The sequence below is a fragment of the Falco biarmicus genome, chromosome 4, assembly GCF_023638135.1.
Source record: "Falco biarmicus isolate bFalBia1 chromosome 4, bFalBia1.pri, whole genome shotgun sequence".
Taxonomy (NCBI): domain Eukaryota; kingdom Metazoa; phylum Chordata; class Aves; order Falconiformes; family Falconidae; genus Falco; species Falco biarmicus.
In genome coordinates, this window is record NC_079291.1 from 100555717 (window position 1) to 100616664 (window position 60948).

Genomic DNA, 60948 nt, shown 5'->3' on the forward strand with positions numbered 1-60948 from the left:
TATGCTGAAAAGGCAGAAAGGTGAGGCTGCTGAGGTGTGTCAGCACAGTGGATGAAAGGTTTAGGTTCAGGTCTGTTCTCTGTTGGACTCAAGAGTCACGTCAGGTCCCTGTTCTGTACACTGACACAGCCCTAGTACTGGAGGTGGAAAGCACCCACAAGCTTCCTGATGGCAGTGGTTTTGCTCTGCGATGGATGGATGGATGAATTTGATCTTGAAAAAGGCCAGGCAGCACAGTTTCTGTAGGTTTCCTTCATTTTGCTCTTCCTAAGCGTAGAACGAATGCTTTGAGTCTAATTTAGAGCAGAGTTTATTAGGCTAATCCTACATGATTCACTGTGTGGGAACAGATGTGGCTTTTTGCAGTATATAGACAGAGATTCCACTTGCGGAATTATTTTGTTCATAAATGCATTAAAAAAAAAAAAACCAAAAAAAAAAACCCCAAACCAACCAAAAAAAACCACCTCTAATATTGGAAAGCAGTAGGCTGGTACCTGGATCCAAAGAGAGCATCTTGAATACAAGTGTGGGGCTGCTAATATGAGGAAATCTGAATTATGTTCTTGGGGTTTTAACTGCCTTATTCGTAAAGAGGTGGCAATATTCAGCATCCAACAGGATTTAACCCAGGTAAGGATATATGGCATTGCCCCTGATTTCTACTGTGCCTCTATAAATCCTCAACAGAAGACTTTATTTCTTTTTAAGGCATTTTTTAATGGTGTTTATAAGAATAAATGTCAGGTACAGCCCTTCTGCAAGTCATGAGGCACACTGAGACACACGCACAGACACTTTTCCCTGAGGAGCTATGGAATTTCACAGCCCCCTCTTTTTTTTTTTTTTTTTTTTTTCTTTGCTTCCCACCCCCCTATATTCCAGCTGGGGTTCTGAGGAACGAGGCTGTTTGTCAGGCAGAGTTTTTGTCTCAAGTGGAATGTGACCAGCCTTCCCAATGAAAGGCTTTCAAATGGGCTGCCTGGGGGATCTTACAGCAAACTCGCCCTCACTGCAATAGTAAAAGAGTGGCTCTGATATAGCTGGCCTGGCAAGGCATATACACAGGAGCAAAGGCCTCTTGAGGGAGGGAAGCCAGCTGGAGTGTCCTCTTGACTGAGCAAATTGTAAAGGGAGTCCTTATTCTGCTGGGAAGAAGTTGTGGGATTGGCTTTACTCCTCGCCTCTGGCAAGAGGGATGTGTCTGTGGCAGGGAGAGGATTTTGTCCCTAAACAATGTGTGATATGGCTACAGTCTGTCCTCAGGGTAGTGCTTTCTTACCCTGTAAGGGGCCTAGGGGAGACAGGCTTGAGGTGAGAGCCGTCCTAAAATTGCTTTAGTGGCAACATGAGCTCAACCAGGCTCCAAATCTGAGGAGGGTGGATGTACTTCTATTCTACTGTTCCTTCTCTCCTTTGCTTTTTCTTTGCTCTCCCAGCATTTGCAGAAAAGCCCTCAGGCTTTGCGTCTTACTATCCATTTGCTGCTCTTTATTTCTCCGGACAGGTGTTTGTATCAATTCTGATATGATCAAATGAGTATTGTCACCCCCAGACCTGCTATTAGGCATTTTTAAGTGAATGAAACTGTCTGCCTGGTGTGTTACAGTATTGGATGGCATGCAGATTGAGGCATTTTGTTTGCAGCTTCTGAAGCATCTTCCCCAAACAGGCAATAGATGCATTTTTCCCTTTAAACAAACAAAAAAAATACATAAAGAAAAAAGGAAAATGCTAGTGCTGCTGTTCTCTTGGGGTTTTATATCCTGAAGGGCCCCTCACCAAATAAACTACTACCAGGCTGGGCAGGAGGGTTGGGTCTTCAGAAATGCAATGGCTTAGGCCTTTTTAATGCAAATCTATGTTTCTGGGATCTCATTTAACAGAAAGAGCTTGTATGAAAGCAACATCTTTAAGTGCATGCAGTTTTTAAAATCTACTAACTTGAAGGGTAGTTTAGCTTTGGCAATTAGCTGTTGATATGACAATTATCAATGGCTATTTTCTTCAGACTAAAAAAAATACATACTCATACTTCTGTTAAGCAGGGATACCACAAACTCAGCCTGGTTTATGTGAACTTATTTCTAATGGACTTTAGAAATGGACTGCTTTCTGAAGTGAGAATTATCACTAGCACTAGAAAATACTTAAGATGAAGTTCTGCTCTCAGTAAATTCAAGGTTTGAATATAAAGAATAACAGATAGTATTTGACTTACCAATTGCTGTCTAGGTAATAATCCCACTGGGCAAAAATCATAGGCTCAAAAGCATTTGCACAGGCCTGCTGAGGAAGTAAGGTATCCCCAGATGTGGGAATACCCCTGTAGCTGCCTAAGGCAAGAACAGAAATCAAGGTAGGGCAAATGCATGGGAAGCCATAAGCTACATCCATCATTTAGCTTACCGTTTCTGTACCTCAGTCTTCCCAGCTGCAATCTGGGAACAAGTAGCTCTGCACTTCTCAAAACTCTTGTGAAACTTCATGGATGAGAATTTATAGAATGATTTGAGGTTCTCTGGCAGTGGGGCAGCATATTATTAGAGTCAGAACTGGGCCAGATATTGAGTTCATGCATGGACCCTGGGGACCATAGCTTGACTCAGATGCTGTAGGTAAATTTAAATCCATGCCACAGTTGCTACGTCTGCAGAGAATGGCTGTTTTCCTTTTAATCTGCTGTTCTTCAATGGGTTTCCAGCCTTTGCTAGCCTGTCTTTGTGAAATGAATTTTCCCCATTCAAAAGCAGCAGTGTTTTATTTTTGTTTTAGCTGTACTTGGGAATGCAGAGCAATTCAATCAAGAGGAAAATACACCATGAAAAGCTCTGAAAGCCCTGAGGTCAAGGATCTGAAGTTACCCACAATATTAATGACAAACCAGTGGCTGCACCATGGCAACGGGCAGAAGAATATGTGGCGTGGAAACCATAAGTAGTGTGGGGCTTTGAAAGAGCACAACCGGGAGAAAAATGGAAATTACATGATGTTCTCTCTGTTCTGTGCTAGGACAGCCATGTACAGTCTAATCCCTAATTGTTGGCAAGTCCAAGACTTTCAAGAGGGCCCCGTAAGAGACGGAGAAAGGAGTTGGAGCTGGAATTAGACTGCTGAAAAGTTTTATTTAAAGGGGGAAAGGTTTGGGTGGGAGCAAGTTAGATGAAGTTACTTGAAAAAAAAGGATGCTGATGCTATGGGTTCTCCATGCCTGGATTCTCCTCTGGGAATCCCTGCTGGGTTCAAGTGAGTCACTGAAAAACCAAACATTGGTGGTGGACTTGATTAGAAATATGAACCTCAGCTCCTTTGCCAGAGCTGGGAATTAGTGTCAATAGGTTGTGCTGTTGTCTTCAGAGGGTGTTGAGTTCCTTAATTAAAAGAAGTGAAGGGATTGTTTCCAAAAATGCCTCTAGATAGAATAGCTTGTTATTATTTACTTTTACTAAAAGGTTATGTTTCTGTGACCATCTCTGCTGGCTTGTGGTATGTGTGAGACCATAAACAGCTGAGATACGGAGAGCTGAACTGTCTAGCTCTTGCATCACATGGCAGTGCTAGGGGGCAGGGAGAGACACAGCTTTCTTCTCCCACAGGGCCTGGTGGAAGCTGCAGTTCCTAGCTTGGGAGTAAGAATTACATCAGACAAAAAAAAGGCCAAATAATCTCTCTGACAGTGGTCCTGCAGTAGTCCTGGTCCTACTGTCACCTTCATTCCTGCTAGCAGCTGAGGCACTGATGGAAGAGCTCTCTCAAACACAGGATGCTGTTTTACGTTGCAGAAACTTGCTTCTGCTGACTGAGCAGTGTGGCAGCCATGATTAGTCCACACCAATTTGTACTGGTCTAATTCAGGCTTCAACAAACATTTTTCAGGTGGCAGCAATGACTGCAGCAGTGTGTCATGGTTTAACCCCAGCTGGCAGCTAAGCCCTCAGCCCTGGTGGGATGGGGAGAGAATCAGAAGGGTGAAAGTGAGAAAACTTATGGGTTGAGATAAAGACAGTTTGATAAGTAAAGCAAAAGCTGTGCACACAGGCAAAGCAAAGCAAGGAATTCATTCACCACTTCCCATGGGCAGGCAGGTGGTCAGCCATCTCCAGGAAAGCAGGGCTCCAGCATGTGTAACAGTTACTTGGGAAAATAAATGACATTGCTCCAAACATGTGTCCCCCTCCCTCCTTCTTCTCGCAATTTCATATGCTGAGTATGACGCCATATGGTGTGGGATATCCGTTTGGTCAGTGAGGGTCAGCTGTCCCGGCTGTGTCACCTCCTAGCTTCTTGTGCACCCCCAGCCCACTCGCTGCTAGGGTGGGGTGAGAAGCAGAAAAGATCTTGACTCTGTGTTAAGTGCAGCTCAGCAGTAATGAAAATATCCCTGTGTTATCAACGCTGTTTTCAGCACAAATCCTAACTATAGCCCCATACTAGCTGCTATGAAGAAAATTAACTCTCTCCCAGCCCAAGCCAGCACACAGTGGTGAAACTGAGCTCTACAAACCAGTGATGATCCACGTTACCATCTTTTGGCTACCCCAATCTAGAGTAAGTGTGGTTTTGTCGTTGTATTGCAATGCGTGCTGAACCTCTGCCTAATCCTCAGGTGGCATATGTTAGCATCATGGCTTGTAATCAATGCTGGCAGTTGCAACTCTGCGTATTATTTTGCACAGATGCCTTTTTTGCTCTTTTCTTTGGCTGTATGAGCACTTCAGCCACATAACTACGTACAGAGCTTTGTATACATGTGTTTTTTTCTTTTTTTAAGTCAAGCTCCTGCTTTTCAGAACACAGAGATATAGATAGTGACTTAAAACCGGGTCACAGTAAACTGGATCATTGAACAGCCCGCAGTACTATGTTGCTGTAACATCTGTTGCTGTAGCATTTGTTGTGTACACTTGCAATCAGATGACCTAATTCTCTTTGTGTGAGCAGGGAGCGCACTTGGGTAGGGAGAGGGCAGAGATTTGAGGAGAGCCTTGTGCAGGAATCTGTCCATTGAATCTAGTTGGCTAGAGGAACTTGATTGCAACAACTGAATGAGAAGAGAGAAAAGAAGCATACGAGGCTTGGGAGGAAAAAAGGAGGGTAACTTCACTTGGAAAAGGAAATGAGCAATGGAGGAGGGCAGCATGACTTTGTGGAAGAACTTTAAATATGAATGAGGGAGTGGGCAGAGAGGGAAACCCATCTGAAATCAGAGGTTTTTGAAATAAATAAACCTAAGTTCCCTCAATAAAGGCAAGAACTGGAGAGGCAGTGAGCTTGTTGCAGCGAATGCTGCAAAGGATTGCTTAGCACCTAAAATATGCCTATAAGACCCTTTTAATGGTATGAAAGGCAGTAGCTCAGGAGGTGTTGAATTGGGAACAGGAGGGCTGTGCAGCTTCTGGGCACTCTGGCGAGCAGTTTCCTTTGAAGCACTCTGATCTCTTGGGAAAAGCTGGTATTAAATGACAGAAGGGAACAGAAAGTTCAGCTGGGACATGTGGCTGAGAAATGTGCTTGTAATTTCTTCAGTTGGTTGGCATTTCCTGGGTACCTTTTAATTTCTTGTTCAGTGGTTTGTTTAGTGGCTATTCAGCTGACCTTGAGTGTTTTACTTCTGAACATGTTGAGAGTTCTATCTTTCCATGCCTTCTAGTGCTTATGGTGCTATAGCTATATCCACAGAGCAAGCAGAAATGAGATGAAACTGGCTAGTTGTTAATAATATTATTTCCTGAGGGCATTCTGCTTTCCAAAATAATTTTAACTGTACCAATTTAGTTAATTTTTAACTGTCTCTTTTTGCATGGATCATTCTCTCCTTATAAGTAGTTTAAACGTCTAACATTGTTGTGAATAGATAGAAATGGAGATGAAGAGTGATGGTGAAATGTGCCTGTGTGCAGTTAGGGTGATGCAAGATTTCAATTTCTGTGGAACTGTTTTGTTGACTAGTGTCTCCAGGGAAGGGGCGTGCTCTGGGTTCCTGCTCCCTTTCTATGGTCTGGCCAGGACTGGCTGGCAGCAGAGTGTAGTGCCATGCAAGATCTGCAGGAATCTGGCACCTGCCTTAGAGCAAATGAGCAGGACAAGACCGATGGCCAAGTTTGGGGCAGAAAAGAAGCATTGTCTCTGCTGTTTACTGATGGAGGAATCTGTGTGGGTTTGGGGCTTTTGTTGCTTCCAAAAACTTTTAACAAAGGGATCTTCTGGGAGAATTTGTTCCCATGCAGGGGAGCTGGTGGCGGAGCTAGTGGAGAGGAGGAGCTGGGTCCATCCATGCAAGACTGGTCTCTGTGCCATTGAACATAATTAACGTGATGGATGTCCCTATCCTTTGGACACCCTGAAGATAGTCTTAAACTCCTTGAGAGGTATTTGGACATTACTGCAAAGCTGAGAGTTGTATAGGTAGGTGGCTACATTGAGGGCTAAATGCAATGCTGATGTGATGGAGGAAGGAAGGTGGAAATAGTGGATGCCCCGCTGTTGTAGGCAGTAGTGACTGTTCAGACAGTTGTAGCAGGCAAATTGGAGAGGAAGTTTGTGTAGCATCCTCCCTGTGCTTGTCCTCTTGTGCTGTTGCTTTCTCCAAGGGCTATTTTGCTGGTCAAACCAGATATGAAATGCTGAGCTACTCTCCCCTCAAAAATGGCCAAGATGTTGCACTTGGACTAAGGAACTACAAATCTGCCTCTCTGGCTGCTTTCTTGATTCCCCTCATTAAAGCCTTGATATTTCTCAAGGTGGCTCTGGAGCCACAGGTGCCCGTAAGTACAACTATTCACACGCAGACTACGTCAGATAACCAGAAGTGGGGGCCTGTGCGGCTCCGGGGGCTTCTCTGTGACTTCAGATCTATCTGGAAGTAAAACAGGAGGGGGCTACGCCTGCTATCGCTGCCTGCACAGCCGAGTGCCAACACACACTAGAACAGTGAGACCCCAGTGGAGCTGCTATCCTTGCCTCCGTGACATATTCCCAGGCCTGCAGAATGACACAGAGCATCTTGTGGGTTTTGGCTGTGCAAAACTTTCAGTATGCAAAGGAGGGTTTGCCACTGCTCCTCCAGCTGTTCATAAAGTGATATGTGTCAGTGTTAACCCTGCGTGTAATATCAGAAACAGCAGCTACAGATGGAAAATCACCAAAGTGCAAGTCGTACTGACATGCTCAATGCCTGACATCAGATTTGTCAGAAAAGATCCTGAGGAATCTGGGAACCATGGCACATGATGGATTATTTCTGGGTTGGCCTCTCTCCTTCATGCAGCTTATTTCTGTCAATCTCTGCTCCTCTTGACAGCTGGAGGGTTGTGGAAATGCAGCTCGTCTCTCACTGCCTTTACTATTCCTGCTCTGTTTACAGGCTGGCGTAAGTCTGAGTGTGACACACACGAATGTTGATCATATGTCCTAAGGTGACAAAGTCCTGGAGTACAGCCTGCTCTGTTCTTTCCAGCAAGGATGCAAAAAATAATCGCACATGTTTGCTGGAAGCAAAAGACATGCTGAAACTCCAGCCGTTATGTTCCTTCAGAATATGCAAGTAATTATGCACCAAGAAAAACAGCTTACCATGGCTTACGGAGAAGAGGCAGTTTTTAAAGCGCATTGCTGTCTTCTGCTCCCTGCCCGTAAAACCTGCATAGGCTGCTTCCAGCTCTTGCTAGTTCACCAAGGGGCATATTCCAAGCTCTTCCATCATGGTTTTTCCAGTGACCCTGTTTTTGCAGAATCAGATGCTAGGAGTCTGCCCAGGCGGTGTTGGGCAGGACTTGCAAATTGTGGAGCATGGTGTCCCCTGGATGCCAAGCTCTCTGCAAGGCTTTCAGCACTGTGCAAGTGTGGAGCGAGACACAGGGAGATGATGTTCTGTGTAATCACCAGCTTAGGGCCCAGCCTGCAAATGCTAAATGCTCCCGGCTCCTCGGTGCTGCCAGTGAGATTCAGGATATTCGGTACCTGGTGCACAGAGCGGCTTGCTCGGATCTGACGAGAGGTTTTTACTCCAGGCTTGGAGGATCCTACTTTAGTGTGGGAGGGATGGATTAGGCAGCTTTGCTTCTTTCAGCCTGTTTCCAAAAGACTTAAAGAACAATACTAGCAACTCCTTGAAGTTCTTGATATTTCAGCTTTCTTGCTCTAAGGACATTTAACAGTAGGAAATAACCTGTCCAAACCTCAACCTGGAGCTCAGATTCAAAAAAAAGTAGAACCCCGGAAAAGCTGCTGGATGATTTCACATCTGTAATGGGTCAAAAACCAGGGCTGAAGCCAAGTTTGTAGTGGCATTTCCACTCCAGATCCAAGTTTTATTTTAGAGTCTTAAATGTTTATATAACCTGTGCATGCTGGTGGATAGGCTTGCGCAGGCTGTGCAGTAGTATGTTACTGAGTAGCTATTTTGTATAGTTAACACTGGTGTCAGTATTAACTTGTCAGTCCTCTTTAATAACGTTGAACTCTCATTTTATTCTGCTGAGTAATTTATTACAAGGTCTAGGGCTCAGTGAAGGAGTCAGCCTATCTTTGGGCTCATCCTATACAAGATGGTGCTTTTCTAGGAGAGATCCCAGGGAAATAATGGCACTTGTGGGAAGGGTGATTCGCCCAGACAATTGTTTGAACCCCACTCAAACAGGTAGAAAAGGAGCAAAGCAAATTGCTTTGGTGGAACTTTGGAAAAGAAGGGGGGAGCTCACTGCAGAGGCTGCTGTTTTCTGGTCACGTAAATTCGTTCTGTTAGTGAATCTGCTTTCATAGCGCGTGAAACCTTCTAGGTATGCAAAGGTGGCAAGATGAGCCATTAGCTCTTGCAACAGTTCCAAAAAAAGAGCGAAAGTCCTGTGCTGCTTGTTCACGGCCTTCCTGGTGTTTGCGCAGGGGAAGTCTCATGCCATTCCCCTGCCATATTGTTTCCCATGAGTATCTGCCAAAGAATGCCTGATGCAAAAAATAAACGGAGGCAAATGCCATCCGTTTCCATTACTGTATGGGGAATGACTGGCTTATGTAACATGCAGTGTGAAACCACTGCAGAGATCAAATATAAATATTGCTGTATTGTGGAGTGTACTGGGAGCATAGTTGACATTTTTGTGGCTGATGAAAATCAAAGCTTATTATCACTCCTGAGGTTTGCCCTCTCTGTGCGTGTTTGTGTGTGGGTCTGTCTATTTCAGTATATTAAAAGCTCTGGGTCAAATCCTGATATTCTATTTTTACTTGGTTGCTACTCAGGCAAAACTTTCATTGACACTAACTGGAAAGCTGCCTAAGTAAAGGGCGCTGAGGGAATCAAGAGGCTGGCTGTAATTCAGCTTGATTTTTATTTCTGAAATTCCCTTTCTCGAGATTTTTCTTTATATTATATGTACTGGCTAACACAAGTTTAAATCTGGTGCAAACTTACACTGCACCCCTGGAGTGGAACGTTGATTTTATGCAGCTGGGTTCTTTTTTGTTCTGCATTTGGGATAGGTGTTCTGTGTGTTGGGGGATCTGTACTTTGTAGGACTTTTTCCATGGAAGGGGCTGGGGGTCTGTGGGTGAAGCTAGCCAGATGGCAGCAGAGCTGTGCTTGCTTGCGCTGGTTGTAGATCTAGCATGCAGAATATTTATCTTTTTTTCTTTTTTCCCCTCATCACCTGAAGCATTTGGAGTTCGATGGCAGGGATTCAAATGAGTCCACTTCAACCTCAAAGCTTTCCCTACTTTTTTCCTTCTAACCTGTTGCTTCCAAGCTTGTTCTCTCTGAACCGCCACAGCTGTCTCACACAGAGGTGGCAGGTTGTCATAGGTCATGGAAGGCCCCATGTGAAAGACACCTGGGGAAGAACTGGCTTGTGGAATGAAATGCATATCCAGCAGATGAAGCAATCTTCTGACAGTGCATTGAGATGTCTGCTAGGTGGGAACTCTGAACTGGGGACAGTCAGAAAGGAAGATGTATTTCCTTTTATCATTAGTTTGTGGGTGTGTGGGGGTGTGTGGTTTTTTGGGTTTGTTTGGTTTTTTTTAAATTTTAGACTCACTAAAATTGTGCACTTCCTGAGAACAGGAAGAATTTTGTTGGAGAAAAAACAGACAAGTCCATCCTGGACAGATGGTACTGCAAAAAAAGGTGGCTGAGAGGTGTCACGAAAGGAAATGGAGGAGTGGGTGTGAAACGAGGATGGAGAGAGGGAGTATGTCTGATACAGGCTCAAGCGAGTCTGGGAGGAATGATGTAAACCAGTCCCTGAAGTAAGCAGGGGAGTTTGTGGTATGTGAAAATTGTGTCAACAAGAAGAAACTTGTGTGAGTGCACAGGGGCTTTGTGTTTCCTTCAGTGAGGGCTGACAGTGAGAGTTGTCAAGCTGTAGCTACTTACTGGACAGTCAAAGGCTTTGTTCTTACCATTCTCTCTACTTTCCTAGTGCTACCACTCAAACTACTTTGGCCTTTGGGAACTTGGGACCAACCCCCCCCAATTCCTTTCTTACCACCCTATGATCCAGCCTGTGTTTTAACTAACTGGGTCATTTTCTAGCTATTCCTAGAGTGTGGGTGAGACCATGCTTTGGGCCACAATAGTGGTCATGGAAAATAAGCTATGCTCTCATTAAAGCTATGTTTTGCTATTAGGAAAGAAGTGGTGGGAGAGTTGCCAAGGGCTTATTGCTGTCTCTGCAGAGAAGAGATTCCTGAACTGCACTGTGATGCTAAGTGGAACCCACAGTCCTGTTTGCTGGCGTCAGGCCTCCGAATCTCTCCAGAAAAGGGGTCTATCCACATTATGCTCCCACACCTATTAATCATGGGTACGGAGAGGTGACATCCTGCCAGCACAACCTTCAAGAGGGGGCGGTGAGTAGGTTAGGAAGTAAACAGGTTGGTTGTTCTCTGTGGTATATGAAGTTCTTTGGGGACAGTAGGAGGACTGCTATACTAAGAGATGTTCTTGATGAACATTAATAAGCATTAACTTAATGTTCTGTGAATTTGATGCACTTTCAGTGAGTTGTGTATAGTGCTCATTATCTGGCCAAACAGTTTACCCCAGGAAATATGGTAGGTCAACTGCTGTTCATTTTGATGCTAATGAAGTTTAATATAAACTTAAAATGCACACCCTGTTTAAACCTCAGCTTACATTGACAGTGTGAGTAGAACACGAATTTCCTTTTTCTCAGTTAGCTTTAATGTCAGACTTCAGGATTCTTAGCCTCTGATATGACACGTTATTCCAACTGTTGGCCCAAACAGCTGATTCAGCTGCAAAAAGATAAATTGGTCTTCAAATGCACCCCAAAACTTCTGGAGAAAGCATGCTGCCTTTCTTAGGATAACTGCAGAAGCATTAAAATTCATAAATCCCTTTTATTACAAGCCTTTTTCATGAGGTTGCTGATTGACTATTCAGGAAACCAAAAGGGCTGAGTAATTTGAAAAATTTTGCATAAGAAGGCGGCTCTCATCTTTCTCAACTTCATTCATTACTGTACTTAATATGTAATTACTTGTAGGGAAAATACCATTAGCCCTGTTATTGATGAAGATGGAACTGAATTACAACTTGTAAGTGTCTCGTTTCATGCTTCTTAGTGCCTGAGCCTCTAGAGGAGCATCTCTGAAATATCTCTGTAGAGCAGGCAAAGTATGGCTTTCCTAGAGCTGGGCTGGAGTTGTGCCACAACCTGAACAATCAGTATTTAGGATTTTGGTTCAGGTGCTCATGTTTTGCAACATTTTGCAACATGTGAAAATGTTTAGGAGACCTCCAGAAGGCTCCCAGGAATTAATGAATGCTCCAACAAGGTGTTTTTCCTGGTGTGGGGGTGGTTAGCATGACTTTCTATGTAGCTGAGAAGCTCTAGGGGCTTTCACAGGTACATGTTTCTGCTCCCTAGTTCAGGGAGAGAAAGATGGGCACTCCATGCACCAGAGAACTAAAAGTGTTTCACATGGGATGATGTGCACATCACATGGTCTCTGTTGCAATTCTTGGCCTCCTCCCTTATCTTTCCAGGGCGTATCTGTGCAGATGGTAACAGGCAGAGCTAAGCTCTGCTTCCTGATGTCCAGGCTGGCCAGATACCAAGCTGGTTCCTGGTCCAGCTGCTGTCTAGGTGCATTAGCAGGGCACAGTGCCAGAACTAATACTCTCTGCCCTGTGGCACAAGGATAGGCAAAGAGAGAGGACAAAGGAACTTACCTCTGTCCATAGACACTGTCACAACTAACCCCTTTGCAAGGCACAGAACCACTGAAGGAGAAGGGATGTCCAGGAGTGTGGGCAGCCCAGAAACATGTCCAGAACTACTTCTGCTCTGTGTTTGTACTGCAAGGTCCTGAATCATTTGGTGTGTGAAAGCACCAGAACATAAACCAGCATCCAAAGTGAGCTTCTTGGCTTCCATTTAAGTTCTGGATCATTATGAGCCAGCCACCTTACAGTAGAATTGTGAAGCTTTGTTTCTTAATATTTGCTGGCTGGGACAAGATCCCAAAAGGAAGGTGTTAGACAGGAACACCTGTGTGTGACTCCAGCTTGAAATCCAGATTTTCATGTCTCTATGAAATGTAAGGAAAGCTATGCTTTGCATTACGGGGCAATGACTGGATTAATCACACCCAAGGAATGACTTTGCTTTCTTCAAATTACCCTGTTAAAAGGCTTCCTGATATAGTATGTCAGGGAGAATCTTACTGACTGGTGCTAGAGTAAGACACTCGATATATATGCATATATTCATGATATACTTTACACATTCAGGTATAAGGAGCCCTGTAGAGCTTCAGTATCCAGCGAGTGTGAGTGCCTGTAAGCTCCCATTCCTTGTGATTTGTCATCAGAATTCATGACTGTGTCCACAGAGTTAATCATGATATATTTGACATGCCTTAATATAAACTACAGCTGCAGGGCCTCAATGTATACAGCAGGCTTCCTCCAAGTCTATCATTTAGACAGATCAATCCAACATTGCTGTAAGATCACAGCTATTCAGGAAGCTACATTAACTACAAACTGACACTTGAGCTGAATAAATTCACTTCATCAGTACTGGAAAAAATCGCCAGTTGCGTTTGGATAATGAGGTGTACTTGGTAACAGCCTTGTGACTGCCTCTCCACTATTTCATGGTCATCTTGCCTCAATTTTCTGTTCCTTCCATTCTGCAACAGAAGATGAGGCCCCTTGCTTTGTTTTGAAAACAGCTAGTGACATAATGGAGACCATCACAGGACTAAATGAAAGTATTCATAGATTACTAAATGTTAAGGCCAAAAGGGACCATTATGACCATATCCTCTGACCTGCATAACACGGGCCAGAGAATCACATCAGAAATTCCTGGAGCAAGCCCTCTGTTTGTATGGGAGCTATGAGGTATCTTTCAGAAGAAGGGTCTTAATTTAAATTAGCACAAGTGATGGGAAGTCTGATTATAGTAATTGCCATGAAGCCATGAAATCCCTCTGCCCCCAGCCAAAGTGCTCATGGCTCAGCTAGAACACGATCATTTTACACCGCATACCCTTTCAGGAGGAGAAGTTCAAAGCAGAAAACAGCAGCAGAGTTTCAGAGAAGAGATGGCTATGAATTAACTATAGGTCAAGAAATCCATGCAATCTGCCCATTGAAAGGAAGGAAAGGAGATGGATTAAGCTAGATTTTACTGAGATTCAGGAGGCTATTTCAAGTAATCTAACCAGGCTCTGATGTAAGTATAACAGCCTCCTGTTGGTCTTTAGCTGCAGACAGTGCAAGGATGTTTTGAGATTGCTCCAGTCCAGCCCACAGTCTAGTAGGTGACCCACAGGAGTGCACTGACAAGTAAATGCAAAGCATAGTTCTCTGCACTGAGCAGAAAAAGGTCTGAGGGTGTTTTGCCTTGGAGTGAGCTTGATCCTTTTTCAAACAGATGTATGGCATCTTTAAAAGCAAAGGGAAGACTAGACATCAAATGCTTCAGAGCCTGACCCTGCTAGGGGACCTGTTCTGCAAACTATTGGATGACCTCAAGTCACTGATGAGTGTGAAAGCCAAAGCTCACCAGCACATAGGAAGATCAGTTCCTTTGTAAAAAGCAGTGATGTGTGTCAGGCAAACTTCCCCTGCCTGAGCCAAGAAGGAAAGCAAGCATCTTCTCTAGGCATCTCTTACACTCTTAAGACACTCATTCTGTATTTCTCTATGCACCTAGTTTGATCCTGCAGACAAGGAGCTTCAGACTGAAAAAAACCCCAGAGCGTAAGCTCCCACAGTGCCTGTGTTCACAGCCTGGTTGCTTTCAAAGTGTTCATTCCTCTCACAGACTGCTCAGAAGCATGGCTTTTCTGATACCTCATTCACTGGGAGTGTGCCTGACCTTTAAAGGGTTCACATTCGATTACCCCTCTGTGCCACTTTCTGGTCACCAAGCAAATATCTCAAACAGCCAAGAAGGCAGTGCAGTGCAGCTGATGAGGATGTTTCCAGCCAAGTCCCTTAGCAGGAGGGAAAAAAGAGATACAAGAGTTGCTCAGAAAGCCACATGCAAAGTAAGAAGTGATCTCTTCAGCAGTATCCATTCACACCTCCCCTCCAGCTTGCCCATAGGTCATAACAACACCCCTTCTAAAAAAAGTTTTTATTACCTCTGCTGTTGTGGTTTGGGGATCTACCAATAATGGAGTCTTTAGGGCAAAATAAATACAGCTATACCTGTCAACCCCATTGACTCTTCATATGTAGCTTGCAAAGATAATGCATGAATAATTGATGGTGTGGTTCATATTGGGTTTTTTTTTATTGATTAGCTAGCCACTGACTGAACCATCCATCCAAACCTTTGAAGATTGAAACGGAACAAGGTCTTAAAAAAAAAAAGATTAGTCACGATGAGTTTGGTACAATACTCTGGGTGATGCTCTGTTTGTGTTGAGAAAGGAATGTACTCTAAATAATTAGAAGAGGTTCCACTGAATGTACTCTGAATAATTAGAAAAGATAAGGTGGGCACCTGAAGGAGATAAGAAGACCATCAAGTCAGGAAATCACTGAACAAAGAAAATTGAAAGGTCTACTCCACCTAGACCCCACCTATTGTGAATGGAATGATTAGGTGTCAAAATCAAATGAGTATGTATGTAAAGATGTTGTGTAACCTCTCACAAAAACTGTATAAAATACCTGACTTTTCACTGAAAACTTTGGGGCTAGTTTGTCCGGTGTGAATCGGCTAGCTCCCCAACATTGCACGAAATAAATACCCTTGCTGCTTAAAGACAAAATTTGTCTCTGAGCAGTTACTCTGTGCCGTTTTGGCATCAAGATGAAGTGCTGAATATTTATTGTCATCATCATAATTCTGGCTTTCTGTTCTATGGAGAAGGGCCAGCACTGTAACTCCAGCTCCAGCCACCCCAAACATGGGTGTTGATTGGAAGCTGATACATGCTTGGGTTCCAAGTTTAACAAATACTTATCACGGAGTGAATAAAACCCCAGGTGTGACCATCTTGGGGTCAGTCTCTGGCCTCACTGGAATCAGTGGGACTTTTGCCAGTGCCTAGAGTTGAAGCCAGGAGTGCAGACTTGGGAGGTTCAAGATAAGATTGCATTTACGACTTTACCTTGCCTCCTTACTTAAGCTTGGCCAGGAGGAGAAAGTGTTCCTCAGTTGGTACCCTTTCCTAAGGACCTAAGTAGAAGCAGCTAATTAAAAATGTTGTCTTCAGTGTCTTGTTCTCAGGCAGCGGGGAAAACTTCGTGATCTTGTACCCCTGTGATGTATACATCTCCTTTATTGGATGTTCTCACTACAAGTGGTTTAGCGTGTTAGCCCATCATTTCTGGAAACTTGTAATGAATTTTATTCTCTGAAGGACATTTATCCCTATAGCCAGAGACGTCCCTCAGACAGCAGACTTCCACTCTTTTGGGAGGTGCACAACAGATGAGAGTGGGAGTCCTTTATGGGCTGTGTTACTTTGAGGACCTCAGCCAGAACGGTCTCTTCTCTTGCTGGCTGTAGACAACCTTATTCTGTAGCATTGTCCTGCCTAGGGACAAGTCAGGTTTCTCTGTCTGAAGAAGAGTCTTGTATTAATAGGCGATGCTTTTTTTCTTCGTGACAACACATAGAGGTTGGAGGTAGAAAGAAAAAAGGGGCTGCTGCTTGCAATCACCCCTGCTCCTTTTGCACCTGCACTGTGGCCAAACTTGGTGTGTCTGTCAGCCACACACACTGCCAGAACACACGTGCAGCAGCTGTGTGCTTGGGAACGCGGGGAGCTCAGAGCCAGCCCTGTGCCAGCTGCAGAGCAGCTGCTGCCCAGAGGCACTTTGAGCACAAGCTGCTGAACGCCACATCCCATTGCGGTGTGGCGATGCTCGCTGTGACCGCGGCTCTGGGTTCTGACATCCAGCGTGCTCTCTGGAGCACCGAACCACATTAATCTGCCCCTTTGCAACTTTGTACGCCGTTTCCTATGTTTTTAACTTCCGATTGATTTTGAGTTTGAGAATTAGTTTCTGCAGACATAGGGAAAGGAGAAGAAATAAACTGAAAAATGAGCATGTTAAGAAAGCATCTGTACTACTTCTGGAGAGGATGGACTGCCAGTAGGCAGAGGTAGACAAGGGAACTTTCTCCTGCTAGAGCAGGGCAGGATGATGGGCAGGTACTGGCAAGTAAAATAGCTAGGGGACAAGGAAGAGTAAGTGATCTATGTTTTACTCTGGCAAGCTCTATCGGGCCATATCAGTATATCTCATTGTGTGCTTTACTTTTTCCTTGCTCTGAAAGGATCTTTGGATTTAACATTGTGAACATGGGGAAATGAATGCTTAATACTCAGATTTCAGTGTCTGCATTGGCACGTGCAATAGATACAGTGAGCCGAGGCACTTACCGTACAAACTTTCAGGATTAAGGTTTTAATGTGGGCAAATGCTGGACATACTTTCCTTGAGCAGCTCTCCCAGTGTTCACGTGGAATGCAAACCTCCACGCACAGCTGTAGTGCTGAGATAAGTAGTTATGCCAAAATAGTAGTTTGTTAACTACATGAGAAGAAACAACAACTACGGTCCACAGGCACAAGCTCTGCTGAACCCAGAAGCCACTTAACTGTTGTGGTCACTATAGTCTGGGGTAAAAGCCTGCCTCATTGTTGTGGTTTAACCAAAACCAGGTATGACCAGAGAGGTGGGAACTGATGCTAGGCTTTGTTTAGTGCTGAAAATTTTTCTAAGATTAGGACTGTCTGATTACTGCCCTTTAAAATTCAGTGTTTAAGGCAGATTCCTTCTGTAGTCAGCAGAGAAAGATAAGCACGTTAACTGAGTCCTGTCTGAAGAGAAATGTTTAAGATGGATTGACTGAATTGCCCTCTGACTTTCTTACCTTCATAATGTTTAGTAGGCTTGATCCAGCTTGTTTTAATTTTGACATATACAGTCAGAGGCTTTAGATATCAGTCAAGTTACACTGGGTTAACAGTGGTTACAGCTCACATTTTCCCTTTTATCTATGAAAGGCAAAGATTTATGTAGCCCAGCTGATGTGGCCAGTAAACCAGAGCAACTCAATTTGAGTGTCTGAGAATGGGAAATGCAGTTAACGGCAATTTATCAAATACCCAGGGATGTGTCTCCAAGTGTTGATAGTTTGTTACTTTTGGGAAGTAACTAGTTGATATTTATTGTAGCTAGTTAGCAAATATTGGAGTGGGAAGGGAACTTGGAAAGCCATCTCATCCATCCTCTGCTGTAACTACCTGTGTGTGAATGTTATTATGCCTTTAAAGATCTCCATTGTTGGAAGCATGCTGGCCTAATGCTCCATTATCTGTCTAGTCTGAAAGCTCTTCTGAAGCTGAAGAATAATTTCCCATGTCTTTCTGGTTGCTTGTTAGCATTTCAAGACGGATAATTGAACTAGTGTGTTAAAGGACAACAAAATAAACCAAAAATTCCCAAAGGATGCTTAAGTGGACAAGAGAGGAGAGGGAGGCTTACAGTAGTCTGCAGCCATAGTTAGATTTTGGCAGTGACAAGGCAGTGGCTGCCTGCAGTATTAAAGAGATGGTTTAGGAGGTGCTCTGTTTGTGGAAGTACAGTTGAAGCATTTACATTTGTTTAAGCTGGTTTGCTTGAAAAAAACTGCAAAGGACTTTTGAAGGGCTTTCCTGGCTCAAGTTAATGAAAGATATTTGATTATATAGTGATTTAAAAAGTAAGGAGAACTTCAGCAAGATCTTTTGTGCACCTGTACAATACTCTGTCTTGTACTTTTTGTAGCCTTGTGACCTGGTTATTTCTTCAGTTAAGAGTGATAGTCCCCTGGCATTATAGATGGGAAGGAAGTTGTTTCAATGCTTATTCACAGCCAGATTTTTCTGGGAGGGTGCAAATTCTTCAAAAGCTCATTAAATTATTACCTTCATCCTGGACTGCACACTGCAAAACATTTCCCCCTGGTCTTAATGTCACTGTCTGTTCAGGCTTATTATTACGGAGCAGATCACAAGATGTAATGTACTACTAACATCGCTGTCGCAGGCTCCAGGCAGACCGTCACAAATATGGAAAGCTCAGGGCCTGCGTACCTATTATGGTTCTCATTACTCTGAACCACTCTGCTGCCAGCTCAGAGTTTCCAGGCAGTGCAGTGCAGGGCCCATTCACCAGTGTCCCTCTCTTCTGGCACAGGGGAGTACTGAACGCACGGTGCTCAGCAGATTGGTTCTTGTTGTTAGCTAGGATCTCCAAACAGGGAAACCTGTTTGTCCATCATTTCAAGGACTCTGTTTTTTTGCTTAGCACACAGATACATAAATAGATCTCACCTTAAGATACCAAAGCAGGTTTGGGTCCTATTTGTGCAGAAGCTAGCTACTAATGGAATAAAAATCCATAAATGCAATCTCTTGTGTCTGCAGCTTTTTTCACACAAGTGTTTAAGAAGAAAGCAGACCATGTTCAGTTGTTAACTGTAATTATCCTGATAGTATAAATGAGAAGACTGAGACACAGGAGACTAAAATGCTGCTCAAACTAGCAGCACATTTAGAAGTAAGTTTTGCCTTGCTTCCTCCAAGCCTTCTCTTTCAACAGCTGGACCATGTTGCCTGTGCAGCAGTGCTAATATCCTTCAGGGTCATGTTAAAGCTTTTAGTAAACGGTGCAAATAGCTGTTTAGTATATATCACGTGCTATGACTTCTCATTATTTCTGCATCAGAAGGGCTTTGAATCTAATATAAACCACTCACTGCTGATTGAGGGAAGTAAATAGTTCTGCTTATGGCCAAAGGCAGAGAGAGGTTTGGGGAACACTGAGGGCACAGATTCCTGAAAAGCCAAGGCATATGATGGCTACTTTCAGCATGTTGGTATGAGAGTTAGAGGCAGCACATGGGTTGTATGCCCATGGGCAGGCTTGTGACCCACACTTACAAAACTGATGCATGCACTTCATGCATTCAGGAGAAACTGAGCATTTTGCATGCACAAAATGAGCGGTGGTATGCAAGCAAGAACATACTGTCTTTTCCCCTTGTCCAGGCTGTAAACAATAAAACAGGATTTCCTAGAATGATACTTGTCTCTGGTGTTGTAATGCTTGCATGTAATCAGATTTCTAAGCTACTTTGACAGAGCATCTGGGCTTGCCATGTCAGGATGAGATCTTGCATGGTGGCATATATAAACACCCTGATTTAGGGTCTGAGCCTGGAAAGATGTTCCTCATTATTAGGGAGTAGTGATGGGACAAGGAGAGGTGAGGGAATAATGGAAGGTAATACAATCTAGGGGTTACAGAGTTTAAACAAAGAAAATGTTTCTGCTTGGAGTCTTCTGATACATCTTTAGCTTTGCGTAAGTTAGAACTCCTTGTGTCTCAGTTTCCTTAAATGTACCACAAGGGGAACGCAACCCAAGTTGTAAAGGGAGATCCGTGTATACTTTTTAGCCAAGTATCCCCAAAGTCTTTCACAAATAGAAAGTCAGGTTCAAAACAAGCTCAGCTGGTCCAGGTAGAAGGAAATACACAGAAATAGTGTCCCCTGCTCCTGGAATGTACCCATGTCAGGAACTGAATGTTACAGCAGTGCTTTTTCACAGCCTGGCACAGCAGTTCACAACAGGGTACAGAGATCAGGCACTGCATACCTTTGAAGAAGCAATGGGGATGCAAATTTGAAGAATGTAGTTTACCCAGGCTGGAGCTGGGAGGTCATCTGCATAACAACCTTTATTCCTTCCACCTGCACCCATGCTTGACAGCCCTCCTCTCATAGTGTCTTGTGGTGTGCGTGGCTAGAAGACTGATTCCAGAGGTGCTGCGCTGCATTGGCAGGGCATCTCCAGAAGCAGCTGTGAGCAAAGTGTCTGCTGCATCCAGCTGTTGTCTGCACATGGGCATTGCAGCTACCATGTTGCCTGGCTGGATGTATCTGGTGATTTTCCAGCCATGGGAAATACGTAGACAAACCTACTTTGAAGTGTACATCCCCCCAAAGATCTGATGCAGCGTTCCTAATCTTTCTGTTTAGATAGGAACATGCCCTTGCATTTGGACGCAAAAAGCAGAAGTGGCCTTGCTGTAATATCATAGAAGATGGGTCCATGTGGTACCTATGGCTGCAGCATACAGCATGAAGAGCTTATTCAAACACTGGTTTTCAAAATTAAAGTAAGACTCAGCAAAACCTTGGAAGTTCTTGTCTTCCTTTCCTCCAGACTGTACAATTCTAAGTCTGGATCTTCTGAGGGGTTGAGAACAAATTAGCCCCTCTCTAAACATTAAATAATTGTGCTACCAGACCGTAGATCTGTGCATGATTACAGGAATAGACCTAGAAATACGGTAAGTGTAGTAGCTCATATTCAAAAAAGAATCCAACTGAAGTCCCCAAGCCCACTACTGCCAGGGTTAATCTGCTGGGAGTGCTTTCTACTAAATATAGAAACCAGTTTTCCATCTCACAAGCCAGTTATAAATAAATACTTTTTTTTTTTTTTTTTTAGGAGAGCCTGGCATGGCCTCAAATGAACCTGATCAGCCTCTTTTGCAGAGCTAACAGGCAGCTGCAAACCTTATCACGTGAAAAGGCTGACAAACTGCAGCTCAGCTGCAGAGCAGGGATGCAAGTTTTTCCTCGTTTCTTCCTGTAAGTGAGATGCTTTGGGCAGGGTTGAAGAGGCTAAGGATTAGCTCTGCCCAAGACTTCAGGGTTTGTCCCCTTCTCCTACCTGTGGAGGAGGATACACTGATGGGGAAAATAAACTGGAGGGAACTTGGTGCTTTGCTTGGTGTGTGTGAGAAAAAGGAGAAAAGTCATGACTGAAATAGAACAGAAAGTGCAGAAAAAGTTATCACTGGTTGTTTTCAGTGAGAAGAGTTTGTCAGATTGTGGCTTGCACAAATAAATTATACTGCGAGCAAGAGTCTGCAGGTGTGCAGGCCTATAACTAGTTGCCCAACCCAGGGAAGGAGCGTGTTGAGTGCATGGTCTTTGGTGGGGGGAAATAAAACCTCAGTATTTGCACTGTCCTGCACTGTGAAGGAGGCTGAGTCTGGATCTATAACCCACCTTTTGGGGCCTAATAACAGCAGAATCAGAACATTTATGTAACATTTATCTTCTTTCAGAATACTACTTAACAAATAATCTGCTTGAGGAAACCTGTAAATTGCTTGAGGGTCCTTGGATAGAAGGCATTACCAAGGAAGAAAATAATTCTTTGTTATTCTCATGCTACTAATATGCCTTCCCTGCTACACAGCCCACAAACAGATTCTGCTCCTAAAAGGTAATCTCTAACATTTCTGTATGTCTGTTCTGTGGCAATGGTAATATATTGCTCCCCCAGCTGACCAAGGGTTGGCTGAGTAACGAGCATAATGTTTGAGGGTGTTGTCAGAGGTGAACTGGTATGTGCCCCTATCTTGTTCAGACATGGAGTGGAGAGGAGAAAGGCCACATGCGTAAGGGTGGAAACCGGACAGTGGCTTGCGGCACCTGTGATATGGGCACAGGCAAATGGCAAAATCCTCCTTGCGCGTTCCCTCGTTGCAGCATTCTTGTAGGACACAAGCAAGGAGAGCATGCCTCCTAGCACAGGAATATACTGGGAACAAGTATATTCCTCACGCTCGCCACATCAGGAGACCTCTTCTGATTAGGGAGGCTATAGAAAGTTCGTCTCCAAGAAGGCTTCCACTTGAGTTTTTTCTCTAATCGTCTCTGTCTCAGAGGTACAAAGCATGATATTAAGTAAATCTCAAAATCCATGGTACCTCCCATGGTTTCCAAAATGTCTAAATGCTGTCTTAGGAGTTTTGTATTGGAATGCTGGGGGATTAAAATTAATTTGCATAATAACAGTGTACAGTTTGCATATATATGCATTGGGCAGGTCTTGCGACAGGGTACACTAACTACACCTGCTTGTTAGACAATGACTTGGAAAAAACCGCCCCTGAAAATCCCTGGCTAAGACCATCCTTTTTAAAAGCCTCTTTTTGATAATGAATGTGTCTGTGCTCAGCCTTCATAGTTGTGTTTAAGCCCTCTGTTTTCTGCTACGACTTGTAGGCTTGAGCCCAGCTGTCCTGGTTTCAGCTCAAGGAGAGTTAATTTTCTTCTTAGTAGCTGGTGCAGTGCTGTGTTTTGGCTATGATGTGAGAACAATGTTGATAGGACACTGATGGTTTTAGTTGTCGGTGGGTGATTTATACTAAATGAAGGACTTTTCAGTTTCTTGGGCCCTGCCAGCAAGAGGGCTGGAGGGGCACAGGGAACTGGGAGGGCACACAGCCAGGACAGGTGACCCAAACTAGCCAAAGAGGTATTCCATACCATGGGACATCATGCTGAGTATATAAACTGGTGGAAAAAGAAAGAAGGGGGGGCGACATCCGGAATTATGGCGTTTGTCTTCCTGAGTAACCGTTATGTGTGCTGGAGCCCTGCTGTCCTGGCGATGGCTGAACACCTGCCTGCCCATGGGAAGTAGTGAAGGAATTCCTTGCTTTGCTTGCATGCGCAGCTTTTGCTTTACCTATTAAATAGTTCTTATCTCAACCCTTGAGTTTTACATTCCTTTTTGATTCTTCTCCCCATCCCTCTGAGGGGGAGCAAGCGGCTGCATGGGGCTTGATTGCCGGCTGGGGTTAAACCATGACACCAGCTTGAGGCCATTTCTCATGGTGATCACTGGGACACCTGTCAAGCAGGAGCTGGGCTGAGACCAACAACTCATTCCAGATGCCACCAAGCAATCCTTAGCTTCTAATGACTCCTAGCCATTACTGCTCTGGATACAACTATAGTTGTTAACTCAGGAGTGAAGGGTTTTCTTCTTCCCTTGACTAACTTCCACTGCTATTTAGACCTGTCCAAATCACTTTGCATACCTGGTGGTGTTAAACAATATTGCTTGGACTTCCCAGATAATTTCTCTGGAAAGATTCAGCTTTTCTGGAAAGAGTTTGGACAGAAATGTTTGCTGCAGCTTGCAGCAGCAAACAGCTAAGAAATCAAATGCAAAGATTCATAATACAGAACAGCAAAAGGCAAGAATGATTTAGTTGCCTGAGGAAATATCCTAACAAACAAGAAAGACATTTCTAAGTGATCATTTGTAAGTCTAATAAAATCATTTCAGCACAGCTGTGCCTTAAGGAATAACTATCTAGATTTAATTCCTTTTAAGTAAGAGTCATTTATCCATGGGAAGAGGATGCTGGATGAAAGCTTTGTTCCTCTTCCTTGGGGGCAATGATATAGCTCCAAATACATTCAATGGTGCCCAACATTCTGCAAAACTTGGTGTTTTTGAAAGACTGTTTATTTCAACAGCTATGAAACCCATGCAGTAAAAGGATCACTGACTTACTTTAAGATATCATTCCCAAGCAGAACTGAGTGGCAGGAATGGTGCTCCTGTTACCTACTTTTGGAGCTGCTCCATCCCAGCAGAAAGATTTCCTACTGCTATCTCCAACATAGCACCTAAAAAAACAGAGGTGAGAATTACCAGTCGTAAGGCTGTGTCGTGTATCAAGACACTTCAGGTGTAACATATTCCCGAATGGTTCTGCAAGTTATCTTGAAGTGGTCACTACAAACTAGGAACCAGAGAAAGATGAATACTGCCAGCTTTTACCTCATGTTCTGATGTGCACTACAGGGAACTAATTTCAGTGCTTAGCATAAATACAGCCATCTTGTTTCTTATCAAAGGCGCAGTTATGCTAAATTAAGCATGCTGAGATTACTAAGAATAATCATTCATCATAATATCTTATGAATTTTCAGGGATCAGGAAGATGACTCCCTTTTTTATACTAAAAATTACATTAGCCAAACAGAGCATATTTGGTGTTGCCATTAGTAAATTTGGGAGATGGGAGTAGACTGAGTAGTTACTTCTTGGTAGCTAGGAAAACTCTGATGGTTGGTTTTTTCCTCTCCCTCTTACTCAGTAGCTTTAGCTGTTGGTGACAGTGAGGAACAGACCCTGCAGGGACAGCAAAGGACAGAGATGTTATAGGAGAATGGGAAAAAGGCTGTCATGTGTCACCGTTTAAGAGAGCTAACAGTGTTGTTATCAAAATAACGGAAGAGCTTAAAGGTGACTCATGAATGAAAATAACTGGGTAATTAGCATCAGTGAACACTTATTGAAGAAAAATAGGTCCCTTCAAATTAACCTAGCATCCAGTTAGGTTGACAGATTACAGGCAGTTTTGATTGGCTTACAGAGACACTGTAATACACTGATGGTCTCCTGTTGTACATGTAACCACCCTCCATTTTAGTGACAAAAACCTACAGGCCAATGTGCCATTCTTTAGAGCTCTGGAAGGGCTAAAATGGTCACTGGATTGACAAAGTCTTCTGCTGATGCAGATAGGTTTGGCTCTCTGATTTTAGCACTACTGCCCAATATTGGGCCCCATTCAGTAACACAGTATTTGGAAAGATGTTTGTTAATTCGGGTGAGTTTTGAGGAGAGCTGCATGAGTGAGTGGAAGCTGATCTGCTTGCCTAAAGGTGAAGACTTGAGGAGAACCACAAGGAAGGAAGGTAAAGTTTGGAAACGAGCTTATATAGTCATAAAGATGTAACTATTCGGGGACTGGAAGCTGAAACCAGTTGAATTTAGCCTCATAAAGAACATCATACTGGATGAGTTCTTAACCCCTGTGGCTGATTCTCCTCCATCTCTGGCTTTTTTTGTTGATCAGGTACTTTTCAGACAGAAATGCTGCAGTTCAATCAACCAGGAGTTAATCTAAAGACATGCTATGTCCTTTGGGGGGTACAGGGCAATGGTCACTTCTGGCCTTGCAAGGTATCAACCACAGATGGGCTGAAACTACAGGGTTGCAGTCAGGGATTTGACCCATGTACTCAGGCTGGTGAAGTTTGGGGTTTGGGTTAAATATAATACAAAAATGAATGCATTATAACGTGTTTGTTCCTCTCATTTTGCCTCAGGACACTAACTCTGGGAAAACCACAAAGTGTTTGGCTTCTTCCCAGGCTCAGGAAGTAGCCCGGGTCTCAAAGACAAGATGGGACATGAAACATTTCCTGTTTTCAAGCATTCCCTGTTGGAGTACCAGCTGCATCTTTCCTGCAGTCATACAGAGCTACGCCACTAAAGCAGCATGGGCAGCAGTCTAACAGCACAGGACTTGGTGAGGAAGGACAGATTCTCTAACGCGTGTCTGTGTTTCCCTTACTGTATTGCTCATGATACCTGAGAAAGCCTAGCGATGCAAGCATGCCCAGAGGTGGAAAATATGTCCTTGGTCTCATCTGCCATCCTGCTCTGGGAGTGTTGTGAAGCTTTTCCATTTTGTGTTAGCAGCTTCTGTGGCAAGGGGGCTGTCTGTGAGAATAATAACCACGTATGCAGAGGGCCTGGGTGTGCATCCTTGGAATGAGGCAGCTGGATCCCATCTCTGGCTCACACTGGCATTTTCTGTTGTGTGGCTGTATTGGCACCATGAAATGTCAGGTCTCAAAATGGAAATGGCCCAGCATTGTTTAGGACCGATTCCAGGAAATGCCTTTTGGATAGAAGCGCTCTCCCTTGCTGCCCCTTCTCTGAGACTGTGTGAGGAGGAGTATCTAAAATAGGTCATTGTTATGCATGGAGAGAACCCTGTTCCCTAAGCTCCCTTGGTTTCCAAGTAAACGAGCTGTGGAGGTAAGTTAGCAAAAGAGGCTGATTCATTAGCAGCAAGGGAAATCTGTGCATTGGAGGGGTGCCCAGCTGCCCAAAGGGATTTACGTAGTGACATACTCCTCAAATCTTAATAGAACGAGCTGAGTGATATACACACGAGCTTGAACTGTATCACAGTCACATGCTTGCTAGGCTCATTTCTTATCTCATGGGCTTCTCTGGAGAGTATCAGTTGCTCCAGTCCCTCATAGAGTTTTAAATTTGTAAGGGAAGGAGTCACAGGGAGGTATCTTCTAATGTGAGAAAATTCTGTATCTTTTCTTTTCCAAATTAGGTCACCTTGTAAGGCAGTTCTGGATGGAGTTTGTCCCTGCAGTTATAGAGGCTGTAAATAACATAGGTGTTACAACATGTTTGACAGGATTTCATTGCGCCATCACTAGTCTATCTGAATATCATATCCCAAATTAATAACAAATTAATTTTATCTGCTGAAAGACCCCAACTGTCACCCTCCTGTCTGGAGTGAGATCATTTTGGGCAGTTAATCGCTTACAGGAGGAACAGGGCCAACACATTCTTCTGGCTTCATTACTGAGGGCAGGCTTGTGCACAGAGATGAGTGCTCCCCTTTGTCGAATCATCTGGAGTGCAGGGAGGAGAATTCAGTCTTTTTGGAGCATCTTCCGCCTCTTTGTTGGTGTGTCAAGCGGGGGTGCCAATTAGTGCCAGTGATGAGATGGGCACTTGTCCACAAGATCAGAAACGGAAACCCACAAACTGCTCTTGCACAGGATGCTGAGCAGCTGTCGGATTATAAAGATCTCTGGCCCCTCCTGACCTGGGCCAGATTTGAACCGTTGACCTACAAGTGAAAAGCTTGAAATCCTGCACAAGCCACAGGATAAATAGGACTTGGAGAGCTGCACGCCCTCATCCCGCATTCAGTTGCTGCCATCTAATGGCAGATGAGGAGTGGAAAGGCCTCATGCAATATAAATATCTTGTCTTTGGGAATCCAGCGTGTGGGAGGAACGGCGCAAATCGTTCTTCTCATCAGCCCCTAAGAGTGCTGGCAAAGCATGGTGATTTAGGCTGGCTTTATTCCTCTGCAGAGTAGTTTTACAAAGGCCCGTTGTGCTGCAAGTCAAATATGAGGTGTGCCACTACAAAAAATAGATCTTCATACTGCTTTTGCACTCCTCTGCTGGGTTATTTCTATACATGAAACCGAAGTGAAAGTCTGTGGTTGTAACGTGGCTTAACAACCGTCCTAAGGGCAATGACAACTGAGTGGTGGGTGCCTGTGACAAGGGGAGGCGATGACAGAAAGTAGGTAGGAGATGGCACTTGTAATTTCTGTGAGTACTACTGGTGCACACAAAACATCTGCATGTTCAAGAACTTTGTTACAGAAAGAGAAGGAGGTGGAGACTAGAACAAAATTAACTCAACTATCTGGAAATTATTGGGTCTGAAGGCTAACAAAATAAAACTCACTTTCCTTCAAATAAAAGAAAAAGCAAAGGAGAAGGAGAAAGAGGTGTCGTCTTCTCCTTGCCCAATTCCAGGAAGTTCCTGCTGTGGTTTTTTGTCTCTGAACTCCCAGATTTAAAAGGCAGTAAGTATTCGTCACATATCAGTTTTGTACTGCCTGTTTCTGTCTCCAAATAATTCTTTTAAGCCACACTAGCTAGCACTGCCTCACAAAGCAGAAAGGTTAGAGACTGCGTATTTGTGGATGCATCCTTGCACTGCAGTTGTTGAGTGTCCACAGACATGGCCCATGGTGAGAGTGCAGCCCAGTGAGCCATGGAGCAGTCCCTTGCAGCCTTAATACAGCCCCGGTGGTGACATGGGAGCTTGCTTGGCGCAGCAGTCAAACTAAGTCTGTCACCAGGGCTAACTGAAGTTGTAAATCAAGCTTTATACTTGAGAAATATCTCCAGTAGTTCCTAGTCACAATGCTGTTTTGTAACAGTGGACTGGGAAGAAAAAAAAAAGTCCTGTCTCTGCACAGAATACTGGAAAAAGCTGTAAAATTCCCCTCTGCTTGGCTGAAGGAATAGTTGTTGGAAAGAAAGGCCAGGGTTGAAGCAACATGGAGGAGAGGAAAGGAATACCAAACTTATTTTCCTACTGGAGGAAACAGTCTTTAAAAGCATTGTGGAGAAAACCAGAAATGAGTGCAATGAGTCCTCAAACGCCCTTGTAAGTCCTGGTACTACCTGCACGTTTGTGAGAGAGCAGAGAAAAGCAGCACACGTGAATTCTAGCTCACTGCAGAGGTAAAACATTTTTGCATGAAGTTGCCCAGCATTGTGCCAGCAAGCACTTCCCAGACCGCAGTGAGCAGCTGAGCTATCCTATCTAAAGAGGCACAGGAGCTCTGTTTGCAATCAAGGTCCAGCCGCTGTTCCCTTACGTCAAAGCCAGGATCTATCTAAATGCTGCTGCTGCACTTCCAAGAAAGCGCAGCTTTGTGCCGCTGCTGAAAGGCAGCTTTCTCAAGTACGTACCCACTGGTAATACACCAGGGATTTCAGACTGGTACATGAGGTCATGGTACATAAGGCAAACGGTTATGTTGTCTTTGCACACAGAATGAAGTCTGGCAGAAAGCTGGGAGCTCTTGTAGCTGCTGGTTAGACCCAGGTAGGAGATCCCTTGTAGAACAGTAACCGTTACCAAAGTGTCCTTGTCAGGCAAGTTCCCCAGGAGACTTTCTGCTTGCTTTGTAGGTGTTTTTCTTCGAAGCTCAGCAGTAAAGTGATAGCAGAATACATTCAACAGGTCTAAAATTGTCTTGGCAAGGCTGCTGGTTTTTTAATCCACGTCCCTTCCCCTCTTTTTTCTCGCAGGAAAACACAGTCTTCTGACCACTCAGGGAAGCATCAGTTGCAAAGTGAAGACATAAAATAACACCAAGTGAGCTGAAATTTAAGCCTCGACATTACAGCAGTGACATTCAACAGTTAATGCGCACCCTCCGTATGAAGCAGCTGCAAGGTTTCGTTACTGTCACTTAGAAAAACCTTCAACTCCCTTTGGTGTGCCCTGCTTGGAGCCAGAGCTTGCAGGCCCAGAGACACCATTTTATCAGTAAGTGCCCTTTAGTGTAGCATGAGATCTGAGAGACTTCAGCAGGATATAAGATTGCTCTGGTACTGAGGTATGATTTAATATCCTCAATTGTTCTGGAAATTTGAACAGCATGATTCAGGAGACTTGCATGAGTACACTTACTTAAGTGCTTAATGAGATTTATGTGCTTAAATGTGATGGATGCTGTAATCACATTTCTAACATGCTGATTCAATATGGGAGGGGGAAAAAAGACACATCAAGAGGAGTTTTGCTGTGATTGTGGTGGAGGCAGGCTTTTGCACAGGAAGCTTGCAAAACGAGAGCTCTTGCAAATGCCAAAATATGAGCGAGCGGGGAGGGGGGAAGCCAAGCAAACATTGAGGAAATGTGTTTCCTCAGCTCTTCATTGCAGCCTCCTGCGTGCTCTGTCCGCGCTGGAAGTTGTCACCCATTCCGGTAACACCCGCCCGGGCTCCGGGGCGGCAGGAGGTATCCCTGGCACCCCGTACCCCGAGTTCTTTCCAGGGGGGCTGTGTCCCGAGCAGGAGCCCTCCCTCCTTGCTGGGAGTCCTCCAGCCCCCGCTGCAAGCCCTGCCCGGCCCGCTCCGAGCTGGGGTTCAGCGAGGGATATAACAGCGATACCGTAGCGGGGCTTGCAGCAGCAGCTGCCGTGGGGCAGAGAGCGGCCCGGGCGTGCGCCCTGGTACCGCCCGGCGCCGGGGCCGGCCCGCCGGCTGCCACTCACCGCGCCGCGCCGCCTCCGCGGCCGGGGGCCGGGCTCGAACCCGCGGCCGCCGCTCAGGGCGGGCTCCGAGCCGCGCCCCAGATGTGGCGGGCGCCTCCGCGTTCGCATCGTCGCGGCTGCGCCCGCGGCCCTGCCGGCAGAGCCCCGCGCAGGGCAGAGCCACGGGCGGGGCAAGAAGCCGGTAAGCGCTGCGGGGGGAACGGGGCCGGGTTTCCTCCTCCCGCGGAGGGGGACTTTGCGTTGTCCATCCCTCCTCCCTCCCCCGCAGCCCTGACTGAGGCCTCCTAGCAGTGTCCTCTGCTCCCCAGATGTTGGCCAAGAAGAGGGTTGTTCCTACCTGGGGTGGGTGGTGCAGGGACTTAGACCTTTGGGGGCCCATCCTGAAAATGAGAGCATCAGAGAGCACCGGCCAGCCGTTAACCTGGCTGAGTGATGGCAGGAGGTGATGAGGAAAGATTCGGGGCACTGCCTGGGCCAGCAGTGGGGCAGGCAGGATGAATGAGTTATATCAAGAAATGAGATGTGATGGCATGAAAAGGTGACTGGTCACAATTTTGCATGTTTATTTTTACTTATAAGATGCCGTGGGGTTGTGGCAGCTTCTCCGTAGATAGATGAGTCACATAGTGCATGCATGTCAACTAAGGTGCAGAAGGAAGAAAAAATATCCAGATTAGAAAGAAGATCAAATAATTACCTTGTTACGGAGCAGCGGTGGACAGCTAGCCATACTGTGCTAGGTACTATGCATACTACACACCTCTGCTACGCTAGGGATGCTGGTCCTTTGCTGGACTGCAGGATACTAGGACGTGGACTGCTACCATTTCGTGGTTAGGGGTCAGATCCCAAAAGGGGTTGGATTCTTCTGCGCTCCTCAGTTCTCATGACTCCCAGTGTGAGAGCTGGTAGGTCCAGAATTCAGGCTGTTTGCAGCACCTTCTGCATCCTTCCGGGCTTTCTCAGGGTGAGAACCGGGATGCTGCCCAAGTGTGAACACAGGCCTAGGAAGAGGTGTAACTGCAGAAAGGGAGAACGATTTGACACTGTACAAAGTTGAAGGTAAACTAAGTACTAGTATTTGGGTCAGCAAAGCATCTAGGGTTTTGGGAGCAGGTGGTCATTTGCCATCAGGTTAGCAGAGTGGACAAAATACTGATGGGTTTCCTGTCTCTGACCCATCTGATGCCTCTTTTTGTTATCTTATTGTTTCTGACTAGCTTTTTTTTTTTCTTTTCAGAAAGACTCTGAAAGATTGAAAGATTCAAGAAAGCCACCATGAAAGGTGAGGAAGTTCGGCATCGGAGAAGAGAGGGCAGGACTAGGAATGGAGAGCGATCCAGGCATAAAGCAAAGAGTAAGGGTAAACACAGAGAGAGCCGGCTTGGCAGCCAGGAGACAGAGGATGTCTCTCTGCATGCCCAGCAGAAGCGGTTGGCTGAGGAGAAAGCGGCCATGGCAAAGTCGTGGGAAGAGTCAGCAATCTCAATTTGCCTGCAAGTGCTCCTGCCATACCTCCTAGCTGGACTTGGCATGGTCTTGGCAGGCATGGTTTTGGATTATGTTCAGGTAAGGGAAAGAAACTGATCTGAGGTGTACCTAGCGTGGGATAAGTGGGGGAGTTTTCTTCAGAGGCAGGGAATTTGCTCTGGGGATGGCAAAATAAACAAGAATTTGCAGCAGTTTTATGTGCCAACATGTCCTTCTAAGTCAGCTATTACATGCTTTTGTGCAGATATCAGGAGACCATGTGTGGTGCTTTTCGGGCCCTTTTTCACCTCTAGAGATAAAAGACAATATGGTACTAAAGAGCATACAAAGGTTCTGAGACATTTTTGTAGGAAAGTACAGTCCTATGCAAGGGTCTCACCTTGATCCTGGGAAGAGAGTGGCTGAGCTGCAGCCTTAAGGGCTCTGGTGGCTTAGCACTTCCCTGCAGTAGATACGGCTGTATCCTGGATGTAGCCCGGGATAGTCCTGCATCCCCCGCTTCATTGTGCAAGGAGCCAGCCAGCCCATGTCAATGCTTCATCCAACCAGCTCGGCCCAGCCTGTGTACCACATCCTTTTCTAAGGCCTTGTAGCAGGATGACTCAGTCTTCCAGTCCAATTTCTGATTCTGTGACAGTCAGGACCAGACCTTTTCTCCTATGGAACAGCAATTCAGAGCTTTAAGGTAGTGGTGAGCACCTAATTTTAGACAGTTTAAAGCTGCAGTTAATTTCCGGATTATAAATTGCTATGCCTTTGTACTCTAGGTGACTCTCACTGCTGTGTGGCTTTTTATTAACCCTTATTATTTGACTAGCTAGCTGTTGTGTCAGGCTGCCCTGACCTATCTGATACAGTGACACTGAAACTACCGTGCTTGCATTGACAACTTTCACAAATCTGGAGCTGTGTTCTTTTGCTATTAGCCTTGGGCTGATCATCCTAAGTAGAAGAGCTGTAAAGGCTTAAGAGTGACATAGTATCCTTAACTGACCTTAGCGTGTACTCAATAGCCAGCAGAACATCTAGTTAGATCCAAAACCACCAAGGCAAATCCAGAACCCAGTGGCAAACTATTTCTTGTCTTCTTAGATGTCATTCTGAGAATCTTGAGCCTTGAGCATCCACTTTGATTTTTATTTTTCAGACCGTTCAGATCTGCCCATTCTTATGGATCTCTGACATTAAATGCATATTATCTCTTATTGTTATGCATTAAAGTGTGAAGTAGGCTGCAGATGGGTTTATGATGTTGAAGGAACGTTTTTCTGTCAATACTCTTCCCTTAGAGGTTTGGGTTTTTTTTTCTGGAAAGGACTGGGCTACTAATATAAGCAGAATGTGAAGCAAACCTCATACTCCTCCGAAACCACAAAAGTCTGGTTTCTGTTTTGTGCAAATAAAGAGCTCACAAAGCTTTCATGTTAGTGTTTAGAGCCTGGGAAATCAACCCACGCTACATGTCATAGGAAAAGCAGGCCTTTGGCACAGCGACTTTTCATGCATGATGGTGGACTACTTGAGTGTGTCTCATCATGGACTTACTGCTGCTAGGAACTGCCCTTCCTTTCTAGGCTAGTCCTGGCCTCTGCCCCTGCTGCTGCTGCTGCTGTTTCTGTGGGGCAACAGGAGATGCTGTGAGGCTTTGGGCCCCAGGGACTCTCAGTTTCTCCACATACACTTTCTTCTCTTTCTCCTAAAGTGAGGAAGAGAGGAGCAAGGTAAGAAAGAAAAATGCACAGCCTGATCTGAGAGAGAACTAGCAGAGTCAGGAGTGATAGTACTCCCAACAACGGGGACGTATGGTCGCTGAAAAGCATCATCCTCCCATGAGTCTAAGGTGTTGGAACAGCACCGTGTTGCTAACTCTGCCATGTTGTAAGAGCATTCGGTGGTATCCCTGTCCCTTCTTTGTGGGGTTGATAAGGTACATCTGAAATTGTGCTCTTTGGCACTTGTCTTTCTGTAGGTTTTTTGTATTGTGGCAGTGGATGGGGGCCCTAGATCAAGGTCAGGGCCCACCAAAGAGGCTTTGGCTCCTCCCGGATAATTCTACACCCATTGGCTAGTTTGCAAGCATAGGGATACAGCCTGTTTGTTGCAGAGATTGGCAGCAGTGTACGTCCCCAGGTTTTGCCACGACGGGTGTTGCAGCCATGAGGTGGTGGGTTTTTTTCCCCAACTAGTTACATTATTTTTCTTGCTGTTCAGCAATGCTCTCTTCTCAAATCTGATGCATCTCTTTGTGGACAAATATGGTATACCTCTTTGCCAGGAAAATCTGATGCATCTCTTTGCTGACAAATATGGTACGGATCTTTATCAGAGGCTCCTTAAATGCATGATAAAATGACCCAGTGTACACGTGCAGGTCACCTGAACCAATTACCTTCTCTGCGTACTGATTCATCGGTTGAAGGCTTTTTATGGTGCTTGCTTAGAAACAGGGAGAGCCAGAGCGTGATAAACTCATAAACCCTGCCAGGCTGACGCTTTAGTACAGGATGTGTTGCTGCTGTTTTTTTTTAATGGCATTTGAGTCATTCAGGCTCATTAATATTTCCTTTACATTAATGTTGCTGCCTGTCAACAATCTAGTTAGCAGACACAGTGGTATATCGGACTAGGTATGCACATTATCAGACCTTTGGAAACCTGTAGTAGTTGTCCAGAAATTGTCCTTTATTTCGTCGAAGCCTCTGTGAGTGTTTAACCAGAACTGGGCCTTTGTGCTGTCACTTCTTAGTTCCTGGGTGGTATAAAGAAGTTGGATCATGTGTGGTTATTACAGGATTTTTATTATCTTCCCTCTTCTGGCTGTTGTGGGTTTTTTTTCTAGCTAGATTAGCTGAAATGTACTCTCTTGTTAGCTTTCAGCTATCCGGACCATTGTTAGGTGGAAGAGACACATGTACACACCAAGCCAGCTAGGAGTGGAGAAAGCTTCAGGGGCTGTACCAAAATATTAACCTAGAAAACAGCAAAGGACGGAGTCTCCCATCTGTAGCTAGGGCTTGTTTTCCATGCCGCCATGCTTACAGCGAGATCTGCTCTGCCATCTCGGCCCATTAGGCTTCGTGCTTTGGTTTGTGTGAATTCACACCAAAATAAATATACTGTCCAGATAGCTGAGAGCTTCTCAGTTCCCTGTTTATCTGCAAGGCAAAAGCAGGTCTTGTTCTGTCCCACCCTGCCAATGCATTTAGCTGCAAGCTGGGGACCCTGTCACAAGGACAGAGTCCACAAGCCATTAATCTTTACGTCTCTCTGCAGAGAGTGTCAGAGAAGGGGTTGATTAGTACAAAAAGTGTAAGTAAGGCGATGCAATTTAAATGCTGAATTTGAACTGGACTGAGAAACCTGTATCTTTTGTGCCTGCCTAAATACTTGCTTTCACTCGTTTGTCTTCACTGGGGCATGGCTGGATTGAACCTGTGGTTGAATAGTGGAAAAGCTCAGTTACCAGCGTACTAAACTAATCCTATACCCTTCCATCCTAAATTGTGCTTTTAAAGCTTTTTGACCCTCTGATCCAATCAGTTTGCCCAAATTAATTATTAGAAAGGAGCCCCAACCTTCCCCGCATGCATGGCTTTGAGCTGAAGTCTTTACTGAGCAGGATACAAATTCTTTGGCTGTACATGGCCATGATGCAACTCTGGTTCTCGACCTTGTGTTAGCTGTGTGACCATGCAGACTCTGGGTGAGACCCCAGACCCCCTCTCTTGAAGACAGTATCTTTCTGGGAGTATGCAGAAGCAGTGTGTTTCACTTTAGGATGGGAAGGGAAACCAGCTCACAGCATGCCATGGAAACATTCACCCTTTCTCTCCCTTGCCTGTGGTGTACTGAGATTACAGAGCTACCTTAAATAAGCTCTGGCTATGACTCTTATCTCGGCCTTTGCAAACTAGCAGAAAGTTGAAGTGATGACAGCAGATAAGGGTGTTCGCTTTTGAAGCTTATTGGCTGGTTCTCTGGGTATATTTTTTTTTCCCCCTGAAAGCCAGTCATTCAGAGGTGTAGCTGGCACAGACCGATTGTTACATCCTGCAGAGACCTCCAGGGGACAAGAGGGGCTGGGGTCTAGAAGGGCAGATCTCTCACCGGCTGGCTTAGCTGTGTCACTTGCCTGGGGATGAGACCTGCATAATATCATCAGCTGTGAGAAATGTGGACTCATGTTCTCCTTGACCTTTCTTCACCTTGAAAGAGAGCAAAACGGATCCTGGTTAACTCCCTACCTCCTCAGACTTGGGACAATGAGAAAAGTTCAGCATTGCTTGTGGTAGGAGTGAGGGAACTGGGGCTGGTTCACAGCAGGCTTACATATTAAACCATCGTTTCAAAGGCGAGCCACACTCCGACAAGAAATGTAACCCGAGGAGAAAGGACACTAGTGCGTTTGAGCACGCTGAGGGATTCTTGCATGACCTGTCACTCTTTCAGTGCTGTAGCCTGAGCAGGTCTTACTGGTTTTTACGGAGGTGGTGGGAGCTGAATGGGGTGTGGGCTCATTTCTATTCGTCCACAGACATCTCTGCAATCTTCATTTCTCTTTTTTAATCCCCCCCCGGATATAAATTGGAGAAATAGTGTCTGTCAAGTTTGCTGCCACCTGGGCTCACCACAGCTGATTCAGTTTTGGAGGATAGCCTTGCTGCAACCCTCTGGAACGTGCTCCTAGGAGGAGAAGAAGCTAAAGCAATTTGGCATCATTGCTGTAGTTTGAGGAAAAATACTTTCTACTTTGAAGAGAGCTACCAGGAGGATCTGTGTGATGTCCTGATCTCCCCCATTTGCCCTGCTGAGCATGGGGTAACGGTGTTTGACCATGGTGGTCACCCAGTTACAATTGGAACTGTGCTTCCATGGCAAGAAGCTGAGAGGTTTCACCTGCAAGTTGACCAGGTCAGCCAGTGGATTTCTCCCAGAGACTTCATTCTCCATTGCCTCCCAGATTTTCGTGCCGTTCCTTCTGGCTGGCTTGGGCATGGTAGCTGCTGGCCTCTTGATGGATGTTGTTCAAGTAGGTACATGTGGTTAGGCACCTTTATAGTGAGGGGGGGGGGACGACTAATTCACTGACCTTGAGTATTTGTGCATTTTTGGGTTTTGTGTGCATGGTCCTAGCAGACAGTCAGCAGGATGGCTGTCGGCTTTTCCTGTGCTAGAGAGACACTATCCATCTTCTTTAGATCAGTACATGGGCTCCTTGTAAAATGGGATAGTGGCTTTCAGACAGGCTGCCTGATGCTGTCTTCGGTGCGTTACACTGGGTGCTCTCTTTACTGTATCTAGCTAAACACTTCAGTGATGACTGCTATGAAGCAACTGAGATCAGACTGCAGCATATTCCCCTATTGCATGATATTATTTATTTCCTTCTCAAAACTGCTGATAAGGAGATCTAGGTCGAGGTTGTTACTAACTACCTATTGCACTTAGAGGCAACTTTGTGCTTTCAGTTCTTTGCAAACAACCTAATGTAATCTTTGGTCTAGAAGGTATTTAGATACTGTGATGAGAGGCATGCCAGCATAAAAAGATTAGCATTGCCTACGAACTGAGTGCTTCTTGGCCAGATTCTGAGGTGGGTGTAAATTTGGAATAACTTCCATTGACTTCCAAGGAGTGCTGCTGGATTTACACCATTGTGCCCACAACCAGAATCTGTTCCATCTGTCTTTACTTTATACCAGTGGCACAAATAGAAATGCAAAATTTGATATAGTTTGGGCATCTCATGCCAGTGGATTTACAAATCAAAAGGCTGGCAGAGTTTCCCAAGGATATATCCTGCACTCTGAGCTCACTGGAGTACATTGGATTCTCTGGCATTAGTACCAGAGCAGAAGCTAAATATGGATACTTAAGTGTTTGGAAAGACAGTACCTTGCTCTTTTTTCTTGCCTTGGAAGAAACAAAGAAGGCAGAGAAATTGAATTAAAGGGAATATAAGGAATATCAAAGAAGGGTTAACTGGAGTGGCACACTGTTGTTATGCTGTGTTTGTCGTCTCCACCTTGTGCTGTGCTTAGGCACAGACCTGTCTTGCAGCATTACAGAAGTTCGCAAACTACCCAAGATGTTATGTTAATAGTTAGCAGTTATCTCAGAGAAGGATAAAAACATAGTACGTGCCCACTCCATACCCTTGGCAGGTGAATAGGTCTTTGTCTAAAAGAAATCATATGGGCTTGCTAAGAATTGGGCTCTGTTCCAAAATGTAACTGCATCCAAACTGGTGGAAAGCGCAAGCCATGTATACCTGCATTGCATGTGTCCTTTAAATACCAGAGTGCCATCTACTTTGTGTACTTTTTCACTAGACTCTTAGAAATGGGGTCGTGCATGAAGTACAGTAATAGGAAGTGTATTTTTTTGGTGAAGGTGTTACCAACCATGTTGAAATAGAAGCCATCAGCCAGTGGGTTCAGCTCCCTGAGGAGGGAGCTAGTGCACCGAGAGTCACAACTGGCATGGAAAATTTGTTAGTGAGGTAAGCTGCCATGGTATCAACGACCCCATATTTAAAACCAAAACTAGTAGTTGGGAAAATCCAGAGATCTTAGCCTTTAAACGTTTGAATTATTCTTCTGTGCCTTTTGTCTTTGAGCTGCTTATTTTCAGCTTTTCTTCTTGCAAGTGTGAGAGCTAGAAACTCACTGTCCTGTCCAGCTAAGACCTGAGACTAAGTTTGTTTGCTTGAGGCCAGGTACCATAAGACCCTTATTAGTAATCATGAGGGTTCACACTACTGAAACTACAGGTTTTTCTAGTCCAGGAGTCTGTGATTTGTCCATTTTTCAGGGGATGGTCTGCCTGAGGAATGCTTTGCCCTATGTCACTGCAAAACATTCTCAGGAAACTGTCTGCCTTTGACATGGAGATATATGGGAAAGCTCAGGGATAGTATCTAGAGCATACATGCGAGTTTAATGGTGCTGCCCTTGTTACATACAAAATATCTTGAAATAATGTGGTTTTCTGCTGGGGGTCCAGCTGGCCTTCTCATTTGCAGGGCTGCTGTTGGAAAGAGGAAAAGGAAGTGCAAATTGCATGTCAGTGTCCTATCACGCTTTCCAGGACTTTAGCAGTTTCTGACCTGTCCTGGGATGCAACCAAGAACTGTTCATGTTACTTTAACAACAAAAAAAAATTTAAAAAAATCAACAAGAGTGATTTGTTTAGCCCAGCTGATTCCAAGGCTCAAACCTGGGTCTCTCATACTGTAATAAAAGGATGTCCAGACAGATAGCCATTTGCTGTTTTCTCCGTTTTCTCTTCTTGGCTGTGCTGATGATACAGCCTCTGTGCAGGGCTGGTAGCATGGCACAGATCCTTTCTTGCTGGACATTTCCGCCTCTGCTCCAGTGATCCTTGGCCAGCTGGTTGATCTGGATTCCGGGGTGGTTGGCATTGCTGGAGACCTTGCAGGGCCCTGCCAATGTTTGGCCAACTCTTTTACAGTAAGGTGAAGAATCAGGCTGAAGCTGGATGATCAAATTTCAAATCAGAGAATTCAGGAAAGCTTCCCTTTCATGCTCCCCTTCCACACCACTGCAGTGGGACATGGTCCAAATAAAAGTCACAGATATAAAATATCCCTGTCCTTTGTTGATAAAAGCCTATGAGATGATTAGCATTGAAAGAGATTTTGAATTGGCTTGCATTTTATAGTGCAGGATCTTTTGATCTTTCTGTTGACTTGTTCAGGGCAATGGAAAACCTCTGAGGTTTCTTAGCTGCTGCCATGGGAGGATAGATGCCCTGGAGAGGTACCAGGACACGGCTGGGACTGTGAGGACAGTGTAAGGAGGGACAGTGGGGCTAGGCTGCAGCTGGCGAGGCTGTCTCAGTACATCATAGCCCCTCTTCCTCGATGGGACACTGTGAGCAGATCCAGCTGGCACAGGGACCAGCTGCAGTGGATCTTGGGGTAACCAAGTTCCTTCAGAGCTGAGCTTTAGGGCTGTAACTCCATTGTGGGGACGTGAAGTGGGAAACAGTTTCTTTCTGGCTTAGTGTCCCTGTGTGGGTCTGCAAAGCTGCAGGGAACGCTTCTGTTCCTTCTAGGCCACTTCTCATCACAGAGGGCAGGGATGCTTCTTAGACTTAATCCAGCTGTTTTCATTTAGGCAGCTCCATGCCTGCATAGCTCTAACCTGCCACATTCACCTGCTTCTCCAGCTGACAGTCCTGCAAGGCAGTGGCACAGGGATCATCTCTTTATTCTGTGTTTCTGCAGTCTCCCAACACAATGTCTTGGCTACTGTGGTATAAATCATTACAAATCTGTCCTTAGGCTCTTGGTGAGTCACTGATGAGACTCAAATGGAGGCAATTAAGTCAGCTTTTTTTATTAGTACAGTTGTATGATTCTTTACTAATTGTTCAAAGCCTTTCAGTGTAATTATATGTAAGGCACAGTCCCAAAAAATCATACCTCATATGCTGAAACTTCTGTTATGATGGCTTGAGACCTGCAGAATTCATCATGAATGCAAGGATTGGAGCTTACATTGATACAACAAAGTCATATTTCCTGAAGGTGACATGCACAAAAAATACAAACAGTTGTGTGCTGCTGTTGCTTTTTATTTATAAGTCTTTTTACGTGCAAAATATGCAAGGTCTGAAATATGAATGTCCGCATGCCTGTGTATTTTAAATGATTGGGGTTTTGTACATTGTGACTGCGAAGTCTGTTTTTTCTCCTCTTTCTTTTGAAGGTGTCAAAGAGGTGTTTGGATCTTTATTCTTAATTAAAGAGAGAGGAGAGAGGGGGATTTGAATCTTTAAAAGAGATGTCCGCCCCTAGCTTTTCTCAGGTATTTAAGTTCCATGTTAACAGATTCAAACAAAATTGTAGTGTGTCAAATAAGGTGACTGTTGTCATGTTGTCTGTAACTTACTCAACAGTAACTTACCTTTAACATTTTGAAACGTGCCTGTTTCTAGGTCACCACTGCCAGGAAATGTGCCTTTTTATAGTGATGATAATGTTTTGCCTGTTATCTGCATCTCTGAGGGGTGTCTTGCACAATGTGCTCAAGTCTGGCGCAGCCCCACTTTCATTCATCCTGGCTCAGAAGGAAGCTGTGAGGTCTTCCCAGCAGACAGCCACACCACCGGCTACCCACAGCTTCCCATGGCACAGCCAGTGCAAAACACTGAGCCGTTACACCCTGTTTGTATTTCCCAACAAGGCTGACAGCTGAACGTGTCAACGTTTACCGGGTCTGTCCAGCCTCCTGGATTTTCGGGTTTGTAGAATCCCAGTGGTTGTGGAGAAGAAGAGCAGGGACCTGTTGTTCATTTTGTCCTCCAAGACCAGAATTTGGGACCATCACATGATAATAGCTAGTGACAAGTTAGAGTTAATGAACAAATTGATCCTTCACACGTGTGGCTAAACTAGAAATTTTTACCACAGGAGGGCACAGGGGTTGAAGGGCAGGGACTGGATGAATACCTGAAAGAGAAATCCTTTGAACACTGTTAAGTGTGCAGAAAAAGCACCAGCTCAGGTACCCTGTTGCAGATAGTCATAGGCTGGAAAATATACAGGAGAATTATCCCATATACTTGTCATACATGTAGGTTCTTGTTTTATACACCTGAATTTGACTGCTGGTAGAGATAAAGATAGGTTAGATGGACCTTTGGTCTGACTCGTTGCAGCTGCTCTTTTTTTCTTGTATTCTGGTCGTAGAAGTTGGGCTAGTTGGTTTTACTTCATGGCAAGCTGCCTTGTTCTGTGATTTTATCCTGATGTGACCCTCTCTGGCTACAGTGTGACTTTGCTAACATCCTTGAATGCACAGGAAGTGAATGAATTATGTTTCAAGGCACTATATGGTAGATAAATTGGAGAAGACATGTTAATAAAGTTTCTTAAGTTTCAGGTAATTTCTAGTGTTGCAGCTGATTTAACAACTTTATACAGTTCAGCTTCAGAGGAGCAATGATAATCAAGATATTGGCGCAGCAGTTTGGGCCCATGGGATATCTTAATCCAAAATCCTTTTTCCAGCTGTGTTGGGAGCATGCTTGGTAACAGGAAGATTTAGGAACTGCCTCTGGAGAAGAGATACAAAAATCTCCTTCCCTCCCACAAACAGTCTTAGATGCTTAGTTAGAAGTTTGGTAAAAAAAGACAGACACAACTTTTTGTTGTTAGATCATTTCCAGATCTTAGTGTTTATTCTTACAAGTCTGGATAGCAATAGGCGTTCCTGTATCTAGTGTCAGTGCAAAGGATGGAAGAGCATGCTGTATTTAATCTGGCTTGCAAACCCTAATTATTTTTCATATTGTTATTGGCTAATGCTAAAGGCACATTTTGATTTGTGGCTTTCCAAAATCTTGTGCTGCCTTCAGGAAGAAAGTTCCTTCCCTGTTAGGATAGTGCTTTGCTGTGCATGAGATCAGAAATAATACTGCGAACTAAAAATTCCTTCCTTCACTCCCAAAACGCAACCAGCCCAGGGAGTATCTGTCCCATGCGCATAGCAGACACCTTTAGAGGAGGTGGCGAGGTGGGCACCCACCCCCCTTCGAAGCAACAGCATCGGACTGGTCAGCATCACAAACTGAGGTCATTGCCTTTGTTTTCTTCCAGCACTGGGATGTGTTTCGGACAATTACAGAAGTTTTTATCCTGGTTCCTGCCTTGGTTGGCCTGAAGGGTAATCTTGAGATGACGCTGGCATCCAGGCTCTCTACTGCTGTGAGTGTTAACAAGGCAGCGGCGGTGGGGCTGGGGGTGTGTATCAGGGATGGGGATTACCAGGAGACATCAGGAGATTCTGCATTTATATAACCACACTGTGTGTATGAGACATGCCCTTTTCTGCTAAATAGAAGCTAGTGGTGTGTGAGTGGTGAAATAATGCGTGTGCCCTCATTTTATAACTGGATCTGAGAATTTCCATCTGCACTTTGAAGGTGAATTAATCCCTGGGTAGCCAGTTGCTGATATCTGGGGCCCTGTGACACATGAAGGAGAAAAAGCCAGGGCTCCACAGCTGCCAGATTCAGTACTGGATTGCTTTTCTGTGGGTACTGGGAGACCCAGAGCTTCCCAGAAGCCCTGCCTTGGAGGGAGCAAACCAAGGCTTCTTGAGACCTGCAGTAGCTTCTGCTACTCTGGATTTGATCTCGCCTATCTCCCTAAGCAGTTTTGTTTACTTTGGGCCGTTTGTATTGTATTTCTCGGGAGAAATTGGAGCTTAACAGAGAAATCTAGGGGGAATGAAAGAGGAAAAATCGTTTAATTTGTTCAGCTTTTGGTCTGTGTGGGATGGGGTGGATGTGCCTGCTCCACCTTTAGCTGGGTACCCCATAATCACTCTGCACCTCCATGTGAGCCTCTGATCGCCCTGGGACACGGGGCTGGAGCATGATAGAGATGTGTCCAGAAGGAAGTGCAGGAAAAGCTGGGAGATGCTGACCTCTGGCTTTAGCAGCCCCTTTCCCACAGGGAAACTGCCTTCAGCAGTCACCTGTGCTACAGGAACCGGTTTCAGCCTGTCTCTCTTGGCTCCTAGGCTAACACAGGACAGATGGATGATGCCCAGAAGCAATGGAAAATGGCCACCTGCAATTTAGCCCTTATCCAGGTGAGTCACTTCAGCTGGGAGAGGAAAAAGCCCCCTTTCTCTTGCTATGCTGCAGCCCAACAGCACCTGTTCCCAGCAGTGCTGGATCCGGAGCTGTTGATTTGGGGCAGGTATTCTCAATAGAGCCAGGCAAAACCAAGGACTTGACCTCTAATAAAGCTCTGTGTGGGCCTGGAGCTTGTAGTTTAGCTGCAAAACACATCTAGACATCCATTCCTTTTTGGACAAACGGAAATAATGAAAAAAGCTCCTTTTGCAGGGGGAGCTGCGACACAATCCCTGTTTCACAACAGCCCCTAGATAAAGCCTGTCGTTTACTGGTGGTGTTTGGGAATCAGCCTTGGGCAGGAGGGGAGAGATGGGACAAATGTACCTCTTGTAGCTCTTTCTGCTTGTTAAAATCCAGCAACCAGCCTAGAGGTTGCACATGGCAAGGCCACAGGGCTTGCAGCAAGCGTCTGTGTGCTTTCCCTTATCTCCTTATACAGCTTTCAGCTTGCTAGGAGTGCTGTGTTGATGGGGAGCCCATTTTTGTGTTGACCAGGGCTATTCCTTTGCTGATGGACTCAGCGTCCTTTGCTGAAATGTTATCTGCCCTTTGCAGACCTCCAGAGTTTTTCTCCAAACTCTGTCAGGAATTTTTTTTTATCTAGTGGAGCCTTACAGGGATGCTGCTTAAATACTTAAGCGCTCAGTATCTCTGCAAGGCTTTGCCCTCCTAGCTGTGTGGCAATGCTGTGGTTGCATGGAGCCAGGACTGCTTGGGAGCAGATGTGGGTGATGGCTCACCAGCTGTCTTTTGGCCCCCAGGTCCAGGCTACTGTGGTGGGACTTCTGGCTGCTGTTGCTGCTGTGATCCTGGGAGCCATCTCCAAGGGCTCTGTGGAGCTGAGCCAGGCTGCCGTGCTGTGTGCAAGCAGTGTGACCACGGCCTTTATAGCTGCACTTTCTCTTGGTGAGTTGTTGTGGTTCCTCAGATCAAACATTCAGCACTCGGGTGCGGAAAAAACTGTCCCTTCTGCCAGGGAGGCCCAGCCAACAACTTTTTGGTGTGGCATAGGGAGGAGGGGTGCAGGGAGCATTAGTCCTATGTCTGTGCTTTCAACCCCTCTGCATCCTGCCTTTGCTTCTCTTCTCCCAGGTTCTGTTGTTCACTGGGCTCTTGGCATCCACAGCGGCAATCAAAATGTTCCGCTTCGCCTGATACAAAAAATGCCACATGTTGTGCGTGGCTGTACACACGTGCGTGCGCACTTTCTCCATGTGTCTTGGGTGACATGTTAGTCATCTACACTGGCGCATTGCTAGGGGATAGTGAACTAATGCCGTGCACAACGCAGGATGTTGAGAGTCTGTTAGCAGGCAACTCCAGCCCACGCTCGAGGTGGACTTGGGTCACCCAGTACCCTGCAGAGGGTTGTGGCCAGCCCTGTGCCTCGCCTGCTGTGAGCTCTGAGCCAGGCACTCCTCTCCCCCGGCTATTCCCCTTGCAAGGAAACGTGAGCGGGCGAGCAGGTAGGAGCTATTCTGTCGCCTGCAGAAGATCGGTTTGTAGGTCTGCCATACGAGGGCAGCATGATACCCTGAATAGAGGGAGCTGGCAGAGCTGGATGCAGCAAGTTTTCTAAATGGAAGGGACAAGTTAGAGCAAGTACGTATCCTGAAGCTGGAGTCAGAGGGTGATTGTAGATGCCTTTGATGAAAAACATGGGATGAAGCAGTTGTTAAAAGAGAAAAACAGCAGCCCAGCTTTCATTAAACTCTTCCCTGCAATCTCCCTGCTCAGAGTAATACAGAGAGGCTTTGTTGCCATACCATCACAGGCTTTCAGCTAGCGTTAGTTTCTTCCCTGGATATGGTCACAGGCGGCCTATGTGTGGGTGTGTGTGATGGGAAGCTGCTATTTTTATGACCAGGGAGGGAAGCAGCATGAACTGTGCTGTGGGGAGGGGAGTGTGGGTGTCTGGGAGGGCTTCTGTGGAGAATGCCATGTTGTGTGAGGCTGTGTTTCAGTATAAGGGATGATGTTGTATCAGGGAAGGTGCACACATGGCATTTCTTAAGGGAGAGCTGATGCTCTTGTGCATGCTCAGCTTTGGTGAGCCTGTGTGAACAGGCACAGAGAGGTTGCGAGCTGGAGGGAGCCACCATTTCTCAGGCTTCCTTTGGTGCATCCAGTCAGCCATGGAAGGACTTTGGAGAGATGTCATGTGTCTTGTCTCAAGGCTGCCTTCGCTAGTCACATAGCGATGTAGGCTGGCCAGGCAGGGTTTATTCCGGGTGGCTCTTTTACAGGCCTGTGAGAGATCTGATGGCTGAGGGTTTCTCACATGCTCATCAGGGTTTGGGGTTTGTGCTCATTAACTTACCTGGGCAAGTAAAACTTACTTCCTCTCTAACAATGCTGAAAAGCAGTTGAATTTTGCAGGTGCAGCTCAGAGGACAGGGGAAGAGAGGTAATGTGGGCCACCTCCATAACACCTTGACTCTGGAGCTGCTCACAGCATCAGCACTACCCAGTGCAAATTAAAGCAGCCCCAAAGACTCTGGGAAATGAGGGCTCTGTCTGTTGGCCAGGCTGAAAGGCTAATTCAGGCTACTGTAAGGAAGCTTGCTGCTCCTCGGTGGCTCAAACTCAGAGAAATTTTGGTCTAATATGGAAAATATCATTGTGCTGTGGAATTCAGAGCAGGGGATGGCACCAGGAGGCTGCTGCATGCCTGCTGTGTGCTTATCTATGAGTGTGCTTCGTGCCTGGTCCTGCTTCAACGCAGCAAAGATTAGGCTGCTCAGGAGGGGAGCTTCTACATTTGAGCTGCCTGCTGGTATCTCCTTTGATCACTGGAATTTGCTTATGTGCCTCTGGGCCATTGGTGCAGTTCATAAGGGCAGAGTCCTGCCCTTCAGGATGGTGAAAGCAAGAGGACAAATTCCTGGGGATGTCCAATCCCCAGCTGCGTGGTACCGCTATGGGCAATCTACTTCTCGCTTTTCCCAGACCCTGCATCCCTCTGGGAACCAGAACAGCAGCTCTGAGGTGAAACGCAGCAGGGTGCATTCTCTGATGCCAGTTCTGTGTCTTCTCTAGGTCTGGTGATGATTGGTGTGATCATCGGAGCAAGGAAAGTTGGGATCAATCCAGACAATGTGGCCACACCCATAGCAGCAAGCCTTGGTGACTTGATAACCCTTTCCCTGCTGGCAGGAATCAGCAGTACGCTCTTCAAATACATAGGTATGGTGTTTAGCAGGGATTTGCAGCTCAGCAAGGGAGGGATGAAATCACGTGGAACTATTGCAGGGCACTTACCCATTTCTGGGGCGTTTCAGAATAGAGGCTGTCATGCCACTTGGGGCAGAAAAATGACCAAAGAGGCTTTTTCCAGGTTCCTTTTTAGTAGCAAACGGGAAGGCAGAGCCTGAGAAACACAACTGGGATTTGTTAAAGAAGTGACCAATGTGTACTTCATAGCTTTGGAACAGAAGGCTGACACGTGACACTGACTCCATTCCTGCATCTGTTGCTAGTCAAGCGTAACTACTTTCTGTGCATGGGTAATAGCAGCTTCTTCCTTACAAAGCGATTTCAGGGTTTTGGCATTTGTAGAATATGCTTGTATGTTTTCATGTGGAGAGTTGTGGATGAACAAGATATTACCAAATGGGAGGGAAGGAGGCAGTGCTGCATTGTTTTATGCTCACAGGACTGCGAGTAGGAGTTGTGGCTATGGGGTTAGCTGTGCTACTGGCTGGCAAAGACTTGGGTACCTGTTGACGTTGAAAAGCTCAAAACTTGTTGCAGCTTGGTGATATATGCCTAGCTGTTGCTTGTTAAGTGCTAGGCTATTTACCATGAACCTAAGCTAGAACAGAAACAGGAAAATAAAAAGATCCAGCAAACCCAATACCATTTGAAACCCAAACTGTTGCTTCAGACTGTGAGTAGAAGCAGTGAGGCAGCTGTTCTCAGTTTGCGTAACTTGTTCCATATGCCAGCAAATGAGGGAGCAAAAAAGCAGGAGTTGCAGGGAAAGGCCCACAAATCAATTCTGTCCAGTCCTCCTTGAGCTTCAGAGGTGCATTTTTTTTAACAGGCTTTTTCCATGATGCCATCACACCTGTTTCTGTAAAGCTAGTTTGTCTTTCAGTTGCTGTGCCTCTGATAACATCTCCCAGGGAACACATGGCAGAACATGATAACCTCTATGGTTGTGACCAGAGAGCATTTGTGGTGTTTTCACAGTAGTTTAAATATTCTCCTGAGGTGGATATACTCAGAAAATACTCAGCATACAGACACGTAGTCATTGTGAGCATGAAGTAAAGCAGGTAGGAGGAAAGTACTGTTGATGGTGGTTGAATAAATCAGTTTCCCTCCCCAGTGTGTAGTAAGGGACAGGTGATGCTGTGACAACTTCTGGGTCCTACCAAAATGTATTCTTCAAAAATACTGGTGAGTCTGTAAAGTTTGGAGTACTGTGTGCCATCTGATGCAGCACTGCCTCCTTCTGCGGTTTACCCTTTTGCCAATGAAGATTTTCAATCTTTTAAAAATCAACCCTGGTCCTTCCCAGTCCTGCATAATAGAGATGCAAACTGTGCCAGAGGGTTTCAGCTTGCTTATGGGATGTCTGTGAGAGAATGTAGCAGAACTGGAATGTGGAGACTGAAGTCTTATTCATCCTACCAGGAGTCTTTCTGTGGGCTTTGATAAGGTTTGATAGACTCCAGTGCTCTGTCTCTACATTATTTAAGAGGGAATTAATTGTTCAAAACAGCAAAGGGTGGAGGCAGGTGATCCAGTACAGCAGCTAAATCTGTCAACCCATCTGTCCTAAATGACTCCAGGTGGTACAGTGCACTGACCAAACAGCAGCTATTTAGACCCCAGAAGTGGTTGCGTTTGTGTCCACTAAAGCCACACGTAAAGAGTCTACCTCTTTGTGTAAGAGCCCTTGATTTATGGAAGACACTGTCACATCAGTGCTATCTCATCCAGGTAGCCCGAGGCCCTGGCAATGTCATTTTGAAAAATGCACACGTTGAGCCTGCTCTGTCTCCCAGATTACCTGCAAAGTCTGCATTACAACCCACTGCCTTTGGCCCCAACACAGAGACCAGATGGAGAGCTTTGTTGAAGAAGCATTTTTATATCAAAAGGGTTGGCATCATCCCCATTGCTTGAAGGTGTTTCTCATGCTTCTGAGTCATGTTTATTTTCTTTTAGTGCTGCACATCTACTTATTTTTTAATTCCTTTGCTTCTAAAGGTCACTTCAAGGTTATGCCCCTGCTGAATGGAAGAAGTACCTAATGGAAACACATGTAAGCTAGCACAAAAGAAACCCTGGATCTTAGCTGGCTTATATGTGCAAGAGCATTTGTTCCTATAGAGCAGACCAGCTGCTCAACAATTCTGCTAGCTTGCCACCAGAAGTTCCTATTACTTGTTTTAGGTGAAGGCGTGAGGTGTCTGTTGTGTGATACAGCTTGCACACAGGAGATTCCCCTTTGCCCTGCTGTTTGATTAGTACCCTGAAGCCAGAAATTTTGTAACTTTTTGTCTTGCTCGGTAGGAGATGGAATTGGAGACTTGCTCATCTTCAAATATAACTTACTTTGAATCCTGCTGATTTTCAAACACATCCTCTAGCAGTGAGTTTCAGGGATTAATTATGGATTTCTGTGATGGAGTGAGGTGGTTACGTGGGGAGTATCTTGGTTCATGTGATTTTTTCTGCTGACATAACTCAGTCTGAGTGAGAACCCTGCTACCTTTCTTCCAGACTTCGTGCAATATGATTTTGGCAACCTGTGAAGCCATGGGCATTTCATTTAGGATTTCTTTTCCTTGCTAGATATGAAATACCTTTCTCCTCTCATCTGTGCTGTCTTCATTGTCATGATCCCTCTCTGGGTTGCTATCGCCAAGCAAAGTCCTTCCCTTGCAGAAGTCCTGAAATCTGGATGGCAGCCGGTCATTGTTGCAATGAGCATCAGCAGGTAAACCGAGGAACTGCTCCTGATCCAATCCCATTCGTGTCTGCATGCTGCAGAGAGACCCCACGCTCATTTAGAAAGTCATCAGAAGTGAAACTGGAAGGGACAGCAAAAGGGTATTTGTCCAGTGCTTCTCAGCCATTGGTGGCCCTCCCGTGGGCTGTGAGATAGCAGATAAGGAGCCCCCAAATGACTGGAAAAAGCAAGTCACCATTTTAAGTCTCACTGATACATCCATGCACCATGTGGGTGCAAGCCAGGAAGCTGAACAGGGAGATGATGACCATCACAAGTAGACTTCAGCCTCATTTTTATCCAGCTGTAAAGACAGAAGACTAGTGAATGTAGAGTCCGGTAGTCCATTCCCCTTGTGCTACATCTTTCAGGCCCAGCAGAGGTCTGGGAAAGAATTTTTAAAAAGTACTAAGACCAGTACAGAAGTGTAGCAAAACTTCTGGGGAGGATGGTAAACCTTCCCTGGCTGCTATCAGTTTTGCTCAAGGGTGGACAAGGAGGTCTTCCCAGTCTTATTAGTGCCATTAACAAAAACTGTAAGGCCATGTATTGGTGACAACTGAGCTAGAAAAGGATTAAATTGTGTATAGTCCAGCCCCGGCAATGAGGAAGAAGCAGTAGCTCATCTCAGTGTGCTGTTTTCACGGTGTAGGAATTGCCCTGGGAAGAGATACTGATCCACCCTCATTGCCTGTTCTTTTTTGACAGCATTGGTGGGCTCATCTTGGACAAAACTGTAACGGACCCAAACTTCGAAGGCATGGCAGTTTTCACACCTGTGATTAATGGTAGGTTGGGGGGGTTATATGCATGCTTTTATTTATACCTACCCTTCCTCCCCAAGGGTTATGGTACGCACTGTTGCCCCTACACAGAGGTCTGTGTTCAAGTCCCTGCTCCCTTCATGAGTGGAAGTGAAGCTACTGGTCCCCATTACATCCCTACTTCATATCTGGAAGCATCTCCGGAGCAAAATAGCAGACAGGGCTGAAAAATCCTGGCAGAGCTGTGGGAAAGGTTAATGGCATCTGATAGTTGTCTCTGAGGCCTACATTGACACTTTTACTTTCATAGCATCAAGCCTACTAAGGATGTCACAATAAATCAGTTTTCCCCGTCTCTCTCCACTCAGTAATTTAAGCTGTGCAATCATCCCCTATACAGATTGTTGGTAAAGATTTATATATTAAGACGATGTGTGTGTGTGTATATATATAAAAAAAGGTTATATATATTGATTATATATAGGGATTTTTAATATATATCAACGTCTTTTCTGTGTGTATTTATATTTGTTTAAAGCCTTACAGTACTTTTATATGCACACATGCCAGGACAAACTGTTGGGGATCCTGGCATCGCTGAGGGTCCACCGGGTTTTTTTCTGCTATTGTAATGTTCTTGCAGGGCAGGCCCGTTCCAGGGGAAACCCACATTCCTAGGGCAGGCTTGGCCTTATGCCACCCTTAAAGCATGGTGTCCTCTTGCAGTGTCAGAGGGTGTCACCCAGCTGGCACCTTACTGAATCTGCATAAAGACAGCCACCTTGCTGACAAACTCTTTCCAGCATGGTTAGCCAAAGGGTCTGATTAGGAAAGTACGTCAACAGCAATTTGAGTTGAACAATGATTGACCCAGACGTCGCTCTGTGGGGGCGGGTGACCTGCTTGGCAGAGCTAGTGGCGGAGTTGCACAGTGCTCTGCGTTTTTGCACAGGTAGCTCTTCACTTTGCATGTGCAGGGGAGTCCTGCAAAGTGTGGCAGTGCACGCTTCAGAAAGCTCCCCTCTTGAGCTATGTTGAACTAGTCTTAGTATTTTTATTTTGATTCCACTCTGGCAAATCCTATGTTTAATGATGGAGCGTTTCTTTCTTCAAGGAAGGGAAGACATGAGAAGCCTGTAGGATCTGGCTCACCGTTATCTGTTCTGTGGCATTTCTACCCTGCATTTGCAGGGTGGTGAAGGTTTGCTCCATGCATCATCATCCCTCTATTTTCTGCTGGCAAACGTAGCTGCTTTTTCATGTTTCCTAGAATTAATCGGTCTGGAAGGAATTGATTTCCTTTTAATTACCTAACATATTTTGTCTCTGATTCATTCTCATATGATTCCTTCTTATCTAACAAGTGTGTTAGATGCCTTCAGCCAGACATATAATCACTGTCGGTGATGTTTGTTGTCTCTTAAACAATAATGGCTCTCTGGGTGAGTAAATCCAAGAAGTGGCCATGAGCAGCATCTGCCATTGTCGGCACTGCTTTCCCCAGGTGTTGCTCACAGACTGCATCAAACCACGTGTGATTACATCATCCTTAGGGGCCACGTGGCCTTTGCAGCCAGTGCTGGGAAGCAAAGGAAAATGTTTTCAATAAAGCAGTCAGAAGGACATGATCGCTGGAGCCTTCCTGATTTTTAAGAACTGTTCTGCCAAGTGAATAGCGCAGCATCACCATGACACGTGGGATCAAGTTTTCTCTTTCTCTCACTTTTGCTCTCAGTAAGTGTAAGTGAGTGCAGATTGGCTCATCTTGGGCTAGGTTTTAGACTCATGTTTCCTGTTGCATTGAAGGTGGTTTACAGGTTTACTGTGTTTTGCCCTCATAGGTGTTGGAGGGAATCTGGTTGCCATCCAGGCCAGCCGTATTTCCACATTCCTGCACTTCTGGAGCATGCCTGGAGTTTTGCCATACAAGATGAGGCAGAATTGGCCCAACCCATGCACCACATTCTTCTCATCAGGTAGACCTTGAACCCTAGGTGTCCATGTCTCAAGGCCTGTCATCACAGATAGCTCCTTAATCAAGCCTGGTTGGCGAAGGACTAGGTGGGTTTCAAAGGCAGGACTCCCTTTCCCCTTTACAGAGAAGATACTCAAATAGAAGAGGAAGCATCTTTGCAATGGGCAGCTTGAAAAAAAAAAAAAAGCTTGTGGTATACTTGCTCACTGGCATGCAAAGAAACTGACCTTGAGGGAGCACTAAAAAAAGTAATTGAAAAAGAATCTCAGATTTGATCCAATAGAAAGTAATTTTAACCACTGCCAGCTTAGAGCCATCAGCTGTGAACGGAGGGGTGAATACAGCATAACCTTGCTGAAAATCAGCAATTCCTCCATCTTCAGCAGTGGGGAAACCTAAGCATCAGCAAAACTGGTCTGTTGTCTTTTTTTGATTGCAGGTTTCTCTTGATTTTCCGTGGTAGGTTGGGAGTTACTGCTAAAACAAACTAAAAACTGGGAAAGTGGGTTGCAGCAAGGCAAAGCAGAAGCAGTGGGAGGCAGAGAGCAGCTGAGAGGAGTGTTTGGAAGAAGTGGAGTGGATCAGCATGGAGCACGTCTTTGGCACATAGTTTCAGTGCTAGACAAAGCTGCTGGGCTGATAACTGCAAATGCTTCAGATTGCTGCATGATCTAGAAAAGGCGTTAGCAATGTGGTTGGTGGGAGGGGACAGCCCCAAGTCTGTGCATTAAAATGTGCAGCTGTGTCCTGTCCTCCCCCCGCTGTCTGCAGACGGCCGTCATCACTGTTTCTGTCTCTGTCCTCTACAGAGGTGAATTCCAAGTCAGCCCGAGTCCTGTTCCTCCTGGTTATCCCAGGGCACCTCGTGTTCCTCTACACCATCCATCTGCTGCAGGGAGGCCACACATCTCTGTCCTTCACCTTTGTGATGTTCTATCTGACTGCTGCTTTGCTGCAGGTAAACCCCAAACTCTCATCCAAAAGGAACCTCTCAGATACCATGAAAACAAAGCAGTCTCAAGGCTAACAGGAATTACGGTAAAATTTCCAACAGCAGCCCATATTTCCAATAATTTCCATTGCGCATCCTACCGAGCATCATGTATCTTCTATGAATCCAGCAATACTTCACTGACATTGCCAGGGTCTGGTTTCCCACATGAGCATGGCTGCTCTTAAGGGCAAGTGAGGGATCAAGCAGGAGATGAGGAACAAGTTATCATCATCTGCTGAGATGCAGTAAGTGTGCAGAGACACACTTAGCAAGGAGGTACCTCTTGCTGCAGGTGATACCTTGTTTTACCATGTTCACTCCTTGAGTCTCTAAGCCCTGAGTGTTTCTAGACTGCCACTGGTCATCCCAATAAGGGGCAAGTGAGAGGCTATGAACCCCAGCCAGCAGGTTTCCTCACTCATTTTGGAAACCAGTTTCACCTAACTAAGGTAGAGATCTAGGGATCCCCCTGGGCAGGGCCATATGGGTCGAAAGTGAAGAGAAAACCCAGGCCTGTGAAGTTCACCTTCAAAAGTAAAAGTTCTGGGTAGGCAATGGGCAGTTCATCCAATTTGCTTTTGCCTGTTCCCTTTTGCTATTTTGCCTGCTCTGTAAACTTTGTTGTCTCACTCAGAAATGCATGCGGCTGTCGCTTGAACTCACAGAGGCTCTGACTTCACTTGCCCTTTTAAATCAGTGATTCATTAATTTGCAGGGTGAGGTAGCTGACTTTTCGCTTTGCCTTACAAGCAGCCTCGTGTCTGTGGGTGAATTCCTTGCGTGTGTAAACAATCGGTTTTCTTGACCTTTGCACAACCCTAAGTCTGGCAGCACAGCCGTAGTTGTAAAGGAAAATATTTATTCTTCTCTTTATGCATTGAGGTAACTCCTCAACCAGAGCCAGACATGAAAATACGTAGAATAAATGACAGTGTTAAGAGCAGAATCCCAGCAACACCACTGACTCTGAAAGATTCCCATGGAGGCCAGCAGAGGAGAATACACTCAGCCTGGTTCTTTCTTCCCCTCCATTATACTTGAAAAAGAAAGACAGAAAAAAAGAGAGGGAGGAAGTTTGGGTCAGCTGGAGGAAGTCCAAAGAGAAAGATCAGAGGCCTAGAAAACATGACCTCAGAGGAATGATTGAATGGACTGGTGTTAGCTAGTCCGAAGAAGAGAGGCTTGAGAAAAATCTGGTTAACAGCCTTTAAACTACCAAGTTTCAGTAGGGAGGGACGGAATAACATTTTCTCTGTGGTCACTGGGGATGAAACATGAAACCATGGGTTTCAGATGGAAAAAGGCAGAAATATGTTAGACCTTAGGAAGAAGAACAGGAAAAAAAAAAAAAAAAGCCATGAGACTGGTTGCTTAGTGTGTGGCATCTCCATCTTTGAGGGTTGTTTAGCATAGGTAACAAATGACTGTCAGAAAAGACGTGGGCATATTTGATCCTATATTGAGGCAGAGGAATGGTCTATATAAAACTTTTGAGTTTCCATCCATCTTTATTTTCTTTGATTCTGTTATTTAATTTGCTTCCCCCATCTCCCCTCCTCCCTCTCCCCCACCCAGCTTTCAGTTTTCACCTTTAGAAATGCCACCTCTGGCTTTGGTTCCTGTTGTGCTGCGGTCTCCCATGGAGGGACCAGAGATGCGGGGTGCAAACTCTCTCTCTCTTAATTCAATTAACTTTAAGTCTTTTAATCTTTAACCGAAGTATTTTTTTCCTCCATCTGTTTATCAGAATCAGGAATGAAATAGGCATTAAAAGAAATCACAACAAAGATTTTAAAACTGTTGAGATTAAAAAAAAAGAAATTATTTCCTTTTTTTAATGTGTCAGTGCTGCTTGGGATGACTTTGATGTAAAAACTGACTCAAACTCCAGTTGTCCACTGAGACTTTTAGGAAAAACAAAGTAGACATGATCTGAATTTCTAATGGAAAAAAAAAGGATGAAAAGAAAAAATTTGGCTACAAAACCTATCCTTTGGGGCTGCCTGCATATTCACAGCAGCCCTGTTTCTGATGGAGTGAATAGGAGCACTGCCATTCATGGCGTGGGAAGTGGGAACTGTACCTTTGGGAGATGCTTTTGGTCTGACCAGACTCCTGTTTTTCGTCACGCAGTGCTAGTGAGCAGTTCAAGCGTGGTCCCCACGCCATGGGCAGTGCCGTGCCCAAGGGCACGCGCCAGCTGCACCCATCCCAGCGCAGCTCCATTCCACACAGAAACAGCCCTTCTTTGGGGAAAGTGTTAGTTCTTGGTGATCCCTGTTAGCTCTGGTACCTTGGCCGTGGCCACATCATTCTGGCTGTGCGCTGAGGGGGGCTGTGCTTTATTACCTTCTTGCTGCCTCACAGCAGGGCCTGTCTTGCCTCTCCTCAGGTGGGAATCCTGCTCTATGTGGCTGACCTAATTGTGCGCCTGATGTGGAGGAAGGCGCTGGATCCGGATAATTTCTCCATCCCCTACCTCACTGCCCTGGGGGATCTCCTGGGCACTGGATTCCTGGCCGTCTGTTTCCGCCTGGTTTGGCTTGTCCACGGTGCAGACATGAATGTGGGGAACTGAAAGGCTATGCTCTGCCCCACATCACTCGTGCGACACGGTGCTTTCCTCTGGGACAACAGGGTACTTGGCAATGACTGCTGGGTCACCCAGCTGGATTGGGCCACCCCTGATGCCCCATCTGTCCTTCCTGTCGTGCCTTACAGCTGGGCTCACCCACCCCGAGGAATCAGCACCCACAAGTGAGCCAGCCACTCACAGCCAGTGCCTGCTGCTCACACCTGCACCTGGCAAACAAGGCATTAAAGGAGCATTTGGGTCATTTCTAACGAATAAGTGGTTTTGATCAGTTTCAGTCCCTAGCACTGACACAGCCTGCAAGGCCACTCCAAAGCCTGCTGAGGTCACCACATCTGATCCTGCAAGCGGATGCTGCAACCCCTTCGTCAGACTCTTGACTTTCCATCAAACAAAACTCTTCATTTGCCTCCCTCTACTCTCCTGTTGCACCCCTGGAGGAGAAAAGCAGCAACCACGTCTTTAAACTTGTCTCCTCTCCATCACTCAGACGCTCAGGATCTGACACAGTGAGCTTCTCGCTGGCTTGCACCCAGTAGGAGGTTGTCTGGAGATACCACCTACCTGCCCTGGCAGCATCACTGTTGTCTGACCAACAGGCTGGGTTAATTGTATTTTGGGGGTAGGAAGGTTTGTTTTTAAGGTTTATGAAACATCCAGTAGATAAAATGTTTATAGAAATACACACACAAATAAAGTGGTTAAAAAAAGGTAACACTGTGGATTTGGGGGTTGTTTTTTCTTGCCACAGCTCTGCCTGCTTCTAGCTCAGGTGGAGCTTCATCTATTCAGGGTTGGACAACACAATTTTAAGACAGCTTCAGGAAAAACAGTGTTTCCTAACCAAGAGCAGCATTTTGCAGCCCACATGTTTCAGGTTAGAATTAAAGTCCATTCTCTCTCCCACAGCTGTCATCCACTCTTTAACAATTGCTCTGTGATGAGTCTAGAATCTATGTGTGTGCATAAGGATCGTGTTGGGCTGGGTGAGGATCTGGCAAATGAGCAAGGTCCTTGCTCCAGGATGGCTATCTTGTGTTAGCAGGAACATGTTTGGGAGGCTTGTGGGGCTGGAAGCAGCCAATTCTTACTGAAATCGAAGCAGTAGGGTCCTGCAGATAAGATGCCCAACAGTCAGGAGTTGAAAACGTGGATCAAACCTTTGAAAATTGCCACCAGGCCTCTGCTTAAATAATAATCTGCCTTGTTATGTGTTGGAGGAGGAAAAGGGGGAGGTCAAGTCCCCCAGCCTGCTGGGGGAACAAGATGCCTTGTTCAAGGACCTGCTGGCTCTTAAAAAATTAAATTTGAGCTGTGTTGGGTGCCCACTGGCCTTGGGTGTTTCTTTGCTTCCAGCGCTGCTCTGATCGCCCAGAGCTGCTGCAAGGCTGAGGCCCCTGTGCGGGACCAACACATGGCTGAAGGTCCCTAACAGCAAAAGCTGTCCAGCCCTGGGCTGCTGGCCGTGGGGAAAAAAAAAGAGTCCCTGGGGAAAAAAAATGCTGTCGCCTCCCCCCCTCCAAGCCTCCTTTTCTTGTTACGGAGGATATGTTACCCCACGCTGGTTGGTCTGGAGACTGTGTGCACGCCAGCTTCATGGTGGGGGAAATTCAGCATTCAAGGCACATGCTCCCCCTGTCTTGGGCCTTGCTGCTTTATCTCTCGCTGCAGCCTGTGTGCTGTCAGCTCTGCTGGCTGCGCTGCCGTCGGCCCCGAGCACCCACGTGTGATAACTGCAGCAGCAGCAGCTGAGGGGGAAAGCAAAGCAAGCATCTAACTGCTGCATTAGGAGATGTGTACATATATATTTTAATAACCTGAGCTTAGCATTTTATTTTGTAAACCTTTATTAGCTCCTTTATTATTGGCACTGGCTTGAGCAGTCCTGGCAAATAACTCCTCCTGCATCAACACTGCCTTTTCTCTTCCTTGCTGCATGTCTCCGCTGCCTTGGAGAGGTTCTCTGCAGACCTTGATGCTTTTGCTGCTAGTGTGAAAGGCTGGTTCTAAGGCCAAGCTGCTGAGGATGGCCCAAGTCCTCTGCAGGGTCCCAGACATGTGAAACTCTTAATAGCACAGTTTTGCCCCTGCTCCCTCCAGTCCCCCAAAAGCTCCAGGCTGGAGGGCTGGTACAGACTACAAAGGACCCCAGTCACTCTCCTCCAGCATCAATTCCCAGTGCCCAACATGAGGCTGCTCCTCTGCCATGTGACTGCAACAAAACCCTGGCACTGGTGTGTCCCTTCATCAGGGGATTTCTGGGCAGAGCTTGGCTTGTTCTGGTTGTTAATGTTGACAGAGGACGCGGATGGGAACACGTAATGGATGCCATCTGTGTCCTACTTGTGGGATCCAGCTGGGCTGGGGTGACCTATGCTGCACCTGGCCTGCACTGGGCTTGAGGGTTCCCCCCTTGCAGGAGGCGTCGAGGCTGTGAGCTGATGTGGGGAGGTTACAAAGGGCACAGCAAGACGTGATGTTCTCCAGGGTACCCCTTGGTGGGCAGCCAAGCATCAGCCTCGTGCCCGTGCACTTAGTGCAGGGAATGCACTTAAGACTGAAAATTGCTTCCAGCCTCAAGAGAAATGATATAACCAAAGGAAATGGTTTCAATAAAAGAGGATTTTCCCCCCCTTCTTTTAAGGGCAGCGAAAGGCTAGTTATTTGGCTGTTCAGCCTGTTTACTCTTTCTCTTTCTTCCTTTTCTTTCTTTCCCTGTGCAAATGAGAAAGGGCCTTTGCTAACAAAGGTTATATGTAACCCTGGAGCACGGCTTAGATCAGTGTTCATGTAACTCCATCTGAACCTGCTCCTCCAAGAAAGCACCCCCAGCCCTTCCAGCGCGGGGGCTGTGTGGGCCAGCACTGCTGCCCGGCACCGGCTGCCTCGGTGGCCCTGAGCAGGGCGAGAAGCCACTGCCTTGTCCAGGCATCATCCCCCTTCCCTTAAAAGCAGAGATTTGGTGCTTAAATGCCTGCAGGAACCTCAGCTTTTAAGAGCTTTCAGTACATCACAGCTGGCCCTACCAGGTTGTATGCTCGCTGCGGTATTGCATTGGAGTGAGTTTTTGGGGAGGGGGTTGCTTTCCTCCCTTTTCCTTCACAAAATTCACGTGGCTTCAGAGCAAACCTGTGTGGGTAGCAGAGCCCAGGTAGGGTGTGTGCGTTTCCTAGTGATTTCTGGTTTTAATCTAACCAGCAGGAAAGTCACTGCCAGGGGTGGGCCTGGCTTTGCGCTGAGTCCGTCATTACTGTGCCCAGCTTTTCACGGGGCTGTAGCCTCCCTGCCACAGTCACCAGCACCTCCGTTTGAGCTGATGGTGACTTTTATTTGCATTTAGTCCTCACAGCTGCCAAATAAGAACATCTTTAAAAAGGAAGAGATGGCAGAAGAGAGCTCCTTTCTTGCTGCTCCTCAGTCTGTGGTTGCTGACCTGCCCATTTGGGCTCAGCACTTGTCCTGGACTGAGAAACCCATCAAATGCTACGAGATCCCAGTCAAAGGCTTACCTTGTTTTAATCTCTAGGGGGAATAAAGGCAAATGTGGAGTGTCAGCAGAAGAATGAGACTGGCTGGTTTTGAAGAAAGCAGAAACCTAAAAAAGAGTGCTTTGTGCTGGATCTTCTAAGCCCTGTGCAGCCATCAGCCAGCTGATCTAGGCTATAGTAGGAGGGAGTGAAAAAGATGTATTTATTTTTTTTTTTTAATCTCCCTTGGTTTTGCTTTGACGTTGTATTAGCTGTGCAGCTGAGGCTTACTCCTAAGATCAACTACTCGTTGTCCCCGATTAAACTACATCTCAGGTTGACGTCAGTGTTGTGGGATGGGGGCTGAGGAAGGGCGTTGGAGTTTGGGAGCGGGTGGGTGCCTGCCCTGCCCCACCACAAGGCTGGGGGGTGGCTGCTGGGACCTCGGGGAGATCCCAGCTGCATCGGGGAGGAGGGTCCGTCAGGGGCTCCCTCATTCCTGGGTGCAAAAGGGTTTCTCTTTGCGAGCAAAGAAGGGGCTATCACCAGCTGTAGAGAGAGATGGGAGCAGGGGTTTGTTTTCGGGGATAGTCACAGCATTTATTCCCTGCTCCACCCCAGGTTCCACTTGCTGCCTCCATCCTAATAGAGTATTTTTCCAGAAACTCTTTGTGTGAGATGCAGCATCCTTACCAAGGACAAATGAAGTGCCAGCCAGCAAACACAAGCAAGTCTGAAAAGCCTCCTTGAAGTGAGACACCACTTCCAAAGACATACTTGAAAACACTTAATGTTTGTGGGTTTTTTTTTGCCTTCAATGGAAGTGTATTTAATCCTCCAGCTGGTAAACAACCCAATCTGTGGTACACAGCAAGCTCTGGAAGGAAACCTCCCTATCACTGAAGCTCAGGTTTGTTCCACTGGAAGGAGAAACTCAACAGCTTCACATGGGTCACCAGGGATGGGGCCAGCAGCTCCATAGCAAGAAATACCCACAGCACAGGCAACGTGCCTGCCGTGCTCCAAAGGCTGGAGCACGCAGAGCTGTTAGGTGGCACTTGGAGGGAGGGCTGGCTTGCCATTAGCTGCTAAGCCACGTTGGACAGTGGCAAAGCTTAACACTGCGGGAAGGGAAGGTCCTCTCCTTTTCATGTTGGGGGGTATGTTTGTATTTATAACAAAAATGATTATGTACACACTCACATATGTAGACATACATAAACCAAATGGCTATGAAGTATTATGCTCATATACAAATATAACTCAACATATAACACGTATGATCATAAATGCTGTTTAATTCTTGTGATACATACTTTATACAGATATACATATTACATATAATGCAATAGCATTATCAACTGTATTTCAATTATTTGCAATAATTCTATTATACATTATAATATAATCATTATTTACATTGTATATGTGTGCACACACAGACATATCAAAGTAAGGCTGTTCTTGTGGTTTTTGCATCCACAGTGTCTTGACTGCTCCCCAGCAGCTCTCAAGCCTCGGGCCAAATCCCAGAACCAACCTGGCTCGCTCGGAGCTGTTTGTCCCCAAGGTCTGCAGCCTGTCTGAGGCCAGGACGGGACCCCCCATGGTATCAGCAGCCTTTAAGGGGGCTGGGGGATATGGCTACCATGGTCCTTGCTACACTGAGGCCGGGGCTGGCACTTGCCCCCAAGCATGCCCATGGTACACTTGCCCCATCCCGGCTGCGTGACACAGGCACTCTGCAGCTCAGAAGTCTGAGTGGTACTTCATGTGGCAGTAGCCATGCTTTGTTTCTTTAATGATTTATTTTTAATAGGCACTTGATCGGGGGGAGATGAGGCAGGGAGGGTTTAAATAGAGTATGCAAGGTTATTCCTTCCCTGAGGCTGAGCTGTGTACAATTGTCGTGTCTAACTTGGGATTTTTCTGTTTGTCTTTGGGCTCCTGTTGCCAAGCCAGGGTGACCTTGGCAGGGCTGGCCATGGTGGCTGTCCCTTAGCTGCCCCA

The 60948-nt window shown here is 45.7% G+C and overlaps 1 protein-coding gene across 9 annotated transcripts; it reads left to right on the plus strand.

The window, feature by feature from the left end:
* Nucleotides 1-29154: 29154 nt before the first annotated feature.
* Nucleotides 29155-56186, plus strand: SLC41A3 (solute carrier family 41 member 3). Of its 9 annotated transcripts, none has more exons than XM_056334956.1 (11): nt 29155-29353; nt 31254-31582; nt 42132-42239; nt 43060-43131; nt 43942-44086; nt 46220-46366; nt 48989-49133; nt 49854-49933; nt 51751-51885; nt 52694-52842; nt 55271-56186. In XM_056334956.1, the coding sequence occupies exons 2-11, from the start codon at nt 31292-31294 to the stop codon at nt 55454-55456; spliced, it is 1458 nt and encodes a 485-aa protein (XP_056190931.1). In that variant the 5' UTR covers nt 29155-29353; nt 31254-31291; the 3' UTR covers nt 55457-56186. The 9 variants fall into 9 exon arrangements, 7 of the variants coding, with proteins under 7 accessions (XP_056190931.1, XP_056190930.1, XP_056190929.1 ...); XM_056334955.1 differs by lacking the exon at nt 29155-29353 and adding an exon at nt 29658-29757; XM_056334954.1 differs by lacking the exon at nt 29155-29353 and adding an exon at nt 30048-30194.
* Nucleotides 56187-60948: the final 4762 nt, after the last annotated feature.

Excerpts from the sequence above, each read along its gene's own strand:
- SLC41A3 (XM_056334956.1), top strand. The coding sequence starts at position 31,292 with ATGAAAGGTGAGGAAGTTCGGCATCGGAGAAGAGAGGGCAGGACTAGG. Across the intron at positions 46,367-48,988 it reads TACGCTCTTCAAATACATAG|ATATGAAATACCTTTCTCCT; the intron begins GTATGGTGTTTA and ends TTTCCTTGCTAG. Across the intron at positions 49,134-49,853 it reads GTTGCAATGAGCATCAGCAG|CATTGGTGGGCTCATCTTGG; the intron begins GTAAACCGAGGA and ends CTTTTTTGACAG.